The sequence below is a fragment of the Acinonyx jubatus genome, chromosome E1 (assembly GCF_027475565.1).
Source record: "Acinonyx jubatus isolate Ajub_Pintada_27869175 chromosome E1, VMU_Ajub_asm_v1.0, whole genome shotgun sequence".
Taxonomy (NCBI): Eukaryota; Metazoa; Chordata; class Mammalia; order Carnivora; family Felidae; genus Acinonyx; species Acinonyx jubatus.
The window spans coordinates 17056534-17128622 of record NC_069397.1 but is presented as its reverse complement, the minus strand read 5'-3'; the positions used below and the strand labels follow the sequence as shown (position 1 = coordinate 17128622).

General features: G+C 41.3%; 2 protein-coding genes and 1 pseudogene across 2 annotated transcripts; 2 read left to right on the top strand and 1 right to left on the bottom strand.

Annotated features, from left to right (window-relative positions):
* Positions 1 to 24994: 24994 nt before the first annotated feature.
* CRYBA1 (crystallin beta A1) lies at positions 24995 to 30857 on the top strand. The gene is made up of 6 exons (XM_015081422.3): positions 24995 to 25025; positions 26626 to 26690; positions 27661 to 27779; positions 28994 to 29135; positions 30077 to 30219; positions 30639 to 30857. Exons 1-6 carry the CDS (start codon positions 24995 to 24997, stop codon positions 30784 to 30786), a joined length of 648 nt encoding a protein of 215 aa, XP_014936908.1. The 3' UTR covers positions 30787 to 30857.
* A 672-nt stretch (positions 30858 to 31529) lies between these two features.
* NUFIP2 (nuclear FMR1 interacting protein 2) lies at positions 31530 to 62209 on the bottom strand. The gene is given in 5 exon segments (XM_027034563.2): positions 31530 to 40041; positions 42207 to 42239; positions 54986 to 56710; positions 61892 to 62123; positions 62126 to 62209. Coding segments are annotated over 5 exon segments (2112 nt in total). The 5' UTR covers positions 62195 to 62209; the 3' UTR covers positions 31530 to 39988.
* A 5429-nt stretch (positions 62210 to 67638) lies between these two features.
* LOC106983248 (40S ribosomal protein S3a-like) lies at positions 67639 to 70227 on the top strand (annotated as a pseudogene).
* Positions 70228 to 72089: the final 1862 nt, after the last annotated feature.

Sequence of the window (72089 nt, the reverse complement as noted above, 5' to 3'; positions counted from 1 at the left end):
CACATTCAGGTCCTTTATCCATTTTGAGTTTATTTTTGTGAATGGTGTGAGAAAGTGGTCTAGTTTCAACCTTCTGCATGTTGCTGTCCAGTTCTCCCAGCACCATTTGTTAAAGAGACTGTCTTTTTTCCATTGGATGTTCTTTCCTGCTTTGTCAAAGATGAGCTGGCCATACGTTTGTGGGTCTAGTTCTGGGGTTTCTATTCTATTCCATTGGTCTATGTGTCTGTTTTTGTGCCATTCTTATCCCCATTTTACACACAAGGAAACTGACCCTCAGAGAGCCTTGCCCCCAGGATCACACAACTTACAGGTAGAGAGCCTGATTCTCACCCAGTTTTCTGACTCCAAAGCCTGTGCAGCAACCACTGAGACACATTGTCCAGATGCACCCTAAAGACTCGCTAGGAGGAGGACCAGTGTCACTCAGGCTGCCCCTTCACCAGTACTGAGAAATGTTGTACATGAACAAGTGCGACAGGCACCTCCTGCGTGAGGATGTGATGGAACGTTGGTGTGAACTGGTTTCATTATGCAGAAGGAGGAAGTTGGCTTGGAAGGAGGTTACTCCCAAGTACCAAAAGACCAGACTGTAGGTCTTGGCCCCCCTGGCACGGGCTCCCCAGGCCAGCCTCGGAAGCATTGCCCCGTGTTCCAGGCTGGAGCCACCTCCTGCCCGTCTTCCCTCTTGTCTGGAGGATGCTGGGAAATCACTGCCCTATCCAGGTCCCCTCATCCACCCAGGATTGAAGGTAGGTACCAGGAAATAGGTATTAGGGGAAACAGGTGCCAGCAGCCTGGCCCTGGAAGGCAACAGGTCAGGTGGGACCAAAGCTGAACATTCCAAGCCCAGCTGCTTCCTGGATATGGGTGCACACACACACACACACACACACTCAGTGACAGAGACTGCTAACCTTCTCCTACTATGAGATTGCATCTTTCCTATAGTGATAGAAGTTTTCATTTATAGTTGGGCAACTTCCACCGAGAATAAAGACCTCTTTCCCAGCCTTCTTTTCAGGAGGGGTGACTATGTTCTGGTTAATGTATATGAAGCAACTTCGAAGCCGGGCTCAGGTGGGCAATTTTTTTCCCCTTGTGCCATTGACCGAGGTCGCCCGGCGGTTTTCAGTCGGTGCACGGGTTGACTTGGAGGGTCCAACACGGCTCCGTTCACATGTCTGGCATTTTGGTAGGAACAGCTGAAAGGCTCAGCTGGGACTGTCAGCTGGAGAACCCACCAGATGCCAAGCTTGTGGCCTCTCCAGCATGATGGCCTCAGGAGAGTTGGATTTCTTATATGACAGCTCAGGGCTCCAAGAGCAAATGATCCAGGGATCAAGACAGACACTCCACAGCCTTTTGTAACTGAGCCTCAGAAGTCACTCGACATCACTTCTGCCTACTCCATTGGTCAAAGCCGTCACAAGCCCACCCAGATTGAAGGAGAACTTTTCGATGGAAGGAGTGTCGAGGAATCTGCAGCCTTGTTTTAAAAACACAGCGCCAGCCTGGGGGCCACTTAGGTCTGGACTTGAAGTCCGAGAAAAAAAGACACTTCTGTCTTATTTAAGCCACTACTATTTTGGTTATCTGCCACTCACAGCTGAATCCAATCCTAACAGATACACACATGTACACAGACACACTCACAATATGCGGTTCACGTACAGCCCACAAGACACAGGGGTAGGTGGATATTGAAATCACACAGGATTGGGGTACTCACTCAGAGGCACTCATTTAACGCACCAAGTTCATGGCTGTTTTTCTCTGAAGTTCTTACCTCACTCCGTTCTTCCCTGTCATAACATTTACCATGATCTATTGTAATTACCCGTTTACCTGTCCATATCAGCCTGGCTCTGCTCATCTCTTGGCCATGTCTGTCTCATTCATCGTCATTCACTTACAATTGAGCAGAGGACCTCAATGAATATTTGACCAGTTTGCACTTTGCAGCCTGCAGGTGACGCTTAGGACTGCTGGGGACGAGATTGAGCAGAGAGCAGTGAGACTGGAGTCTGTAAGGCACCTGAACAGGATGAGTCCCTGGACTGAAGTGCCAGTAATGGGAACAGGGATGGAATGGAGAGAGAGCAGGAGATGGGATTGGCAGGCTTTGGTGATGATGGGTGAGAGAGAGGCCGGAGTCAAGAATGGCACCCAGATTTCCAATCTGAGTAACGGAATAACAAATAGCGGCACCAAAAATATTAATTGATTGATTGGTTGATTGATTGAATCAGCAAATAGTGGCATCATTTGCTGCAAGAGAAAACAGAAAAAGCCGACAACCCGGACAAGGGTAATGAGCTCAGTTTTGGCTGTCTGCATTCCAGATGCCTGGGGGACATCCAGGTGGAGTAGCTGGAGGTAGCTGTGAGCTCATAGTCTGTGAGTTCGAGCCCCTCGTCGGGCTCTGTGCTGACAGCTCAGAGCCTGGAGCCTGCTTCGGATTCTGTGTCCACCTCTCTCTGCCCCTCCCCCACTCATGCTCTGTCTGTCTGTCTCTCTCAAAAATAAATAAACTTAAAAAACATGTTGGATGCTAACTAACTTGGATGTAAATTTAAAACATACATTAAATAAAAATTTTAAAAATAAATAAATAAATGCTCCCACCTCCAAAACAAAGAAACAAACAAAATAAGTGTTGGAAGAAGCGGGGCCAAGGTGGGGCACTGGGGTGGAAGCTGGCAGACCATATTCCCATCTCTACCACCACCTGATTGTTGTCTTGAGCAAGAGACTCTGCCTTTCTGACTCGTAATTTTCTGCTTTTGTTGTAAAGATGAAAGGAATACCTCGGACCTGTTTCCTTCCAGCTCTCACGTGCCATGATACTTCATTAAATACTTGAAATATTTGAAGTTCCACCCTGGACAGCACATCACTATGCTAGACACCGACCCCATTCGGCTCTACCCCCAGCAGCCATTTTCTTAGAGACCCACCAGGAATAGAAATGATCTTCATCGCTTACACCTGCGTCACACTTTGCATTTCTACCTCCTCCAGTAGAAATGACATGTATTGCACAGGCACCACGTGGTAGGCAGTGGGCCAGGCTCTGAAGCCCTGGGGTGAAGAAGGCATGGCCCTGCCCTCCTCACAGAAAGCAGGGAAGAGAATTAGCAATGCAATCCGTGAGACCCACTGGCGCTGTGGAGGCGGAGTGTGTGTGTGTCTGCGTGTTCAAGAAGATCTTCAGATGCTGTGAAGTTTTCATGAAGGGATCTGACAGACCAGTTAGCTCCACTCCCTCGTTATGTATGTGTAGACAGGCCCAGGGAAGTGAAGTCACTTGCCCAACGACACATAGCAAAGCCTAGCCTGAGATCGTATCCCAAACTTCCTCCAGTTCGCATCCATCATGTTCTTGCCACCTCACCATACTCCCCCCGGGTGATTCAATAATCATGGTCTATTAAGCTTCACAAGTGCCAAGATACCATCAGGCGCCATGCTGAGCTCTTTACGTGGATTGTCTCATTTATTACTTCCAGCAGTTCTGAGAGTTAAGTGTGCTTTTATGATCTCCTATTATGATAACATTGAGGCTTAGATTAACTGACTTGCTCGAGGTCACCCAGATAACATGTGACAAAGTCAATATTTGAACACAGGTAGTCTGAATAGAGAGCTATGTGCATGGGGGGGGGGGGCGGGGAGAGAAAAAGAAAAGAAATCACCTTGCAACCTTGTTTACCATACAATTCCCAGACTCTACCCCCAGAAAGTCTGATTCTATAGGTCTAGGGTGAACAACCCGGAGCCTATATTTTAACCATGCACGCTAGGGAATTATGATTTGGTGGTCATCGGACCACATCCCCAACAACCCAATTCCCTTGCTTCTTTTTTTCTAAATTCAGCGTTTTCTGGCAGAGCCCGTCCCTTCCTTAGGACCCTAGGAAGTGTCCCCCAGGAACTGGCTTTGGGAGAGTAGGAGTAAGGGTGCTCTAGGGACGGGCGTGTGCCCCCTGGTGGTCAGACATTAGAGGTCCGGAGCCGCACTCCAGAGGCCCCTGTCAAAAACCACAGATGTGAATTTTTCTCATATTCTGTTGAGCCAGTATTACTGGGGCACCGCTATGCGCCAGCACTGAGCCAGTGGAGCCCAGGGCAGACTGGAAAGAAACAAGACTTTTGGGAGCAGAATTCTTCAAGGTGACTGACACAAAGGCATTCATTTCAAGCTACAGTTGGGCGAATTTCATCTGGGCCGAATAGTCCTATTTGACGATACACGGCTCTGCGGTTTAGGTCTTTAGAAAGGCTGCAGAAGAGTTTTTTGAAAAAGGCTGAGCCCGCACTCTGGAACGAGAACACAGACACGTATTTGCAGCGCAGCGTGAAGAACCCAGGCTTTGTAGTCAGGCTGCTGCAGCTCTGGCTTCTGGCTCTGGGGCCCCGGGGACAGTTATTTCGTCTTTCTGAGTAGCAGGTGCCTCACCTGAAACCGGAAACAATGCGAATACCTCCCTCATAGGCTTGTAATGAGGGTGAAATGGCCTCTGAGAACAGTGCCTGGCACATGGCAAAAGCTCAAAAAATTGAAGCGTTTTTGATATACTTAGCAGTGATATATCATGAAGCATAAAAGATATACTTCAGGAGTTCTGATATCAGGAGCCAGGAGTTCTGATATCAGTCTTGATTTAGTCTTTGAAAGGAAACGGTGATAATTCTCAATCCCGTGGAGTTGAGGGACAGAAATCTCTTTCCGAATTCTCTACTATGTGTGTGGACTTGTGAAGACGTGAAGTCCGCTCCAGACCTGGTGGGGGCATAAATTAGGATGACAACTTTGGGAAACTGTTTGAAGGTGACTGACAGCACTGAGCATAGTATGACGTAGCACTTCTACCCCGGAGTAAATTCCCCCAAAGAAATGCACTTATACCTTGGGGAGCCTGCGTGGCTTAGTCGGTTAAGCATCTGACTCTTTGATTTCACTTCAGGTCGTGATTTCCTGGTTCGGTTCGCGTTGGACTCTGCTGAGCATGGAGCTTGCTTGGGATCCTCTCTCTCTCCGCCCCTCCCCCACTCATGCTTTCTCTCTTTCAAAATAAATAAATAAGCTTTAAAAAAAAGAGGGGAGCCTGGGTGGCTCAGTTGGTTAAGCGTCTGACTCTTGATCTCGCTCAGGTCATGATCTCGCGGTTTGTGAGATCAGGCCCTGCATCAAGCTCTGCACTGACAGCATGGAGCCTGCTTGGGATTCTCTCTCTCTCTCTCTCTCTCTCTCTCTGCCCCTCTCTCTCTCTTTCTCAAAAATAAATAAACTTCAAATACAAAATTAAAAATAAAATTAAACCAATAAAAAAACAAATGAGTATATACCTTAACCAAACACCTATGTAAGAATGGTCATAACAACACTATTTATAATAACCCTCAAGTGGAAACTGCACAAGTGTCTGTTAATACTAGAATGAATTTGGGGAGCCTGGGTGGCTCAGTCGGTTAAGTGTCAGCTTGGGCTCAGGTCACGATCTCGTGGTTCGCTGTGCTGACGGCTCAGAGCCTGGAGGCTGCTTGGGATTCTGCCTCCTTCTCTCTCTGCCCCTCCCCTGCTCGCATTCTGTCTTTCTCGCTCTCTCTCAAAAATAAGTAAATATTAAAAAAAATTTTTTTAATACTAGAATGACTTTTCAAAATGTGATATTTTCATAGAATAGACTATCATACAATGAGAACTACAAATACACGCGATGACGTAGGAGAATCTCACAAACATAATGATGAGAGAAAAAGCCAGACACTGAGGAATACGTGCCGTATGATTCCGTGTATATAGAGTACAAAATGGTCAAAATGAACCTAATGCTGTTAGAAATTGGAATCGTAGTTACCTTTCAGAGGAGAGTAGTGTTGTGCCCAGAGTGGTTATGACGAGGCTTTGATGGGGTCTGCCAGTAAGTTCTATATCTTGATCTGTGTGGCAATTATCTGTGTGGCAATTATACAATTATACAAGACTGTGTGCACAGTCTATAAAAACTCATCAGGCACTTCACTCCTGATTTGGGTGCTTTTCTGTAAGTATGTGGGATTTCGATGAAAAGTTTACCTAAAAAATTCTTGATGGTCCCTCATGACCAGTCACAGAATACACTCAGCCCTCGCTTATCACAAGTGGAAGCCCAGTGTTCTATAGGGTATCAGAATCGGGACTAGAATGTCCCTCTGGGGATGTGAGATGTGGCCTTAGTCCCATGAGCCTGAACCAGGTTTCCATTCACAGCCAAGAACAAAAGAGCTGTCTTACAGATAAACTGTTTCTTTTCTTTTTTTAAACATGTTTATTTATTTTTGAGAGAGAGACAGACAGACAGAGCATGCGTGGGGGAGGGGCAGAGAGAGAGAGGGAGACACAGAATCCAAAGCAGGCTCCAGGCTCTGAGCTGTCAGCACAGAGCCCAACGCGGGGCTCGAACTCACAGACCATGAGATCATGACCTGAGCCGAAGTCAGATGCTTAACCGACTGAGCCACCCAGGTGCCCCCAGATAAAACTGTTTCTAAGAACACTGCACCATGGGGCCATGGAACACAGCGAGATCACTGTGTGGGTGGAAAATCAGAGGTCTAACACTGCCAATGTCAGAGCTAGCACCTGAGGACATGCTACATGCTTGCTGGGTGGAAACCCCAGTCCAAGAAATTAACAAAAATTGGTCTGGAAGTAGTGAAACTAGCATAGAGAAACACAAAATAACCCCTACTGGAATTCCTCCAAAGCTAGAGAATGAACAAGACCGTGCCCCCTTAAGAAATAAGTAAAAAAGTAAATGTCATGATAGAGAGATGACAGATGCAATGAATGAGAAAATTCGTAACCCAGGATTTACAGGTAAAAGGACAATCTGAAAAAAATTGTTTCAATTCATGAAACATGAAAGCTAAATTAAAATAAATATGTTTAAAATGTTCAAATACGTAAAGGAAGAAGTAGAATCCATTTGGTAAGTGAGATATGGAAGGAAAGGTAGGTTAGAAAAAGAACCAAATAGGAATTCTAGAAATGAAAAACATGTAGACATTTAGGCTTTGAAAAAGAATTTAATAGATTAAGCAGTTAACTAGATCCTGCTAGAGAGTGAATGAATGAATTGGAAGACAAATGTGGGGAAATCATTCAGGATGTGGCACAAGGAGATATGGAAATGGAAAATAAGAGAGAATATGGGGCACTTGGCTGGTTCTGTTGGTAGAGCATGTGACTTTGGATCTCAAGATTGTGAGTTTGAGCCCCACATTTGTGTGTGGAGCCTATGAAAGAAAGAAAGAAAGAAAGAAAGAAAGAAAGAAAGAAAGAAAGAAAGAGGAAGGAAGGAAAGAAGGAAGGAAGGAAAGAGAATAAAAGGCATGGGGTATAGGGGCACCTGGTTGACTCAGTCAGTGGAGCGTACAACTCTTATTCTCATGAGTTTGAACCCCATTTTGGGTGTGGATATTACTTAAAAATAAAATATGTAAAATAAAATAAAATAAAATAAGATAAAATACATAGGGTATTAGAATGAGAAACTCCAAATAGGAGTTCAGAGGGGAAAAATAGAAAATAATGGAAGAGAGAAGCAGTACACAAACCAGTAGCAGTGGAGAAGATTCATGAACTGAAGAAAGACCTGAGTTCACACCAATTGAAGAAGCATAAGTCCGGAACAGATGTTTTGAGTCCATATCTAATACAGCCTGGAATTGTGGAACATCAAAGATGAACAGAAAATCTTAAAAGCTACAAAAGGGAACAGACTACTTACATAAGAACAAGAATCAGATGGTGGATTTCTCATCATTGCTGATGTTTCCAGAACACAATAACATAAAATTATCAAAATACTGAGGGAAACAACTGTCAATCAAGAATTTTATTCCCAGCTATCCTTACATTCAAAAGTAAGGGTGATGGGGTGCCTGGTTGTTCCAGTTGGTGGAGCATGCAACTCTTGATCTCAGGGTCATGAATTCGAGCCCCCCATTGAATGAAGAGATTACTTAAAAATAAAATCTAAAAAAAAAAATTAAGAGTGTAAAATAAAAAGTTAAAAAAAAAAACTGTTTTGGAGGCATCTGGGTGGGTCAGTCAGTTAAGTGTCTGATTTCTGCTCAGGTCATGATCTCACAGTTTGTGAGTTTGAGCCCTGCGTCGGGCTCTGTGCTGACAGCTCAGAGCCTGGAGCCTGCTTAGAATTCTGTGTCTCCTTTTCTCTCTGCTCCCCCCTGCTCACACTCTGTCTCTCTCTCCTTCAAAAATAAATGAATAAACATTCAAAAAAATTTTAATATGCTGTTTTAGACATACAAAGATTTTTAAAAGTTTATTAGTTATAGCAATTTACTGACAGAACAATTAAAGGATCACTTTAGGAACAAGGAAGAGAAATCCAGAAGGAAAGAGTAAAATGCAAGAAGGTGTGATAGTAAATAAACTGGTAAATCTAAATAAGCATCTATTACTAAAACAGTAAAATAAGGAACCAAACAGTAACATAGAAGTTGGGAATGAAAAGTTTAGAATGAAGATCTTTATCTTATTCAGAAGGATAGAGAAGCTGGATACATTTAAGATTAAAATATAGGGGTGCCTGGGTGGCTCAGTCAGTTGAGTGTCTGACTTCCAATCAGGTCATGATCTCACAGTTTGCGAGTTCGAGCCCCGCGTCGGGCTCTGTGCTGACAGCTCAGAGCCTGGAGCCTGCTTTGGATTCTGTGTCTCCCTCTCACTATGCCCCTCCCCCACTCATGCTCTATCTCTCTCTGTCTCAAAAATAAATACACATTAAAAAAAATTTTTTTTAAAGATTAAAATATAATTATAGGGGCACCACCATAGGGGCACCATTGGGTATAGGGATTACTTCAATAAAAATAAAACTTTAAAAAGTGTAATTATAGGGGTGCCTGGGTGGCTCACTCGGCTGAGCATTTGACTTCGGCTCAGGTTGTGATATTGCGGTCTGTGAGTTCGAGCCCCGCATCAAGCTCTGTGCTGACAGCTCAGAGCCTGGAGCCTGCTTCAGATTCTGTGTCTCCCTCTCTCTCTGCCCCTCCCCCCGCTCATGCTCTCTCTCTGTGTCAAAAATAAATAAACATTAAAAAAAATTTTAAGTGTAATTATAAAAATACTAAAAATAGAATGCATACTTTTCAAACCAGTGGAGAGAAAAAAAGATGATTTGAAAAAGTCGGTCAGAAGGTAGGAGTGAGGGTAGTGGGAAGAAGCACAGAAAATCATGATAAATAGAAAACACAAAGACACAAGTCAAAATAAATAAATAGCACAAAGTAAAATTGTAAGTTGTTGTACTTTCTTACTATGGAATATTATACAGTGCATAAAATGAGCGAACAGGATTTACATGTCTCAACATGGACAGATTTCAAAAATACATAAGGTTGAAAGGAGAAGGTGATTTGCAGGGATGCCTGGGTGGCTCAGTCAGTTAAGCGTCCGACTCTTGGTTTTCAGCTCAGGTCATGATCTCAGGTCATGATCTCACTCGTGGGTTCAAGCCCTGCATCGGGCTCTGCACTGCTGGAAGTACAGAGCCCGCTTGGGATTCTCTCTCACCCTCTCTGTCTGCTCCTCCCCTTCTTGTGCTGTCTCTGTCTCTCTCAAAATAAATAAATAATTTTTAAATTTTTTTTTAACGTTTTATTTATTTTTGAGACAGAGAGAGACAGAGCATGAACAGGGGAGGGTCAGCAAGAGGGAGACACAGAATCTGAAACAGGCTCCAGGCTCTGAGCTGTCAGCACAGAGCCCGACGCGGGGCTCGAACTCACAGACCGCGAGATCATGACCTGAACCGAAGTCGGCCGCTCAACCGACTGAGCCACCCAGGCGCCCCAATAAATAAATAAATTAAAAAAAAAAAATGAAGGTGCTTTGCAGAATTTATGTCATGCACATTTACATGTATACAATTTGCCTGTATATTATTTATATATTTTTTTACAAAATACACACACAAAAACTATGCATATGTTTTATAAGTATGTAGGAAAAATAGACAAACATAGATGGGAGGCATACAGACTGGCTTCAGGATAGTAGTTGCCTCTGAGGCGAGGAAGGGAGAATAAAACTGCGGAGAGGAACAAAGAAATCTTCCATTTTATTTGTAAGGTTTATTTCAAAATGAAAAAGATCTGAAGGAAATATGACAAATTGTTAACTCTTGTTAATTCTGGCTCGTAAGTCATGAGGTTTGGATACTGGAGGCTACTGGAAAAATTCTTCCTTGCCTTTCAGAAAGCCACAGGAAGCCACTCTGTCTCTCTCTCTCTCCTGATGGATGTGAACAATGAAGCACACAGCCCCAATTGCTACTGGAAAACATCCAACAATCATGAAAGCAAGCAGGCTTAGAATGAAGCCAGCACTGAAATCAGTAGACCAGAGATGGAAAAAACCCAGGCTATTGAAACATCACTGGGTTAACCAAGCCTGAAGATTACCTTACCGCATTGTTGTCTGCTAAGTAAACTAAATAATTTTCTTATTGTGCAAGACAGTTTGCATTATTAGGGTTTTCCATTACTTGCAGACAAACTTAGAGTAACTGATACAATGGGGATGGAGAAGCAGGAATTTATAGAACTATTAGGGAGGTAGAATTAGCGAGATTCAGCCAAAGGCTGGATATGAGGGTAAGAACGAGAGAGAAGGCAAGATCGATTACCAAATTTTTGACGTGGACAAGTGTGGGTGGTGGTACCATCTGTGAGACAGCGAAGAACAGAGGAAGATCAGGTTGAGGGTAGGGGTGACAGTAGAGGTCATCTGTACAGCTTGGTTACATTGGGTTTGAGGGATTGGTTGGAAGCCATCTAACTGGAGATGTCTAGGAGGCACAAAATACTCAATACTGGAGTTGAGTAATGAATAGTGTCTTTCCAGAATTCATGTCCACCCGGAATCTCAGAATTGTGAGATTTGGAAATGGTCATTACAGGTGGAGTTACATAAATTAAGATGAGATCGTATGGGATTAGAGTGGACCCTTAACCCAATGATTGGCATCCTTATCAGAAGGCCATCTGAAGACACAGAGAGACACATAAAGGAGAACAGACGAAGGCAGAGCCTGAAGTGATACACCTACAAGCCAAGCCACTGACTGCTACGAATTGCTAGCAACTACCAGAAGCTATGAGATAGGCATAGGACAGTTTCTATTTCAGAGACTCTGGAAGGAACCAACCGTATTGACATCTTGATTTTTTTTTTTAAACGTTTTATTTAGTTTTGAGAGACAGAGAGAGACAGAGCACGAGTGGGGGAGGAGCAGAGAGAGAGGGACACACAGAATCCAAAGCAGGCTCCAGGCTCTGAGCCACCTGCAGAGAGCAGGGACTCAGAAGAGAAGTGAAAAGAGGGTTTCTGAAGAAGGATATACTTTTTTTTTTTTAAGATTAATTTGTAAGGTTTTATTTATTTCTTTGTAAGGTTTTATAATGAGCTTTACTATCAGTAGTGTATCGATGTAAAACTAGAGCTTTCCCCCTTAAAATTATTAAGTTCCTTGGGTTCTTACTTTGCCCTAAAGAAAGATATGCTTAACGGGATGGATAGTGTAGAGAAAAAACAAGTCCATTGGGTGTGACAATACGGAAGTCCCTGGTCTCCCTGGCCAAAGCAGTTTTGGAACAGTGGCATGGACAGAAATAAACATTGCTGTTATTGAAAGTGAGAGGGGTGGGGCGCCTGGGTGGCTCAGTCGGTTGAGCGTCTGACTTCGGCTCAGGTCACGATCTTGCGGTCCGTGAGTTCGAGCCCCGCGTCAGGCTCTGGGCTGATGGCCCAGAGGCTGGAGCCTGCTTCCGATTCTGTGTCTCCCTCTCTCTCTGCCCCTCCCCCCGTTCATGCTCTGTCTCTCTCTGTCTCAAAAATAAAAAATTAAAAAATGTATAAAAAAACAAATTAAAAAAAAAAAAGAAAGTGAGAGGGGGGAAGATGTTGAAATAATCACTACTTCTTTAAGGCCTCTGGCCATGGTGGGAGCAAGGGGTGATGTCCAGAAGGGCAAGCGGAGTCTTGGATGGTGTTGGGGTTTTGTTTTGAGATGAAGCCTTAAGCATATTTATAGGCGGAGGAAAAAGAATCAGGAGGAGAAGGGTTAAAAATTACAGGACCAGAAGGGTGCCTGAGTGGCTCAGTCAGTTGAGCATCCGACTTCAGCTCAGGTCATGATCTCACGGTTCCGTTCGCGTCAGGCTCTGTGCTGACATCTCAGAGCCTAGAGCCTGCTTCAGATTCTGTATCTGCCTCTCCTCCTCTCTCTCTCAAAAATAAACACACATTTTTTTTTAATTAAAAAAAAACCTGACCCCTACTTACTCCTCAAAACTGTCAAGGTCATCAGAAGTAAGGAATGTCTGAGGAACTGTCACACACACAAAAAAAGGAGCCTAAGGAGACATGACGACTAAACGTAATAAGGTATCCATGCTGGAATCTTGGAACAGAAAAAGGACATTAGGGAAAAACTGAGGAAATCTATGTAAGTATAGACTTTAGTTAATAATAATGTGCTAATACTTGTTCATTATTGTGACAAATGGACTATACTGATGTAAGATGTTAATAATAGGGAAACTGGGTTTGGGGCATATGAGAATTCTCTCTACTGTCCTCACAAAGTTCTGTAAATCTAAAAGTATTCTGATATTTTTTTGAAGTTTACTTTATTTTTTTTAAAGTTTATTTATTTATTTTGAGAGAGAGAAAGAGAGTGCATGTGAGCAGGGGGAGGGCAGAGGGAGAGAGGGGGGAGAGAGAATCCCAAGCAGGCTCCACACTGTCAGCGTGGAGCCTGACTCAGGGCTCGAACTCACGAACTGTGAGATCATGACCTGAGCCGAAGTCAAGAGTCAGTCAGACACTGAACCAACTGAACCATCCAGGTGCCCCTCCTTTTTTCTTTTTTTAACGTTTATTTATTTTTGAGAGAGAGAGAGAGAGCAGGAGAGGGGCAGAGAGAGGGAGACACAGAATCTGAAGTGGGCTCCAGTCTCGGAGCTGACAGCACAAAGCCCGACGTGGGGCTTGAACTCATGAACCGCGAGATCCTGACCTGAGCTGAAGTCAGAAGCTTAACTGACTGAGCCACCGAGGTGCCCCTACTTTACTATTTTTTTAAAGTAGGAACTTTATTCTGTTCTTTGCTGTATACCTACAATTTTTCTTGTTGTTTTTTTTTTTTGAAAGAGAGAGTGAGTGAGAATGGGGGAGAAATGCAGAGTGAGAGAGAGAAAGAAAATCTTAAGCAGTCTCCACGCTCAGTGAGGGGCTCAATCCCATGACCTTGGGATCATTAGCTAAGCTGAAATCAAGAGCCAGATGCTCAACTGACTGAGCCACCCAGGTGCCCCTAAAAAATTTACTTTAAAAAAAGGGAATGGGGGCACCTGGCTGGCTCACTCTGTAAAGTATACAACTCTTGATCTCAAGGTCATGAGTTTGAGCCTCATGTTGTGTGTGGAGACTACTTAAAAAAAAAAAAGTGAATGGAAAATGGTAAATATCGCAACAAAAAGGACAGTCAAATCTAAGTGAGGGCAGTGAGCAGAAGCTTTGAAAAGGGCCTGGAATTGGAGGCACCAAATACCCACAGGAGGCTGGGTTCTACAAGGAGGCTCAAAGCAGGACTTTGTGATGATCTATAGAAAGAGTAGCTAGGTTTCAGTTCCCCCACCTTCCCACTCACAGCACGGTTAAAACCCTTCAGGAGATAAGACCGTCTGGACTTTGAATCCGAGGGACTGCAGGAGACAATGCACTAGGCACAGAGGGTGGAAGTGAGCCGCTGAGCTGACATCAGTAAGAGGAAGTGAGAGTTCATTCTACACCTGACCCCTTGCACCCGGGTCTAGAAAACGAACAGCCAGAGAGATCATCATTCTCAGCAGAAACTGAAGCACCTCAAGGAAAACACCTGTAGATACTGATCCCAACAAAAGAGCCAGTTGGCCACCTCTTGTCCTATAATGAAACCCACCGGCTGACGATCTTCACTCAAACATCCAGCACTCCTAATCCGTTTTTCCCAATCTGCTTCCAGCCAGCTTTTTCTTTTCTTTTCTTTTTTTTAACTTTTTAAAAAATGTTTATTGATTTTTGAGACAGACAGAGACAGAGCATGAACAGGAGACGGTCAGAGAGAGGAAGACACAGAATCCGAAACAGGCTCCAGGCTCTGAGCTGTCAGCACAGAGCCCGACGTGGGGCTTGAACTCACGGACCGCGAGATCATGACCTGAGCCGAAGTTGGCCGCTCAACCGACTGAGCCACCCAGGCGCCCCAGCCAGCTTTTTCTTTAATAAGAAAGGACATCCACAGATCATAACACATTTGAGAAGAACCTCCAACATAAAGTAAAATCAAAACACACAAACAGAAGGAAAGGAACCCAAAAGGAGCAGAGATAATGTAGGGAGAAGAAGAAAACTTCAAAGAAGGTACAATGTCCTCAGAGAAATAAATGAAAATATTGCATCTATGAAACAAGAATAGAATGCTTTTATTTTACTTTGTTTTAATTTATTTTGAGCGAGAGAGAGAGAAAGAGAGCAAGCACACATAGGGGAGGGGCAGAAAAGAGAGAGACAGAGACAGAGAGAGAGAGAGAGAGAGAGAGAATCCCAAGCAGGCTCTGCACTGTCAGCACAGAGCCTGACTGGGCGCTTGAACTCATGAACCATGAGATCATGACCTGAGCCAAAATCAAGAGTCAGATGCTTAACCAACTGAGCCACCCAGGCACTCCTGCCTGCCTTTTTTTTTTTTTTTTAAGATTTTTTTTAAGGTTTATTTATTTTTGAGAGAGAAAGAGTGAGCAGGAGAGAGGCAGAGAGAGGGGGACAGAGGATCAAGCAGACTCCATGCTGAGAGCAGAGAGCCTGATGTGGGCTCAAACTCGCAAACTGTCAGATCATGATCTGAGCCAAAGTTGGACGCTTAACCAAATGAGCCATCCAGGCCCCTCTAAGACTTTATTTTTAAGTAATCTCTACACCCAACATGGGGCAAGAACTCACAACCCCGAGACCAAGAGTCACACGCTCCACCGAGGCAGCCAGCCACCCCAAGAATGGAATGCTTTTAAAATGAAACAATCAGAGATAACAAAATTGGCTCCTGGACATTAAACATGTAATAGTGAGGGGTGCCCGGGTGGCTCAGTCCGTTAAGCATCAGACTTCAGCTCAGGTCATGATCTCGCAGTTCGTGAGTTCGAACCTCGCATCAGGCTCTGTGCTGACAGCTCGGAGCCTGGAGCCTGCTTCGGATTCTGTGTCTCCCTCTGTCTTTCTGCCCCTACCCCACTCGCACTCTGTCTCTCTCTCCCTCTCAAAAATAAATAAACATTAAAATTTTTTTTCAAACAAAACAAAAAATATATAAATAAAAATGTGATAGTGAAAATGATAGATTTGATAAAAGAGTTTGTGGTAGACAAAACGATAGCCCTCCAAAGATGTTCCCCCTCTAGCCCCCAGTGATCCTACATGGCAAAGAGACTTTGCACATATGATAAAGGAACTTGAGATGGGGAGAGCAGGCTGGATTGTCTGGGTCTGTAGTCACAGCATCCTTGTGAGAGAGGCAGGCCAGAACATCAGAGGCAGAGACAGAGAGAGAAGGAGAGAGAGAGATCTGAAGATCCTATGCTATTGGCTCTGAAGTTAGAGGAAGGAACCCTGAGCCAAGAAGTGCAGGCGGGCTCTAATTGCTGGAAGAGGCAAAGAGACACATTCTCCCCAAGTCTACAGAAGGAACACGGCCCCACACCGAACTGTGAGGTCCTAAGTTCTCTCCTTTGAAGCCACTGTGTTTGTGGTAATTTGCAATAACAGCGATGGGAAACGAATACAGGATTAAAAGCTAAAATCAAGGAAATCTCTTAGAGGTCAGAACAAAAACACGAAGGGACAAAAATAGATCTATCAGAAAACCGGAGTATCAGTTCAGGAGGTCCAACATCCAACCAATAGAAGTTGCAGACAAAGAGACATTTGAAACAGATGTGAGAAAATGATCAAAGAAATAATACAGGACCATTTCTAATAATTGAAGGACATACGTTTCCTGAAGGTGGAATCTACCAAATGGGAAAAAAAGGAGAAAGATTTTCATCAAGGCACAGTCTCAAGAAATTCAGATTACTAGGGATTTTTTAAAAAAGGCTCCAGGGGCGCCTGGGTGGCTCAGTCGGTTGGGCATCCAACTTCGGCTCAGGTCATGATCTCGCGGTCCGTGAGTTCGAGCCCCGCGTCGGGCTCTGTGCTGACAGCTCAGAGCCTGGAGCCTGTTTCAGATTCTGTGTCTCCCTCTCTCTCTGACCCTCCCCCGTTCATGCTGTCTCTCCCTGTCTCAAAAATAAATAAACATTAAAAAAAAATTAAAAAAAAAAAGGCTCCAGAAGCTTCTAGAGAGAAAATAAAAATTCTCATATAAAGGATCAGGAATCAAAATGGCATCACACATGGGGCGCCTGGGTGGCTCAGTCAGTTAAGTGTCCAACTCTTGGTTTTGGCTCAAGTCGTGATCTCATGGTTTCATGAGTTCAAGCGTCGGGCTCCATGTTGACAATGTGGAGCCTGCTTGGGATTCTTGGTCTCCCTCTCTCTGTCCCTCCCCCACTTATGCTGTCTCTCTGTCTCAAAACAAATAAGTAAACTAAAAAAAAAATGGCATCACACATAAAAGACAAAGGGGAAATGCCCTCTCAATTTATAGAGAACTAGTACTCCAACATTCAGCCAAACCTTCAACCAAATGTGACTATATAAAAAATACAGTTTTAGACATTTTGATCTTAAAACGTTCATCATTTCTCAGAATGATATTGGTGAATGTGCTTTACCCACTCAAAAAGGTAAACCATGAGGTTTGCCCATCTGGCTCCGTTGGTAGAGCATGAGCCTCTAGATCTAGGGTCATGAGTTCAAGTTGGGCGTGGAGCTTACCTAAAAAAAAAAGAAACCAAAACAAAACAAAACAAAAAGTAATCTATGAGAGAGAAAGATACAGAATTCAATCCCAGAGCATAGCACAGGAAATTCCCAGGGTGTTTGTCAAGAGAAGTCTCTGGGCAGTACCTGTACAGTAGCATAGAAAGAAATTTCTTGGGGCACCTGGGTGGCTCAGTCGGTTGAGCATCCAACTTCAGCTCCGGTCATGATCTCACCGTTTGTGAGCTCAAGCCCCACATCGGGTTTGTGGCTGTTAGCCTGTCAGCACAGAGCCCGCTTTGGATCCTCTGTCCCTCTCTCTCTGCCCCTCCCCTGCTTATGTTCTCTCTCTCAACATAAATAAATAAATAAATAAATAAATAAATAAATAAAACAGAAGAAGAAGAAGAAGAAGAAGAAGAAGAAGAAGAAGAAGAAGAAGAAGAAGAAAGAAAGCCCTTCATACTGGAGCAGGACAACAGAGGCTTCCAGGGGAAGAGATGGAGCCAGTTGATTATCTGACAGGGTTGAGCAGAATATTGTATTAAGAGGTATTTCATGAAGATGCTGGAAAACTGAATCTATGAAAAAACGGAAAAGCAAAACACGGTTCAAAAAGAAAACGTTATCATGCGTTACTTGGTCCAGTACTAAACAACATCTACAAAGTCACAGAAACAGATTCATGGAATATGGATGCAAGCAGAATTTGTAATATATCTATAGAAGGATGGGAGGGGAAAAGAGCTAAAATCCTCTCTGCTAATGTAGGAAATCTGTATATAACATCTAAAATCAATGAAAGAAAAATGAAAAGAGTTGACAATGAGAGCCTCTGGGGAGTAGGGCTTGTGAGTTTGTAAAAACAAACAAACAAACAAACGTGTATTATATATCTTTTATTAATATATGACTTCTTAAGTTACACATACTTCTATAATAAAATATAGAAGTTACTTTTTAAAATACTATAGGGGTGCCTGGATGGCTCAGTTGGTTAAGCATCCAACTCTTGATTTCGGTTCAGGTTATGATCTTACAGTTTGTGAGTTCAAGCCCCATGTGGGGCTCTGTGCTGACAGTGCAGAGCCTGCTTGGGATTCTCTCTCTCTCTCTGCCCCTCCCCTACTCATGCTCTCTCTGTGTCTCTCTCAAAATAAATAAACTTTAAAAGAAAGGTAAATTTAAAAAACAAAAATAAATAAAATACTATAGGGGTGCCTGGGTGGTTCAGTCAGTTAAGCAGCTGACTTCAGCTGAGGTCATGATCTCGCGGTCTATGGGTTCGAGCCCCACGTTGGGCTCTGTGCTGGCGGCTCAGAGCCTGGAGCCTGCTTCGGATTTTACATCTCCTTCTCTTTCTCTCTCTGCCCCTCCCCTATTCATGCTCTCTGTCTCTCTCTCAAATAATAAACATTAAAAAATTTTTTTTTAATTAAAAAAAAATACTATAGACAAGAAGGGACTAATTGACTACATGAAGTCCTTAAGAAGGGTGAAAGTATGTTACCCGAGACAGGAAGCAGTGAGCACCCGGGGCGGGTAGTGAAGAGGTGAGAGCTATGGAAATAGTGGTGTTATAGGTACTGCAGGTTCCAGGGGCAGGAAGTGAAGAAAGGTCATGGCTGCTGAAACAGGATGTAAGATGTCCCGCTGGGAGGAAAGGGAGTACAGGTGGGCGAACAGCATGAGGAGAGCACAGAACAGAATGCACAGATGTGGACATTTGGGCTGAGATGTTAAAGTAGTAGTCGTATGTGACAGTTATGGGACCGACCACTCCGCAGAAATTTTGAAGGTGTTTGAGAACTGATTTGGTGGCTCTTAGCCCTCCCTTTTTACCGTGAGGATGTATAGAGTCAGGGAGATTAGAGACAGAACTTGGAGACAGTGTTGGGAGTAAGCTGTGCTGTGAACCCCACCACCCTTCAGGGGAAGGAGTCAAAGAGTTTCACCTCAAGAAAAGGAGAGGGCTCCAAGATCCACTTGGAAAGCTTGCTGTGTGTCCCTCCAGTTCAAAATCCAATGGTTAGACGTTGGGCTGGACAACCACTGAGGGATGAGACAAAGCAGGGAAGGCTGAATACGAATCCACCTACACACCAGAATTTTCCCAGGCAGAGTATGCACAAGTGTTTGGCGTGGCCCAAAGGTGGGTCATGCCTCACAAGGATCTGGCATGGGGCCAGAGCAGATTTAGTCTGATAGAAGTCTTGGAGGATCAATGAGTCCTTGTCAGAATGGATCTAGGGCCGTAGTGGAGATGCATAGACCTAGGTTAAGGCTACTACAGGTGGGGGCCCTCCCAAGAACCACTACGTGCCCACCAGACAGGCAGCTTTGAAGAGTTTCCGGATACGGAATGTGAAGCCATCTTACCCCAGGACCATCAAGGAAGAAGTGTCCTGTTCTCCTTCCTCTCCCATTCCCTCTAACCCTGAGAGGATCAGAAACCAGTGCGTAAGTGGAAGAAGAAAAAGAGTGTACTTACCCTGGTTGCAGGCTTTCTGCCTAAAGCAGGTCCTAGCTAGGGTGGCAGAGAGAAGACTTTCCTCTGAAAGGAGATTGAAGTTTTGGTTACCGCGGTGGACGGAATATTCTAGTTGAAAATCAAGACGGTCTTTGGTGATTGAAAGTAACCAGCCATGTTTTTATTACCTAAAAGTGACCAGAAAATTCATGAGACTGCCCAAGTTTACATCCAGGACAGGGGAGGGAAACTTGTGCCACTGAAGGAATGTACAGGAGCAGAGGAGATGGAAATAAAGTTGCTTCTGTGGCTCTTCCCCATGAGCCATGCTTGTTCACACAAGTGAAAGGTAACAGGGTAAGAGCAACATGGTAAAGAGTATAGATTTTGGTACCAAAGAGAATTGAGTTTGAATCTGGCTGAGCCACCTCCTAGCTATGTGACCTTGGGTAAGAAACATGACCTCTCTGAGTCCGTTTTTTCTATTATAAAAATAGTTGAGCATATCTCACAGGGTTATTTGGGAAGATTAAATAAGATAACATTTGGAAAGAGGGGCCTGGGTGACTCAGTTGAGCGTCCCACTCTTGATTTCAGCTCAGGTCATGGCCTCATGGTTCCTGGGATCGAGCCCTGTGTCGGGCTCTGTGCTGTCAGCACAGAGCCCGCTTGGGATTTTCTCTCTCTCCTCTCTCTCTGCCCCTCCCCGCTCATGCTCTTTCTCTCTCACTCTCAAAATAAATAAATAAGCTTTAAAAAAAGAAAAAAGATAACATTTGGGAAAACGCTTAAAGACATACTTTCTTCCATTCTCCTCTTTGTTATGAGATGTGGGTCTGGGGATGCCAGGGAAGGCTCCCTGAAGACAGTGAGATTTTGCACTGACTGTCTTCTCCAGAGAACGAAAGAGACACAGAGAGGCAGAGGGGTGCTCCAGACCAAGGTGGAAGGAGACTAGGTTTGGTAGATAAAATGCAGGACGTCTGGTTAAATTTGAATTTCAGATAAACAACAAATAACTTTTAGTATTAAAAAAATGTTCGGGGCGCCTGGGTGGCTCAGTCACTTAAGACTTTGACTTTGGCTCAGGTCATGATCTCACAGTTCGTGGGTTCAAGCCCCGCATCGGGCTCTGTGCTGACAACTCAGAGCCTGGAGCCTGCTTCGGATTCTGTGTCTCCCTCTCTCTGCCCCTCCCTCGCTCATGCTCCGTGTCTCTCTCAGAAATAAATTAACATTTTTAAAAAATGTTCGGAACCTATTTATACTCCAAAATATTCACTGCTTCTCTGGAATTCATATTTAACTGGGCATCCTATACTTTGATTTGCTAAATCTGGCCACCCTCAATGGGACAGGGTTGGACCACTGGGCTGTGGTGAACAGGGGGGCTAGGCGTCACCCAGCAGGATGAGGCCCATCCTCGTACATATTTTCTACGTGTTGTAGGGTTTCGGTTGAGAGGAAAAGACTTAACCGGCAGCCTCCAGGACTTGAGTGAGACTGAACGGAACTGAAAGGCCCTCAAGCCAGCTCCACGCCCTGGCCCTCAGGACAACAGCATCCCGAGCAGGTGGGTGTCTTTTACTCTTGGCCGCAGAGGAACGGATGCCCAAAGCAAGGGCTTGGAAAGAATTGGAGGCTCAGGATGTCCCCAAGTTCTCTCCCAGCACTTGGGCCTTCCCAGGCCCAGCCAGGCCCTGGCTCTCCTGCTGGGGCTGGGGTAAAACAGGTCCCCCAGAAGCAGCCCCTTGTGGGGGAGGTAGGTGCTGGCCGAACGCTGACTGGGCCCTTTGCTTTGTACCCATCCTGCTTATTCCCAAACAACAGAAGTGCTGCTCAGCCGCCTGGTCAGCCCCATTATGCTCTTGCCACAAAGTGCTGAGTCCAGGGGCTGCCCGGGCCCCATGACCTCACCCCTCCTGCACTGGGCCTCATCCTGTGAGGCTCCCTGGGCCTAGAGGGAAGGCCAGGGGGCCAAGCCATCCATAAGATTCTCCTGAGCATCCACCGTGCTTGGCAAGTAGCCCTAGTCTTGAGGAGGTCAAAGTTCAAACTGACCAGGTGACACGCAGCGGGGGCTGCCTCGTTCCCCCCAAGGGCCATCATCGCCTCCAAATTGACAGCCCGTTCCTCCATTTCCCCACCAGCTCGTGCAAGGGGTATGTGGGCTGAGAACAGAGTTCACAATCCACGTCCACCGTAGATCAGCGGTGCCCTCAGAGGATTTGATGGACTGTAATGCTAACATCAAATAAAGAAAAATAGTGGGAAAAAAGAAAAACTGAATGAATGTGGGCTTTTCCAAATTCAAAGAAAGCCTTTTTTTATCGGATAAATTTTTCTAAGATCTTTGCAGCTTGGTCCCACTTGTCTCTATGAGAATCTGGCACGAGACGGTATCTGCTTTGGAACAATCAATAACGTAGATGCCATTTATTGAGCTGAATCCCTAACGCTGCCCTGAAACTTACATCTACCTCCGTCTGACAGCAGTGAGTCAGATAGGTAGTATCATCCTACTGTAGGCCAGAGATACAGGGCTGCCCAGAGGAAGGAATATGGTCTTTGGAGTCAGACAGACATGCATTCAAAAAGCTGCTGGGTTCCCTGAGCCAGACGTGGCCCCTCAGAACCTCAGTAAACTCGTCGGTAAAATGGGTATTATAATAATCTGCTTCATGGGTTATTGCGAAGATAAGGGAAGTGCTATCTGGTTCACAGTAAATGCTTGGTAAACTGCAGTTATTATTAAGGATGAACAGGAGAGGGGCACCTGGGTGGTTCGGTCAGTTTGACGTCTGACTCTTGATTTCAGCTCAGGTCATGATCTCACAGTTCGTGGGATCAAACCCCATGTCAGGCTCTGTGCTGACAGCATGGACCCTGCTTGGGATTCTCTCTGTCCCTCCCTCTCTGCTCCTCCCCTGCTCACGCTCACTCTCTCTCAAAATAAATACATAGACTTAAAAAAAAAAAAAAAAAAAAAAGGATGAACAGGAGAGACCCAATCCCAGCTTGGGAGAAAGAATTACAAACTAAGTGCTCCCTCATTTCCACTCCTGGAGTGGCTCTTCCCTGACTTTCCTGGAAAGAGACAGTGGTGGGGGCCAAAGTGCCCATGCTGTAACCATCATGGGGCATGTGAAGCCACAGTGCCAAGCAATGCCAGAGGGAGACTTCTCTAGAACGTGGTTAAAAATCATAATAGGGTGATATTTGGAAAGCATAGCAGTTAGTTGGATTCCTGGTAATTCTTCTCCAGCTTTCTCGGATTTTAGGTAGTTGAGGAAAGCAGAGAGAAGACAGGCTAGGGCTGCTCATGACTCCAAGAATATTGGATGGATATTTGTAAACTGTTTGCACAGTAACCCTGGTCCCCCTTCCATACACACATGATAGTTTTGTGCGTGTGGGTTTGAGCTTCTTGACCAAACATAAAAGCCCACTTTTCTGTAAAAATTAAAAACGGGCTCAATCAGTCTTCATTATACTAACACTTAAATAGGGTGTAAAACTCCCACATTGAGGTGCTGAGAGCATATGAAGCACAAAGACAACATATGCAGGTCGTTTGTCACTCGGGTAAGGACTATATCAGAATTACCTCTGTGCCTCCAGAGTTGCAAAACCTCATCAGAGGATGTCATTCATTTATTTATCCGATCACTCAAAATGTATTTATTGAGCTAGGAGTTATGCCCAGAACTGAAGATACAATGACAAACAAGACGGATGAAGCCCCTGCCCTGATAGAGCATGAAGTCTAATAGAAGAAGCAGATACTTAAACAATCAGCTTTTTTATTTTCAAAAATAGCTTTAATTATCTTGATAGAAATTGTGTCCACATTGTTCAAAACCCAAGAAGTACAGAAAAATATACTGTGAAAAGTTTTGTCCTCTACTTGAGCCCTGAGTGCCTCAGTTTCCCTCCTTGGAGCCCAATATTTCTAGTTTCTAAAGTAATTCCTACAGCATTATCAATGCAATACTTAGAGAAGTACAGGGTGCATGAGGGACCACTGCAGGGTCCCTAGGCCAGTCCAGGGGGTAGGGAATGAATGAATGAATGAATGAATGAATGAACAGATGACCAAATAGGTATTTCCCTAAGACCCCAATTCCGCGGAGGAAGAGAAGGAAAAGTGAGGAAGGACCACCAGCCATGGACAGTGGGTTCCATAAGCCCTTGCATGGTCACCAGCTGGCCAGAACCTACCATGATCCCCAAGTCAACTCTGTCCCTTGCCAGCCCCTGATCCAGACATCACCAATTAATCCAGCAGCAGAAACATTCAGGGTGGCACATTGTGTTTAGCATCAGACCTGTATGTTTGGAATGTTCTACCCAAATCTGCACATACTTGTGTATATATCAGAACTTGTTCCCTGGTTTTTGGTTCTAAGATAAAGCGGCTCCAAAGAACCTTGAGTCACAGACTAGAGAGATTGGCAGAGGGATTGGGAGAACTTTACTGGGAAGAGGTCCTTCCTCTCTCCAAGCTGCCATGGAATTTTTCTCCAGTATCTGTCACCAGAAAGAGAGTAGAGTAATAAGCAATAATAACCCCATAACGTGTCAGGTAGATACTATCTCCTTTTGGGGGGTTGAGAGACACTGAGCGACTTTGCCCAGAATCACCTAGCCAACAGAGCTGGGATTTGAACCTGTGTCTGCCTGCCTCAAAGCCCTCCTCACCCACTGCAAGCCTCTGCTCCTCAGAGCAGCTGTGCTATTTGAGCCACACATCCTCCCCTCAGGGCTTCTGGGGAAGCCAATGATTCCCCTACACTAATCTCACCAAATACCCCGAACTTCCAGAGAGAAATCATTTGAATCTTTAGGATATTATAGGCATAGTACCTCGGGCCTGTGAGGTTTCCAAGGTCCTGAAACAATATAGTCACAGCCCAGAAAGATTTACTGGCTCCAAATTTTTAAAACAAAAGCGCAAAATTAAAAGGAATATTTAATAAAATAGCTATGGAGAGATTCCTGTCTACGAGTCAACCATAACTGAATCCAGCCCTTACATATTTATATATAGATATAGTATAAGAAAGATTCCTGAGAACACAGTGAACCTTCTTTTCTTTGTCTTAATGAAGTTCAGAACTGTTATAGGCCTTTCCTATTTTTTAACAACAAAAATGTATATCCTGTATGGGAAGTGAGGTGCGTTTTGATGTGTCAGGTATGACCTGGGTCTTAGGAAGGTCCCAGGGTAGCGTGAGGAGCCTGGAGAGGGGTAGGGGACAAGCACTCACACGGGGGCCTGTCCTCACCTCGCAGCTGTTCTGAGATCAAGACCACGGCAGCCAAGGTCTGCAGCCCCCAGCCTTGCCCTCAGCAGCAGGGCCTCTCTGGATTTCTGTTTCCCCAGTTTAAACAAAAGCCTGAGGGATGCCTGCCCAGCAGGCTGAAGCACCAAAGCTCTGGGGATCAGGGGGAACAAAAGCAGAGGGAAAGCAGAGTGCTGACAGGGCCAGAGGCCATCGGCCACAGGGCTATAAAGGGCAGGGCCGCAGAGGAAGTGGCACCAGATGGAGACCCAGACTGTGCAGCAGGAGCTGGGTGAGTAAGGCCCTGCAGGTGTCCTGGCCCTTCCATTCCTTCCCCTGCAGAGACATGCCCAGGAGGGGCCCTGCTTTTTCTGTCTTGTGGTCAGAGACTCGGAGGATGGCTAGAGGAGAGTAGGGAACACGGGGAGTGGGGAGGCAGCCTGCTCTCGCCACCCCAAGAGGAGTGGCAAGTGCCATTTATGTGGCAATAACCACTGGCCTAGCAGTTATGGCTGGGAGGGGGCATGGGGCTCCAAGAAATGAGCAGCTTCCTGAGGCACAGGGAGAAGCCATGGGGGGCAGGAGCTGGGAAATACTTACTCAGAGGTTCAGAATGGAAAGATAGATCACAGAGTTTACATGCATCAGTCCCTGGGCCTAACACTGGCCCCAAAGAAGGGCTGTGAATGGCTGTTCTGAGCCATGAAACCTGCCTGTCTCGTTCCCTCCTCCCCTCCCTCCTATCTTTCCTTCCTTTTACACTTCCTACCATCTTTTCTGTCGACCTAACCTCTATGAGCCTCAGTATCCTCATCTGTAAAATGGGGATAATGACAGTACCTCCCTCATAGGCCTGGTGCAAAGCTCAAATGTATTCATGCATATCAAGCATTTAGAACAGAGCCTGGCATAGAGTGAGCCACTGTTGGCTATCATTACCCCCTTTTCTTGCTCACTTTCCTTCGGTAAGTCTTTTTCTTTTTTTTAAGTGTTTATTTATTTTTGAGTGAGAGAGAGAGAGGGAAAGAGAGCATGTGCCGGGGAGGGGCAGAGAGAGAGGGAGACAGAAGATCCCAAGCCGGCTCTGCACTGAGAGGAGACAGCCCGATGTGGGACTCGAACTCACAAACCCCGAGATCATGACCTGAACTGAAGTCAGACGCTCAATTGACTGAGCCACCCAGGCGCCCCTCAATAAGTCTTTTCCGATGCCACCCATCCTCCCCCACAACCCCGTACTGCCCGGACTTGGGGCTCAGCACGGTGCCACATCGATCAGTCAGAGGAGACCCAGACCCTGCCATTGAGATGTTCACCCAGGACACATTCGATAGAAAGGTCGGTACTCTTAATGAGTGCCAGAAATCAGGAAAGAAAGCAATTCACCACAGTCTGGAAAAGCAGCAATGTCTCTCTGAGGAGGCCAGGCCAAGGCCAGGGAGGCCTAGAAGACAGAGACGGAGGGAGGGAACGGTGGCCTGGTCATGCATGGCTGGTTGGCTGGAGGCTGTGTGGAGCCAGGTGGGAGGGGACCACACACTGGTAATACGAGGGTCTGGGCTAGATGCTTGCCAAGGAGTTTATACTGGGGTGCTTGAGACCTAGGCAATGCTGCCCCCCATAGGGGGGTTCCTGGAGGCAGGCAAGAGGGCGACAGCCACACTAATCAAGAGGTCATGTCACCTGTGCGGTGTTTCACCTGTATTACTGCTAATCCTTTCAATAACTGCACCCAGAAGCTTTACTGATGGAAAACAACTAGTGAGAGGCAGAGCCAGGATCCTAACCAAAGTCTATCTGTTGGACCTGATGCCCCCTTTCCTTTTCCTGTGCTCTATCACCTCATCCTCTCCCCATGAGGCCAAGTCACTGATACGTGTTTTGTCTTCCAGAAGCCCTTCCAACCACCAAGATGGCTCAAACCAACCCCATGCCGGGGTCCGTGGGGCCATGGAAGGTAAGCTCCCTGCCATCACATGGAATATTGAGTAGTTCCACAGAGCAGAGTATGAGATCCTGCCACAGAGCAGGCCCCAGGGCTGTGTTTTTTCCACGCAACAATGACCGACCAATCAAATGCCAGTTTTAGGGGAAGGGCCTACCCACCGTTGAGATGCTGTCTCAGGATGGATCTTCCAGAATACCCCATTTAGACAGAAGGATGATCCTGGAAGCCCAAATGATACCTAGTTTTCTAGGTCACCTCTCCACCACACTACTAAAGTCATCTTAAAATAGAGCAGCCCAGAGTGGATTATGATGCCATGGAGAAACCGGGGGCCCAGAAACGAAGAGATCCCACCAGATCCCAAACCAGGACTCCTGACTCCCAACCTGAACTTGATTGCAACCATTTCCTGAAGTGGCTGAAACTCAGCTTTTCACTGTTTTCCTCAACGTCCCTTCAACTGGGTCAACTCTGAGGACAGCTCACAGCTTTGAGGGTCGTCCTCTAGCCAAGGTTCAAGAGCCGAGTTCTAGTACAAGGTATAAAAGGGGTTTATCACAACTCTCCCTTTATACCTTCCATTTCTGTCGAGGATGTGGCTGGAGAAGATAAGAAATAATCCACAGGAAGGCCTGGGACCCAGAATCCTTGCCTCTGGGCCACACTTCTGCAGGGAGCATGGTGGAATGACTCCACAAGTCCTTGATCTGTCCACTGGGCTAGCTATTGTCCCTGGCAAACCATTCCCATCATAAGCAAGACCTCACAGTACATCCCTGGGCATGTAAACACCTCCAACCAATGGTATTAACTCAAATTCCTTCCTATCCTGTCTATACCAGAAGAGACCCTACCAGGCATCCTGGGCTATAGCTAGTGATGGAAAACACAGGGTCAGACAGAAGTTAAGCTCTTGACCTGGGCCTCTGTTCTTCCTGAGGTACCATATTCTAGCTCTTTCCCTTTCAATTCCATTCAGATAACCATCTATGACCAGGAGAATTTCCAGGGCAAGAGGATGGAGTTCACCAGCTCCTGCCCAAATGTCTCTGAGCGCAGTTTTGATAATGTCCGGTCTCTCAAGGTGGAATGTGGCGCGTGAGTATGGACCCCATAGTCCTTATTTGTGGTCTCTGCAGATGGGGTGTGGAAAGATGTTCACCCAGACTCTAGTCATTTCTTGGAGACAGGCCTCCCTATGGAAGTAATCTCAAAAGAAATCACTACATGTGTAATTTAGTAACGCAAAGCTAGAAGGAACAGGAGGTTCCTAGTTGCTTGCTAGATTGGAGAGGGGGTAAAAACATGCAGACCATGCGGTGGGGCAGTGACAGTCGTTAGATCTGTGCCTCTAGAGCCCATAGGCTGCTACCTAGGATTTTCTCAGAATAGCCACAAGACCCTTTAGTTTTTCTTGTCTACAGAAAATAGAGAGGAAACTGTCAAGCTCTTTACAGCTAACTCCTTTCCTGCATGTCCCAGGGCAGCCACTACTGGCTAATTTCTCTATGTGCGAAGGAACTCAACCCCAGAACATGAGAGCCATATGAGTTCCCAGTGAGTCTTTAGGAGTTTCTTGTTGATGATTAATATCTTTGGCAAGTTAGACTCTCACTTCCGGACTCTTGGCAGGGAGGTTGAGGCCTTTACCATCAGCCTGAAAACATGAGGAAAGGGCTTTCCTTTGGCCTAAGCAAAACTGGCTCTGCAGTGGATAGGCTTCCACAAGTTGCTCACCACCAAATTGAGTTAACCCTTTAAAGGGAGTAAAATACTTTAAGGTATCATCGGTAACAAAATTGATCTGAGGTGTTTTAATAAATAAGGTATAGGTGTGTGACGGTAGGAGAAAACCCACAAAGTTAAAAGGAAACAAGAGACTAGTAATCCATCAGCTGCCTGTTCATCCCTTTGCTTCCTTAGGAAGAAGCCAATAGGTTTGGCTGGAGCCAAAGCAATAGTCAGTCACTAGATCCTGAACCTGGAGCTCCAAGTAGAGAATAAGGTAACCTGGAGAGAAAGGAAATAAAACTTGAGACTGACTTTGCTAATACACATTTCTCAGGTCAGTGAAGTAGACCCTTTCAGTGGAGAATCCCAAAACAAATAGTCCATCTACAAACTTGCTTAATGCAGCTGCCAAGCTCATTCCCCACCTCTTGTGATAAATATTATCACTTCGTCGTATGGCTCTATTGGAATTGGCTTGATAGTTTACCCCACGGTTGACACCTAAAACAAAAGATGCCTTCTCCCTGAGGCCATGCAGGCTCTGAACACCATGATCAAACGTCACTACTTGTCTCTGGCAGCTGGGTTGGTTATGAGCACACCAGCTTCTGTGGGCAACAGTTTATCCTGGAGAGAGGAGAATACCCTCGCTGGGATGCCTGGAGTGGGAGTAATGCCTACCACATTGAGCGCCTCATGTCCTTCCGCCCCATCTGTTCAGCTGTGAGTCTCTGAAATGTTCACTTCTGTGCATGTTGGGGGGATGTGGTAAGAGAGGGTATACAGATGGATTGACATTTAGTATTACTTCTCATCAGTTATGCTGAAATGCAGCAGGAAGGATAAAAGTATAAAAGAGAAGACACTGGTCCAAGTTTGCCATTTGTTTTTTTCCCCACTAAGAGGTATTTTCATTAAGCTAAAAGCAAGGGTGGCAGGAAGTGGATACTCAAGAGCTCAGATCTTCCAGGAAGTGGATACTCAAGAGCTCAGATATTCTACAGCGCAGTAGGATAACTGACAGCTAGTTATGCCTGTGTACGGGATAGTCTCAGCCTTAATGTTTGTGTACTGTTTATATCCCCTACTGGACTTTAGGTTATTTCCAACACCATACACACACAGGCTTACTTGTTCTATTAATTTCTGTGATCTTTTCTCACATTAGTGAATATTAATCCCTTGGTTGGCTGTTTGCTGCAAGTACTTTTTTCCCTGCTCTTATTATATTTTCTTCATGTCTTTTGTTGTCCCAAAGTACCACATCAGTTATTTGTACATTTTTTTTTTAATGTTTAGTTTTGAGAGAGAGAGTGCGAGCAGGGGAGGGGCAGAGGGAGAGGGAGACAGAGAATCTGAAGCAGGCTCCACATTGTCAAACTCAGGTACCTTGAGATCATGACCCGAGCCGAAGTTGGAAGCTCAACCGACTGAGCCACCCAGATGTCCATTATTTGTACATTTTAAATATTATGGTATTAAACTGGATCGGGCAGGATTAATTCTTACCACCATATTGCCTGCAATATTCTTACAATCAATGATCATGTACTTCCTTCTGTAAACCAGAAGTGTTTTGAATTTGAAAAATATGGTAATTAAAGAATTAAGATGACAGCCATAATGCTTATGCCAAATGGTTTTTAAAAATTTCTGGGTTACAGAATCATAAGGAGTCGAAGATTACCATCTTTGAGAAGGAAAACTTCATTGGACGCCAATGGGAGATCTGTGATGACTACCCCTCCTTGCAAGCCATGGGTTGGCTCAACAACGAAGTTGGTTCCATGAAGATACAATGTGGGGCGTAAGTGCAAAAACAGGGTTGGGGTACATTTCAAAGTAACTCTTGCAACTGTAAGCCTTGTGAATATTAATACATCTATGGTTACATCTTATCAGATTTCATACATTAGATCATAATTGGTATGGATGGCACATTGTAGTTATTACTAATATTCAAATTTCAAGTTGTTGGCCCTCTCAAACATTCCTCTGTGGAAGCACTTATGCTGACTACTCTTTTACGTTTTTTCATGATCAAGGTTCATTTTCAACTAGCTGTAGCCATATTATGCTCATGAACAGTGCCTGGCACATTTAGGATGCCTATTGTTTTCTTAACCTACAAGCATTCTTAATCAGTTGTGTTGAGAAAAGAGGCTCCTGGCCAGGTATTGACCAGGTTCCTAATTTTAATAACCTAATGTGCTTTGGATTTTCTAGCTGGGTCTGCTACCAGTATCCTGGATACCGTGGGTATCAATATATCTTGGAATGTGACCACCATGGAGGAGACTATAAACACTGGAGAGAGTGGGGTTCTCACGCCCAGACTTCCCAGATTCAATCGATTCGCCGTATCCAACAGTAGTGGATTAAAAGCCCCAAAGTAAGAGAAACCTTGCTAAGCAATCTAGAATGAGTTTTATGTTAGCTGCTGAAATCCACAATAAATGTCATTAAAAACAACAACTGTGTAGACTGAACTAACTACCATACTTTTATATAAATCACGCTCATGGGGCTGAGAATTTATAAAGACAAGCTTCGGTAAAACTCCGAATTCCCTTTTGTATCCTTGCAGGTCACTCACCAGACCAGATACAATTATCCTAACTCAAAGAACATAAAAACATATGAAGTCTATCAGTCTACATAGTGACAGACACACTTGTAAATGTTCTCACATCTCTTCTCATTAGCTACTCTAATATGTTGGTGTCAGCACTGATTTTTTTCAACTTGTGACAAATCAATGCTAAACAAACTCAGGAAGTTTTTCAAGTAGGCATTGCCATATATTTCTACATAAAGTTACAAATAAACCCAGAATCTTGGCAACTTATTCTAGTTGCTTAATTGCTGAGCTCAATTTTGGCTTATTTTGATTAGAACATATGGCTCAATGGCATGCAAAAAAACCAGGACAGCTGTTCTCACTGCTGATTTTTCAGTAAATACGCCAATTCTAAGCACTTTGATAACCTGTATGATTTGTTTTAAAGCCATGACATACGGTCATGGTACACTTAAGATGTACATCTGACCCTTTGAAAAAATTGTCATTATCAAGGCAATAATCTTAAAGTACACAAAAGATAACGCAAACACCACTGAAACTTTAAAATTTTTTATTCAACAATGTACACTTATTGTCTCTTAATTTGATCTACAAATTTCTCGTTTGTTTTTTTTTTTTTGATAAAATAAGTAAATCTGGGTATGGATGTAGAGTGTTTGTAATTTATATTTTTAAAACACTGAACATGGAGTAAGACATCAATAAAGGAAGATCATAGTGTAACTGACACTTCCTCAGATTCCATGACATCAGAAACAGCTATGGCAAATACCTAAGCAATTAGCAAAGGGGTAAATTTCTGGCCACTGTTCTTTTATCTAGAAAAGGCCTATCTTTTCTGACTGGGCAAAACAAACACTGAAAAAAATCTTAATTGGGAGAGGGAAGGAAAAACACCTTCCAACATAACTGTAGTCCACTAAGTATCCTTTCCCCCATATCAAGAAGAGGTAACTCAGCTCATAAGTGCTGATGCACACAAGACACAGAAATTATTTTGCTCCTTCAGTACATACTGAACATAAGTGAACTAGTGACAGATGCTGAGGAGTAGCCATATCATCTAAGATGATGCTACACTTCCCCCATTTATGCCTTTTAAGGCCAGCCATCATGGGTTACTTTTCCAATCTTGACTACTAGATTTAGTTTTTAACTGTCACTTTCAGAAGGATGGATTTTGCGGTTTTCAAAGTCAACAACATACAGTAAGAGCATACTTGATGACAGAGAAGTAACCCTCCTCTATAGGTAGGAAAACCCTTACAAATCAGAAATATTTCTTTTATATTGAGGAGCATGGGGAAAATACCACTAGCATTATCTTCTACTTAAGCTTATTAGCCTCTTCTATAAAAGCCCTAAGGAGATTACAAAACAATGTTTTAAAAGATGATTTGACAAACCTGGCCAGTACATCTACACAATCTTTTAAGTACACATACATGTGAAGTAAAGCTATTTAGTACATGCAGACTGCAGCAATTTAACCAAATTCGCCCAATTCCTAAACTTATTCTAATCAGCTTGGGCAATTTTTAAAAGATACACATTATCTTTAAAACAACCTGTGCTTTGAACTTTAAACAGTTGAATGATTCTAATCTCAAGTCATTCACTCAGTAAAACCAAACATGTGCTAAAGCAATAAAGGTAAAAAGGCTATCCTACCTTTAAACCAGGCTTAAGACAGAACTGTCACAGAACTCCATGTGGCAAAGGTCCTTCCCTCTTATTTGTTTGAATTACCTTCCATTTCTGTTTGACCAAATAAACCAAAATTTCCACGAGGAAGAGCATCCAAAAGTTTGTAAAGCTGATAAAACTGCCCTGTTTCAAGAAAAGCCCTTTAGTAGATACAAGTCCAGCTCTCATTCAAACTGGAGTTTATTAAAATAGGTGCCAGTTTTCCTCTCTTCTAGTTCCACTGATGAGCTAGCCCAGAACTATTACTTTGAGCCATGTTTCTAAGGATGGTAAAGCTAAGAACAGCAAAGTAATAAGGACAGGTCACTTCTGGTAATGACACACAAATTAAACTTTCAAAACATGTGCATAGCTTTATTCATCTACTTAGATCTAACCTTTTCATGGAGCTTCAGCAGAATTCGAGTGTGCAAAATGCATTTCTAAAACGTAATGCAAGCAAAGCTTTTCACATTTACACTGGCAGGAAATACAGAGAAACTAACAAGTCACATTAGGGAGAGTTCAGATTTTTTTTTTTTTTTTTTTAATGACAAGAATTGCACAGTTCATTATTTTGAGACAATTGTTGCAGACATAAATATTTAAAATTTTCTAAGCCAAGGTGCTTTAACAATAAAAATTTTTAAGTTGGAAAGAGCCAATAACTTGGATCATAGCTCACATAGAATTCCAAATTAAAGTGGACTCCATTATCTCCCTAGATTTTGCAAACAATGCTTTTCATAACACTTTTTTTTTTTTTATAACACTAAAGGAGACAGCAAGCTGAAACTTTTTTCAAAGCACACAAGAAATGGTGTCATCACATTACTTGAAGAAGGTGCTGAGGGGGTAAAGGGAGTGAAGAATCCTTTTTACTATTTCCCACTACAGAACAGCCACTAACAGATTAAGAAAAAGAAACAACAAAAAGTAAATTAAATCACTTCCCCAGTTTATAAAACAGTTCCAGTTTGTGACAAGATCTAGAACTTTAAACAGAGAGCACCAGTTGGGCGATAGAATGAGCATTTCATACTGCATAAAAATTAGTGAGGTGGTGGTAAGAACCATCAACTATCTCAGGCATTACTACATGGCCTTTCCAAACTTTTTTAATATACATGCAAGGCACATTGATATAAAAATAGATCTCTGGCCAACAAATATATTAAATAAGCAAATTAAAATTTTGGCTTGGCAATATTGGCAACATCAAAATATAACCAGATAGCTTTGGACCACATATCTCATATTCCTCCACCCCATTTGGTGTTTCTTCCTCCATTATTTTGGGTTCAGTCTCCTCCAAGTCTAGGTATGTGCTTGAGAAATGACTTTTCCTCTTGTCAAGTAGCATTCCTACTATATGTAAGTTTATCTTTGCTAAGTAAAAATATACTAGAGAAGCAGAATAGCTGAGTTTTGATGGATTTGATTACACGAAATCTGATTGGCTCGGGATGGCATTATTTCTCCTCTGAATACAAACAAAAAATAAGTCCCCAGCTTATGTAGTAAACAATTATTTTCTTCCTAAAAGATAAATCAGCAACAACCAATGAAACTTCTTTTAAGCTACTCTTCCCAAATCCTCTTTTGAGGCAGAGAGAGGGAATAATAGAAACAAAACTAAGATTTAAAAGATTTTCAGTAGTAGAAGACATTTTAAGGCCAAAAAGCGTAATACTAACAGAATTTTTATTTTCCTAAGTTACTGCCCTTCATAGGCCAATACCATAAATAGTTATTTGTACTGATTCCCTCCTGAAGAAAAATTCTAAATTCATTCACTTTTGTTAGTGGCTGTGCTACAGGAAAGGTATTCAAAGCAACTTAGAAAGGTATGGTATATAGTAATGTAAAAAGTGCATCACATTCTTGATTTTCAGTTTCTCATAGCAGCAGCAGGATTAATCCAAGACAGAAAACAGTTGTATTTCCACTCTAAAAATGCAACAATTCCTAATGAAATGTATTCAAGATTATGAAAGGATCCTCCTCTACAGACGATAATTGAAACAAGACTAATATGACAAACAGGGGCAAACTAAAGGCATTCATTCATATTTACATATTAAAACCATTTTTGTTAACACCAAATCTTTGTCTAGCAAAAGAAATGTTTACGAATAAAAGACATTACTAAAGCAGTATCCGTTTTTTGGAGCCTTTGTTTAGCACCTGAGGAAAAAAGGATATATGGAAAGCTATATAATTTACCTCAAGTTGGTTTCTTGGTCTGTAGAGTGTAACTTTGATATACAACAAAAGTGAAACTGAACTGGAAAATGTTTGTAGCTATTTTAGTAAGGCTGTAGAAAAGGGATACTGCAGTATTATAAAATGGCTTTAGAACTCTGGACATAAGCAAAATTGTATGGGTAAATAGAGAAGTCTGAATCAGCAATCCCATCACACGTGAGGATGGCTGTTCCATAGGTGTCTTGCCCATAACTGCTATTGGACACTCCCAGTAATGCAGAAGCAACATACCGCTCATGTTTCCCTGGGTGTTTCTATTATGCAGACAACTTAAAATTCTATTTATTCATATGGAGTAGCAAAACAGTGTGAAATTTAAAACTCAGTAAAGCAGTGCATTTGAGGGGGGCCAATGATTTATCATTCTTTAAAACCAGTCCAGGGTGGTCCTGGCTCTCAAACATGTGAACACATTTAAGTATATTTAAAAAGAGACATTTTAAGATATTCGAAGTATAAGCCCATCTTTCTCACCATAAAATAATCCTGGTGCTCTGCTGATTAATCACATTAATAAAAATAACATCAGCATTAAGAACTAATGATACCCCATGTATCTGCAAACTTCGAGCAGCTATCACACATACTTCTAGTCTTGTCCTCTGCCCCTCTAATCTTGGGGGAAAAAACAGATGAGCAAATCCTACCCTCTTTCAAAACCCAGCAGGTTAAGTTATGGGTAGGGCTGCTAAAGAACACAGCCCACCCAAAGAATCTAATTCAACTAGTACCACATCAACAGACCTGACCACAAAAATTATTGTTCATAACATGCATCTGTCCTGTTGTGCAGTTAGCATAGGTATACAAGGATCTTGTGTTGATATGGCCCAATGGCATAAACTATACTCCTAATCCTTGGAAATGGGACTTTTATTAATTTAGTTCTCTGAAGAAAGCCTTGACTGAATGATTCTCTCCTTATTTAGAATTTAAAATCAAAGTTCTCTTCCAGTTTTCCTTGCCTGTGGCCACTGGGTAGGACACAAAATTTTACACTAAATGGCTTTCCTGTGTTTAAAAGTTTTCATTAAAAGATAGACCACTAGATGCCTCCAATTGGGATAGTCACAAGATTAACAACCGAGTATGAAACTACTGCTGCTATGTAGTGTTTTGTGAAAAAACACATTTTGTACTGTGGACAATACTCCTAACTGAGGTTTGCCAGATTTTGCCTAGAAACTGTTATTTGAAAAACCAATGCAGCACTTTTTTTCCTTTATAAAGTTTTTGCAGATTTTGAATGACTGTGTAAGCAGATGATTAGGGGAACAGCAAAATTCTACAATGGAGAGAACTTCTCCAGCCATTTATTCCGAGAGAAAACAAACTGGCATTAACAAATTTCCTAATTATTGTCTATCCCCTCCCAGAAAGGAGGAGGAAGGGCTAACTACAGATGCTGTAAATATACTTCATGTGAAAGTTCATTACTAAGAAAGTCAGAGGAAAGGCTATGCAATTAACTTCAGGTCAGCAAAGGGGGGGCGAATAAAGAGAAAGATAAATACACCCTGTCTTTTGTGGGGAAGGGGAATTATTCAAGACATCTACAAGAGAGTGGTATGTGACACAAAAGCCTACAATCAAGACAGATTTAAAAAGAAATCTTCACCCATAATTAGTATCTTCATAGCTATTAAAAAAATAGGTCATGATTTCATTCTTAGTGCCATTTTTCAAATACTACCCTTTTTAAGATTAAAACCACCTGACTTTTAAATTCTGTGTAATGAAAACAAATGGCACAAAATAAATACAAGTTCATTCTCTGAATACTAATATAATGTCTTACACACATTCATTTACTAATTTTTACTATCTCCATCTGTCCCTCACACACACACACACACACACGCACGTGCGCGCACGCACACACACACACACACACACACACACACACACACTCCTTTTTCAGTCTTTATAATGGAGGGATGTTAAAAATCCCCTCTAGACTGTATTTGGTTTATGCTACAGTACTAATACTCTGAGTTGAAGGAAAATTCTGTATACCAAACAACACATTAATGTTATTTAAATGTGCTAAATTAATCACAGCTGAAGTTTGTTTAGAAGCTTACACAAAAATAATCAGAAAACAAATCAACTCTTCAGATTTTTTTTTTTTTTAATAAGTGCTCTGTAAGGAATTGTGTGAGGACCTAAGGAGAAAGACTGCGACAAGTAGAGTTAAGTGTTACCAAACAGCACAAAGGAGATTTGTCCCAAAGTCCTGCTTGTACCTAGGCAATTAAGTCCATTACCCAATGCCCAAAAATACTGACAATATGATGGGGCACTAGGGTTCCCAGAAAGAGACATTCCTAACTATATATCTCTAACCATATAATCAAGGAAATTTCAGTGGAGAAAATCAGGGTGAAATGTTGCATTGTTTCATTTAGAAGTGAGACTCTCAAAAACCTTTGGACAAACAGATAAGGGATACATTCTTTTTGGCTTCTCTAAACATGGAGGCCTGAGGGCTATGGGAAGGGAAGTAGAAAAGCAACAAGAGATTTCTAAAGATATTTTTTAAGTAAGTGTTGCCTCTAAATTAAAAAGCCCAATTTAGACAGGGGCTGTTTTGTTTTCTTTTTTAAATATATATTCATTCAACCTCTATGTCACAAACCCAGAAAGTTTCTTGTGAGTTGTGAGACAGAAGAGCTTTTAAATTCCAGGCAAGCAAAATGGACATTTTAAAAAAAGAAGGGGGGTGCAGGGGAATCTGGCCCTAAGGCGACAAGTGGTTACACAAGGCAATTGAACACACAGCAGAACTTTAAAACCTATAAAACAAACTGGAGTCTTTTTTTGTCCTTTAATCAACCTTATATCTTTTTTTTTATAACTTTTTGAAAATTTTTATTTAAAAAAAAAAAAACACAAAAACACAGACTTCTTTCACTTCAGTATGTGGTATGTTGCATTTTCCAGTTTGTTCAATGCTTTAAAGCTCAAGGATGCCTCTGCTTTCAATTGTACATGGGCCTGAAGCATCCTAGCTTTTGGCAAGCAGGCAGGAGACTCAACAAAAATCAAAATAGGAACAAGGCAGACTAAATGCAGGGCACATCTGTAAACATATTATACATTTGAAAATTACAATATCAGTAAAAGTGATACAGTTTACAGGTGAAATGAAACTATCTGGAACTGGCCTACCACAAGTTTCTGAACCTGGACTGATACAATAAGTTATTATATATATATATATTATGTATAAAAAGTTTTGTTTACATCAAGTGGAATTGGCAATCCATGCTTATACTTTTAAAATCTAAGCAGGGCAGAAATCCAGACTAAAGATATTTTCTCTACTCTAAGTTGAGTCCAACAGCTTCTTTCACAAACTACTTGTTAAAAGTCTCAAATAATCAACAAAACAAGAAAACTCATCCATACTACAGTCGCTCAAAACTGGACATTTCTTAAGCAAAGGGTTTGAGCAAAAGTAGTTACCTTCTCCCCCAAATACCCCAGGGGATCCAGTCTACTTTTATTAGAAGACTACACCTCTCTCTGTATAAATGCCCTGCTTTTTTTAACCTGTATTTGACATACATGGATATACTAATTTCTGTGTGTGTGTGATGTGATGCTATGTCAGGCCAGAGAACTTGTTTTTATGCCACTAACATCACCCAATCTTAAATTGGACCCTTAGTTTCTGCACACACACAAAAAAAATTTATTTTAGCATGCTATATACAAGCTGCAGTGCAACAGGATGGCAATGTGATGATAAGACAGGGCTAATGCTCTTCTCTGCCCAAAAGAAAATTTCCAGAATTTCACATTATTTTCCTTAAAAAACCCATTTTGCTCTAGTAATAAAATATATTTATTAAGATATAATTAGAAGCTAATAAGCTCAGAAGTATAGTTTGCATGGAAACACACCTTCTGCAGGCAGGGTTTATCACCTCCTCACTGGCTAAAAACATGAAAAGTCTTCTAGTTTTCATGGAGTTTTTTCTTCCCCTTTTAGATATTTCTGAGAAATTAAAAGAGAATTTACAGAAAGGTACAGAAGTTTCTCTTTTGATGTTCAATGAAAAACAAGGAAAACAGCACATTTAGTGTTAGTGACAGAGAGCAAGTCTGGAGCACCTACAGTTGAAAAGCAGAGTATATTTTTGCTCCCACTTATACAATTACATTAAAATATGGGCAAAGGAATATTTTTCCATATTAAATATCTAAAGCCAATTGTTTGTTCTGTAACTTTTCTTTAAATGACACTCATGGATTCTTCACTTGTTAAAGTCCAATATGTAACCAAAGCCAAGTGAACTATGTACCACCAACTATTCCAGAATTATAGAACTTCAATGCCCTCCCCTATCCCCACCCCACGAAAAATAAAAGGAAAGAAAGAAAATTTTCCCCAACACCCCACAGAGGCTGCTTAACTCCTGGCAAGACATGCAAATCATATTCGCTAAAAAAAATACACCCCTGCAAACTTCAAGGCATTTATCCAGCATTCTCGCAGGGCTCAAAGTATAACCAAAAGATCAAAGGAGGAGTGGGGGAAATGTTGAATCATTCTGGGTTCCCCGTGATTAGTGTATCACTTTAGTCACAGAACAAGATACAGAGATCTTTTAAGTGGATTTGCCTTTCCAGTGGGTCATTTGTTGCCCAAGTTGATGACAGCAGGAACTTTAGAACCACGCTTGGTAATAAGTCTGTATTCATTAATCACTTGCATTCACACTTAAAAACAAAAACTAACAAAAGAAAAAAGAAAAAAAAAACAAAAAACTATTCAGTACCGGAGATTAAATAACCATGTGTAGTCTCTTGAAATAAATTTTGATTCCTTATGAAGTCTAATTACTTTCAGTTGCCTTTTTTTAAATAACTATATATATATATGTATATATATATATTTGTATATATTATCCTGTGATTCTACTTATGGTTCCTCTGCTGCGTTGAAGATCTAGGAGCATAAAAGCCTTGTGTCCCCCATGAACGGTGGCTCTAATGCTGCAGAAAGGTTACAAATAGGCAGTCTGGTCCTTCATTGATCTGGACTATCCATGGCTTCATTGTAAGTGATTATCCTTTTGGGATCTGGAAGGAAGGTTAAAAAATAAATACATAAATAAATATAAGGTTTGGAATCCCAAAATGCCCATGTTCCACAACAAATTCCAAATAACCATCATCATTTTAGCTGCCTCTTTTTTTTTTTATGAAAACAATTTAAAGACCACTTCTTTGTAGTAACACATGTATGATCACAACCCAATAGTCTGGCATATCCAGCAATAGGGTCCTCTAACCAGTGAGGGCTTCAACTCCTACAGATTAGAGAGGGGTTGAGTTCAGTTAACAAGGGTTATTTCAATGTGTTTCTCCCAATTATAAAAGCAGTACATTTGAAAAAAGCAAAAAACAAAAAACAAAAACAAAAAAAGCTTCAATAATCAATAATCTAATACTAAAATAAACACTTGGATTTACTTATTTTTGTTCTTAGCAAAATGAGGCCAAAATTTATTTTAACCATGGTGGACTGTCTAGTAAGGAACTGTTCCAGTTGGTATCTAGCACCAAAAACTTCAGGTTAAGTTTGGCAAAACTATCCGTTCAGTTCTAAACATGACTTATTTCTTCCTTCCTCCAAATTTCACATAGAACCACCAGTCTTTATTCTTACCAGTAGTAAAAACCTGTGATCACCTGGGTTCAAAGTATAAAATAGTCAGAATATGTCTAGGCAAAAATTCCACTGTTCTTCTGAATTCCAATTATTTAGCTGTATGCTACACCCTCTTCTGGAGAGGCAATGATTCTATTGCACACCATTTCTGCCTATCATATGAATTTTTAAAAGTATACATACTTTTAATAAAAAATAGGAAACCAATAAAACATGTCACCTAACGGAAAAGTATATAAAGACCTAAAAATAATATTAAAGATCTCAAGCTCACCTCAGCTTAAGAGTCAATCTAATTTAGTGCAGAGATAATATAATATCCTCTTTAGGACTGCAACAGCCATGCTCTAGCATCCTGCCATGAATATAATGCTCATTCTTAATAGTTAATAGCCATCTTACAGTCAATATAGGTAGGTCTACTTTTGCCGACTGTATTTTCTAGTTCTACCTTTTTTTCACTTGTATTTGAACAAGAAAGCACACAGAAAGCAACTCAAAATAATTTAAGAGCTTGCTAGTTATATTCAGGCCACAGCTGTGTTAGACAAAAGACCTGGCCTAAGTACAAGAGAGAGGTGGAAGGAGGAACAATGCTGGGGGGAAATCAGGGAAACCTACATTTAATCTTGCCACTTTCTAGCTTACATAATAACATCTCTCACTTATATTAACTAGCAAAGTAGATGGGAAATAGGATGCAATTCAGCTACAGGGTTCTGAAAGCCCAAATGTATTAGCTATTAGTTCTCCAGACTAAAACTTACTTTATTTCAGGTATTCCAAAGCTACCACATTTTAATATTTGGAAAAGCACACAATAATTATAACCAATTAAAAATTTTTGAAAATTCCAAATATTCCAGATGTGGATTATTCAGTCCCTTTGCCTTCTTGCTATTCACATCTTATACTTGTAGTTTATAAAGGAAGCTAATTTGCTATTCTTAAGATTTTTTTTTTTTAACGTTTATTTATTTTTGAGACAGAGAGAGACAGCATGAACGGGGGGAGGGGCAGAGAGAGGGAGACACAGAATCTGAAACAGGTTCCAGGCTCCGAGCTCTCAGCACAGAGCCCGACGCGGGGCTCGAACTCACAGACCGCGAGATCGTGACCTGAGCTGAAGTCGGATGCCCAACCGACTAAGCCACCCAGGCGTCCCAAGATTTTTAACCATCTATTATTTCAGAGAATATACAGACCAAATAAGGTTTCTAAGACACCTAGTATTTTTCTGAACCATGAATTTCAGTTCTTGGGCTACCACTTGTCTACCACACAAAACAGATAAAGACTGGCTATAAGTGGAAACGCTTATTCATGTTGGTTTCCTAGATTAAAAATATTTATGTTCTTACTTTCACAGGAGGGAAAAATGTAGTTTCTTCACCTAACAAGTAAAGAGTATTTTCATATATTCTTGTTTCACTTATAGTGTTTCCCCAGATATAAATAATTCAAAATACAAAGACTGTTCACTTGGTAGGTGAACTATTCCATGTTATTACCACCCAAACATAACCCAATTAGTCATTAGTACTAACATTTTAGGTAACCTAACTATTCTTACCTTGCTTCTGCAAATTCCAAACAGATTCCATTTCTGCAAAGAAAAAAAAAAACCAGGCAGATTATTTTATACAGTAAGTTTTACAGAGCAAAGTTTAAAGCTATGCTTTCCTCTTTAAACCTAAAAAATCTAGACTGGTTATTGCCGAGATAGAGGTAGGGTTGAAATAGCACAGTTCTGCTAAATCTCAGACATGACATTCTTATTCTCTTGGAATTGTCAAGAAGTATTCTTCAGATTACCTTAAGGGTTGATTATAGTCAATAATTATCTGAAATCAAACTACCGAGAGAGCAATTCTGTCTACACAAATAGCAAAGATATGCAGAAGAATTCTATAGATAAAATATTTCCTATAATAGCTCATTATTACTAAAAAATTTTTTTTAATGTTTACTTATTTTGGGGAAAGGAGAGACAGAGTATGAATGGGGGAGGGGTAGAGAGAGGGAGACACAGAATCTTAAGCAGGCTCCAAGCTGTCAGCACAGAGCCCAACACGGGGCTTGAACCCATGAACCATGAGATCATGACCTGAGCTTAAGTCGGATGCTTAACCGAGTGAGCCACCCAGGTGCCCTTGAAGTATTTTTTGGCAACCCATCATAACCCAATGAGCTACCCAAGTCTTCTGAATGAAGCATCCAAATTTAATTAAGTATGATGCTTAAAACACCTTATTAAAATTTTACCTAACTCTTTGCTATAGGCAAGTGGTTCTGTTCTTCAAACTACACCTACTCTTATTTTCTTTTTTAATTTTTTTTTTAAGTTTATTAGAGAAAGTGAGTGAGCATGAGCAGGGGACAGAGAGAGAGCAAGAGAAAGAATCACAAGCATGCTCCACGTTGTCAGCACAGAGCCCAACACGGAGCTCGAACTCACAAACCCTGAGATCATGACCCAAGCTGAAACCGACAGTCAAAAGCTCAACTGACTGCGCCACCCAGGCGCTCCTACCCCTACACTTATTTTTAACCCATAAGGTCAAAATGCTAATCCATACTCCTTTATTAGTAACACACAATCCTCATTTGCTCCAATTCCATTCAAATATGATTATCTACAAAGTGCTTATTACTTTGATATCCCACAGCAAAGAAAATATGTACATAACCAAACTGTAGTGACAGAGAAAAAGCAAGAAAAATTGTATCTGGAAGCATACCAGAAAGCTTCACAGATGGCTTATTTGAAGGCTTGATGTGTAAGACAGAAGATGACTATTATACCACAAGCACCTAAGAATTGGGACTTTGAAAGGAAATACCCTATTAAGAGATTTACAATGTAAACAAAGACAACTTAGTAGTAAGAATGAACTATTAACTATGACTGAGAATAAGTGCTCTTCCCATGGCCATACAACTACTATTTTAAAAGACAAAAAAGTGATTTTATTCTCTATTACTGGATTCTGTGTAATTGTTTTCTATACAATTTATCAGTGACCAATTACAGTTAAAGAAAAATAAAACTGAAGCTCATTAAGATAGGATATATCTGGACATAGGTTACAGTTAAGGTACAACATAATCCCTCCCCAGGGCTAAAAGTATATAAATCTAAAATTATTTTTTTATTTTATGTTTACGGTTGGAGGCAAAGAATGGTAGAATTACATTCTCCCTACTTCCCTGTACTCCTCATCATATTCACTCCTAAAAACACTTTTAAAGTTTTGAAAATTTATCAGAATTGGATGTTTGGACCAATAGGTTAATTATTCAAAAAAATCAAAGTAATTATCCAGATAAAATTGCATTCAAAGTATCACAACAAGTGCCTGATAAAACAAAAACCGGGAAGTACTTCACTAGTTGTCACTTGGTCCAAGAGCTTAGATGGATGTTATGGGCTTTAAATCGCTGGGCAGAGGCCCATCCAAAGATTGGCAGGAAAAAGTCTCCTAGGTCTAAGGAGAGAGAATTGTAATCAATCTAATCAGGAAAAAAGAACATAAATCAGAAAAGGCTATTCTAGTCATGGCACTCATATCTATCACTTTAATATAATTTCTAATTCTATTAGTGTCAGACAATTAGGAATAGTTGAAATGGTCATTAGAGCTGTTATCCTACAAATTTCTGTACCTCAGAAGAGCTTTAAGTCCAAAGATAAGTAAGCCTTTCCTTTGTTGACCTATCTTCAAAAAAACTAATTCAACAAACATATTTTTTAGTGAAAGTACAGAAATCTCACATTTTGCAACAAATTCCCAAGTTCTGTATGCATCAGTTACCTGATGCTCATTGTTAAGTTTGCTTAATGTAAAAATATATTATTTAGTTGTATGTTTAGAAAAACAAAAACTTTTCATTTAACCCCCCTAAGCTGTAAAATATGCTTTTCTCTTCCCCACCACAAACCTCAACCTGCCCCTTCCCCTCCCATCTTTTTTTTTGGGGGGGAAGGGGACAACACTCAAGATTGTCACAGTAACAACTATACTACTTTAAAGGCAAGCATATAAATGTTAGAGTAAAAATGAAAATAACTATTTGCAGTCACCCAATTTCTTTTTTTTTTTCCAACGTTTTTTTTAAATTTATTTTTGGGACAGAGAGAGACAGAGCATGAACGGGGGAGGGGCAGAGAAAGAAGGAGACACAGAATCGGAAACAGGCTCCAGGCTCCGAGCCATCAGCCCAGAGCCTGACGCGGGGCTCGAACTCACGGACCGCGAGATCGTGACCTGGCTGAAGTCGGACGCTTAACCGACTGCGCCACCCAGGCGCCCTGTAGTCACCCAATTTCTTTATTGGATTGAAGAGGTTTCCTTAGCTTAAACCAGAACATTCAGCTTTAGGTTTTAAATATATAGATTTTAAATGATTTCTGGTAAGAAAGTTTTATTACCTTCAAACAGGGCTCTGGAATAGTGAATTTGATTATGCCTTTTGAGAAAAGGAGAGAGCCATATGACCTAGCTAAAAATTAGCCATGGGCCAACTTAGCTTCTGGCCAAGAAATAAATCAGCATTATCTTAAGTGTTGAACTGAAAAATGAATGCAATTCCCCTTCTAGTTATTTAATATTAAATACTTCTATAACAAGTAGCAACTTGACTTCCTTGATTAGAATTACAAGTTTCCATGAATCAAAAAGAAAGAGAAATAAATCAAATACTATTTGCATGTTTACTTGCTACCCTTAAACAACCTTACTAAGGCTAACAAGAAGCTAGTAAGAGAGAATATATAGGAAAGAAGTAAATTACATTTTGCCCTCTTTTAAATTACAAGTCTTAATGCAGATTCTAAATATAAAATGAGTTACTCTGTGTAACTGTTTTAATTACCCTAACAGAAAGAAGTTGAAGAATAAGATACATCCAACTATACAAAATCATCACACAGTAATTAATCTTTCTACTTTTAATAATGCTCCCCACCCCTGGTCTTTAACTTCCCAGTTTTTGTTAGAGTTGGATCCCAGTACCCAATTATGCAAATAGTTACTGAAGAAAATTTAACATTCAACTTTCTAAAGCAGATTACTTTCTACAGAGCTCCCTACCATAAATGTCCAATAACCTAAAAATCCTAAATTCTAAGTGGATTAAAAAGTACTATTTAGGGGCTAGGAATATAGACGCAAAAACAAAGGCTCTGCCTCTGTAAACTTCGTAGAATATACAACTTTTCTAGGTAGAAGCATCAGCATGGACAAAGCTTGGAGATATTGAAGTATGAGGTGTGCTAAAAGCAGGGGGTCAGCAAAACTGACTTCTGTCTTTGCAAATAAAGTTTTATGGAAGAAAGCCACCTCCATTTTATATATTACCCATGACTGTTTTTGTGTACAAGGCAGAATCAAGTAACCAGAATTCCAAGGAGAGACCCTATGGCTCACAAAGCCTAAAATATTTACTACCTGATCACTCACATAAAAAGTTTACTGATCTATGCTTTAGTGGCCACAATTAATTTAGTAAGGCTGAAGTCACTAAGACAAAAAGATTTAGAAAAAACACTATTCAGGAGCAGAGCTGAAAGTCACTAAGAATGAAAGATTTACACACAGATAAATGCTATTCTGCTATTCGGGGGACAGCACAAAGGCACAAATGAAGGAAAGTTTACTGTTTAATCATATAGGTGAAGGAAGTCACTGAAGAGATCTGAGATTATTGTACTAAATATTAGTAATGACTGAAGTTTCAACTAGAGAGTATGGATGAAATGACAATACAGTAGTCCTCTCCCTTATCTGCAGGAGATACATTAAGACCCTCCCCTCCAGTGGATGCCTAAAACTGCAAATAGTATCACACGCTATATATACTAAGCTTTTTCCTATACATACATACCACATGCCTATGATAAAGTTTAATTTATAAATTAGGCACAGTGAGAGATTAACAGTAAAATAGAACCATTATAACAATACACTGTAAAAAAAGGTTATATTGAGTGTGGGCTCTCTCTCAAACATTGTACTGTACTTACATTCTTCTTGTGATGATGTGAGATGAAAAAATGCCTACATGATGAGATGAAGTGAGATGAATGACAATAGGCACTGTGATGTAGCATTAGACTACTACTGACCTTCTGACGATTCAGAAGGATCATCTGCTTCCAGACCACAGTTGACCGTGGGCAACTGAAACCGCGGAAAGCAAAACCACGGATAAGGTGGGACTACTGTACAGAAAAAGAGCCCAGTAAATGTTACTGCAAAAGTGAAGAAATTAGGACAGCTGTATTAGAGATGGAAAGGAAAAAAATGGATATGTTAGAGACAGGATCTATATAACCTAACAATCAGGGTTTGGAATTCCATTTCATATACAAAGAATTGGGAGCGGTGATGCTGAATATACATGGTCTGAACTCAGAGTAAAAGCAATTGAAGTTTCGAGCTTAACACACAGCAGCAGAATTGGATGAGATTACCCAGGAGTTTGAGTAGCATGAAAAGGAGACCAAAAGAACATAAACCTTTGAGGAAAAGAGAATGATATAAGGAAGGTTATGCTGAAGATGTACAAAGTAGGAAAGTGGGTTGTTAAGGAGATGCAAATTAGAGAATTTAGGGAGGGAGTGTTCAACTACTGCAATCCTTACTCAAAGTTAAGACACTTAACTTTCTAGTCACCCTCTTTTTTTCTAGCCAGATGTCACTGCCTGGTTCAAGCAATGGTATCTTACAGAACATTTCTGCAGTGTAATCTTTTAACAGGCCTCTCTTACCCTTAATTGGGCCTTACCTTCTATCTTCTACACCATGGCTAACATTCTTTTCCTCTAAAACTACAAACCTGAGGGGCACCTGGGTGGCTCAACTGGTTGAGCGACTGACTTTGGCTCAGGTCATGATCTCACAGTTCATGAGTTCAAGCCCTGCATCATGCTCTGTGCTGACAGCTCAGAGCCTACAGCCTGCTTCAGATTCTGTCTCTCCCCCTCTCTGTGCCCCACCCATGGTCATGCTCTGTCTCTCAATAATAAATAAACATTAAAAAAAATTTTTTAAATAAATAAAAATACAAACCTGAAAGTGACCAAAACACTTCAGTGGATTCTCACTGCCTACAGGGAGAATGAATCTGTTTGTCTTGTATTACATTTCTAGCACTGGACACAGGTGTACATCAATAAATTGGTTCCACTTCTTCTGAGTCTTGACTAGCCTACCCTGACCCCACCACCCACCTTAAGGGTTTCTCTATGTTCCAAATGTATTTTATATATTTTTTCTACAGAGCCATCACATTAGTAATATATTTCTTTCCATGTATGTTTTCCTATTAGACCTTAACGACATGAATCCTTATTTCATCTAATTATCACGATTGCTTTGCACAGAGCTTGGTGCCATATGTGAATATTGACTTTGAATGAAATACCACTTGTAAATCAGTCATCAGGAAGTAATAATAGAACAAAGTAGTATTAGGTAGGCCCATTTGAAACTGATATTCAACCTTCTGTGACCTACAAAAACAGTCATTTCATATGGTCCAGTCAAAATTTCAGCTTTTAATTCTTCAAAGAAAAAGACAAGCTAAGACGGTTAAAGCCAACTTGAGGCTTATTATTATTATTTTTACTTTTAAAAAGCACAGGTTCCCCCTCACACACACCAAAAAAACAAACAAACAAACAAAATATATAAGGTCAAAAAGAAGACTCCCATAATTAAGTATCCCCAGATCAATTTACTATGGATCTTGCCTTCCAATCCTTATTCAAGCCATTTAGATCAAATTCTGTAAAATTCAGCAGGGATAGTGACATTATTAAATTCTACTTTTCCCCCTTCTATTCCAGATTTACCCAATTTTTGATGATTACTGGCTATCTCACCACCATGTTTTTTGCTCTTCTGATTTCCTTTCCCAACCAGTCCACTGTACCTCCCTATTCTTTTGCAAAGAAGGCTGCCAGAAACTTCTCACCCTTTCCTTTTCCATTTTGACTATACCCATAGAGAATGAACAGCTTATTTTCTTTTTTAAAATAAATTTTAGAGGTGCCTGGGTGGCTAAGTCAGATGGGCCTCCACACTGACAGCAGAGAGCCTGCTTGGGATTTTCTCTCCCTCTCCCCAACTCACATGGGATCTCTCAAAATAAATAAATGTTTAAAAAACTTAAGTAAGGGGCACCAAGGTGACTCAGTTGTTTGATCGTCGAGTTCAGCTCTCAGATCATCATCTCAGTTTTTTAAGTTTGAGCCCCACATCAGGCTCTGTGCCAATAGCACTGAGCCTGGAGCCTGCTTCAGATTCTGTGTCTCCCTCTCTCTGCCCCTCCCCTGCTTGCACTCTGTCTTTCAAAAATAAACAATTTTTTTTTTTACTTTTTTTTTCAACATTTTTTATTTATTTTTGGGACAGAGAGAGACAGAGCATGAACGGGGGAGGGGCAGAGAGAGAGGGAGACACAGAATCGGAAACAGGCTCCAGGCTCTGAGCCATCAGCCCAGAGCCTGACGCGGGGCTCGAACTCACGGACCGCGAGATCGTGACCTGGCTGAAGTCGGACGCTTAACCGACTGCGCCACCCAGGCGCCCCTAAACAATTTTTTTTAAATAAAATAAACTTTAAGTAACTTCTATTCCCAACATGGGGCTCCAACTCATGACCCTAAGGACTGACTGAGGTGCATGCTCTACCAACTGAACCAGCCAGGCACTCTGGTAACAGCTTATTTTCAAGTAAATTTGACTCAAGTTCTTAGTTAGAAGTCATCACCTTTTCAGGAGATGCTTAATGAACTCTTCACCCCATCAATTTCAATCTTACATTCCCAATTTGGAGCTAAAGACTAAACAGAACTGTCTTGACCACCTCTAAATACATACGTTAGAAACTTGGAGCTTGAGGGGTTTTGTTCATTTCTACTGCTATACTTATTCTAATCCAGTTTACTTTTAAGGTAAAATATCAAATTCAAGTTGCTCGGAATGAAACTGCTACTACTAAGATACTAATAGACAATTTCTGCTGTTATAGCATGGATGGTTACTTCCCTCACCTTCAGGAGGTAAGCTACTAAAATCTGAGGATTAAATTTTACCTTCCATAAATTCCTGGTAAGCTACCTTTTTGAATAATACCAAAGTAAATTCATAATTATTACACTCATAAAACACACTTAATGAGAAATCAAGCATCTTATATAGATACTAAAATGGTTAAGTCACTGGCAAAAGAAAGGATCTCACAACCATACTAAATTACTTGTTACAAACATTCCTATATGTCCCATATTAGAGAGGACGGAAAAAAGGATCCTTCCCCAATCTAGGAAATTGAACTAAGGCTGAAACCAAAGTCAAATCTGCAGGCAATTGTTAATAAGATTGTAAGATAGCTGTGATGCCATAAGCAATCATGGAGCAAAATGCAGTAAAGGTGAAAATATTTCTTCAGCATTGTGTTTAAAGGAGAAAATTTAGTATTCAGATTCTATGAACAAAAGTCTAAACTGTATACATAATCCCCCTCTCCCTTTTATGGACTAACCGTAACTTGTCTCCTGTCTCATCACACCCTGTACATATAAGAGGTATTTACCAGTTTCTTCATTCATAAACCCAAAAACCTTCTTTTTAAAAAGTAAATGTTTATTTTCAGGTAAATAATACATTCACATTGACTGCAAATACAAAAGGGAAAACCTTTTGTCATTTCTCTGCCTGAACTTTATTCCAAGAGTTCATCAGAAAAATGGCTTTCAATATACCCAACAAATTGGCCACAATAACCTACTAGAAAGCAGATCTGTAAGTCAATTACTTAATACTAACTCAACTTTTATTTTTATTTCTTAAAGTTTACTTTTTATTTTGAGAGAGTAAGGGAGTAAGCAGGGGAGGGGCAGAGAGAGGGAGAGACCGAATCCCAAGCAGGCTCTGTGCTATCAGCAAGGACTCCAGTGCAAGGCTCAAACTCATGAACCGTGAGATCATGACCTGAGAGTCGGATGCTTAACCCACTGAACCACCCAGGTGCCCCTCAACTCAATTTCTCAAACGCTGTAGTACAATCTGATAGAATAAAACAAAGACTGATATAGTTATAAATTAGGAAACCCAGGCTTAAAAATGACAACTGATCTTTTCAGGTACACAGGAACTGGGAATAGCAGTGTTAAAATCCCTGTGTTTAAGTTACTTCCATCTCACCAGCCTATCACTGATATTGAGCAGCTCCCCCACTGCCTCCAGACTGATCTGATGATCTGGCAGCAACTTACCTTCCTTCTCTTTTCTATCCACATCCTCTTTTCTCACCACATCCAAAGCGGATCCCTTCCAACATTTACATCTACTCAGGTTCTCCAACTTATCTATTATCTTCCTCTTCTTTGCATTTCCCCACCCATCAAAACCCAGTTTAAATGATGCTGCGTCAATGAAAACATACCCTGCCTGCACTTACTCTTCCCACCTTTATTCCATTAGAAATTCTCCCTCCATTGAAAGCTTCTAGTTATTTATATCCATGACACTCAAATCTTGCCTTATAAACTTGTGTATTGTTTTCTCCTCTACTTAAGCTCTTCAAAGAAAAAGACTCACCCTGTCAAAATCTTCGTCAACTAAGCAAAGTACTTTGCCTATAATAAGTACATCTTAAGGGAAAGGAAAACACACACACACACACACACACACACACACACACAATTATTACTGCACAACTGTGGCAGAGGAAAGAAAAAAAGGATTAAGCTGATGAAAGCTCTCTAGACTCAGGAGTTCCCAATCCTAGCAGGCAATTAGAACCACCTAGAGTTAAAATACATTTTTATTCCAGGGTGTAGCCTAGATCTAGTGAATCAAATAATTTATGCCAATAACCTATTGAAGTAACAGAGAAATAAATTTTTAAAATTTCATGTAGTAGCTTAGTGTTACCTCAGGGATATTTTATACTAGATAACTTTGATGTTAACTCACCTCAACTATCAAGAATTATCTTACCATATTCATCTCCCTCGCATCTCTATATGCTGGGTATAATTTACCTATCAAATTATCTTTTTTTTTAAGTTTGTTTATTTATTTTGAGAGAAAGAGCAAGCACGAGCAGGGGAAGGGCAAAGAGAGTGGGAGAGAATCCCAAGCAGGCTCTGCACTGACAGACCAGAGCCCAACACAGATCTTGAACTCAGGAAAAGCGAGATCATGACCTGAGCCGAAACCAAGAGTCAGACACTTAACCCAGTGAGCCACCCAGACGACCCTCAAATTATTTTTTAATGAATATTCCAAAATAGCAAGATGTTAACATAAATACACACACACACACACACACACACACCAATAAATGCTTTTTGAATGCTTGATAACCTTCAGTGCAGTATTAGGCATGATAAATCAACCCGTTTAAACGAACACTTTGACCAAACATACAACTCACATCAACCTACCTTATTTCAACAGACTTGGCTTCAAATGACTTTTTCAAATCAATGACTTCAAATGATTATTTCAAAATCAAAGATTCACCTCAAAAAGTTAGGGTCTAATGTTAGAAGCCTTTGAAAGTAAATGTTTTAAAGAAGGCAACAGTTCTGTCTTGGGTATGTGCATTAAAAGCCATCACTCTAACATAACTAAAGTGTCAACTAGCAAAATGTTAGGATACCGGGAATTTGTTTTTGAAACTCCTACCAAAAGAAGTGTGAAGGTAGATAGGTGAAACAAGAATGACAATGCTATTTAAATGTTCAGGCTGGATGAGGAGTCCACTGGGGTTCGTTACAGGTTCCACTTTAGAGTATAAATCAAATTTTATAATCAATTTAAAACTTAGAATATAATTTTTTTCATAATCAACTTAAAAAGGTATCACTTTAAAGTTTGCCTCTTAAGTGCCACTTGAAATCAAAAGAAAATAGGACCTACATCTCACAGTCAATATTAATCCTGCTATGTAATGGTACACTATTTCCCCCAGGTAATAGAAAGATTAACCCTCTTGTTTCTTAAAATTTTACACCATAACGTGTCAAAAGGTAAAAGAAAAATCCCAAGAACTAGAATTCTCATCAATCCCTTTTTTATGCCTCATTGTATCTTTTTTTCATCTCAATTATACTGAACAGATTTTTTAAAAATCTGCAGTACTTCTAAGGCTGCAAATAATGTTTAACCTAAAAAATTCAGTATTCCTACAGAACTGATACCAAGCACGTTCTTACCTATTTCCAAATAAAATTGAAGGACTTATTTTTGAAGTTGGGAAGTATGCAGAGAACTTCCATTTCTAAGCTTAACTTTAACCAAGAGATTACTTTTGAACATTTAAAGAAAAGACTACACTGAAGGTACAAGAAAATACAGGTGGCCCTTTTAAAGGATATTCCAATAAGCCCAACTGATTATTACCTCCTTTAGAGTTTAAGACAACTTAAAAATAATAAACCAGCCTTCACTTATGAAAAAGATCTTCAGATCTTCAAAAGGTTGTGATTTAAAACAAATTCAAAGAAAAGAGAAATTAATGACCTAATGAACCATCCACATTTGGCAGTAATTCAAAGAACCTGCCACTTTGGGACCTAACTGAACTGAACATTATTTGTTGGGGGTTGGGGGGAGGCTGGGCAATCAATATCAATTTAATTTCAATATCCAAATATAAAAGTCAAACTGATGCACTCAACTAAAGCAAGTATTTCAGTAATGCCAGCAAAACTAAATATAAACTGCATCCACGTTGAGGCATTTAGCTTATCTAAATACCACTGATTTCACATCTAGTTAGCCCATCTATAGGGAAAACGCACACAGAATACCTAGTAATAAATAGAAATTAATTTCCCATTTAAAAAGGCCTGCAATTCTTCACAATAAAAATCTATATAAAACCACCAGCCAACCATTTAAGAGAACCTGTCCCAGAATTTTTCGCATGTTGTGGAAGAACAAAACCAGATATCCTCTCAGGTTCACACAATGACCACCAGTACAAAATACACAGGTAAAATTTCCCAATGGTCTCTGGAGGGCAGATGGCACGGAAAATAACACCAAAAACACCAACTCCCCCAGCAGGATTTAACTTATAATTGACCACAAGTCTTAAGAAACTAAGCAATTGTTTTGCCTTAACTTTCCTAAAAACATCCATTTCCTGGTTAACTCATTTACTTCCAAACAGCAGTGCTGGAGAAAAAAGTTAAGACAGGTAATTTCATCTGCCAGGATTTCTGCCCCTAAACTGCCACAAGGCAATACTACTACTTACTCCCATTTTTTAAAGGAAGAAAAATAGAAAAAGTACATCTGTTCATTTTACTAAATGTCTTCCAGTTTGCAGATAAGGAAAGGTATGAAGAGAGGTAATTTGCTTAAAAGTCACATAAATAGCTTTGTTATTCATCTCTGAGGCAGTGATTCTTCCAGGGAAAATATGGGAATTACCTCATCTCCACTTAGCTGATATGCTGCCCCTTCCCTGCAGTTCCAAGTCACTGCCTAAATGAGCCACTGTTAAAAATCGGAATGTGCAGCATGTATTAGGTGTGTGTCTGCACGCGTGGGGTATAGATTTCTATAAGAGGGAGAGATGGAAGTGTTCCCAATAGCACTGAGGTTTGTTTTAAACATCATTCATTAAACCTCATTATTTGCTGTAGGGATTTAAATAAGTTATACCATACAGCAAATCTTTAAGATACAAATAAACCATATTCTAAAAAACGTATTCGCATGGAACTTGAAAGATACCGGATTCCTTTCTTAACATAGGCTTTGGGGCTATGAAAAGTACAGACTCCAAGAGCCTGGTTTCTACAATGCTCATTGGGCTTGCCACTGCAGTTGTCTAAATTATTTTCTAGTTCCCATTCAGCACCCAGAAAAAATAGTTTGACACTCCATCTTTTTGGACTCCTCCTCATTTTACACAAATTAGAAGAATCAAATGAGCTAATAAAGAAGTGTATGATATAAAAAGCAAAAAAGAGGGGACATCTGTTCAAAGAAGTTTTAAAAATAACAAGAGAAAATATAATGTCCTCCCTTTAGGCACCACCCCATTCCTCTTCACTATTTGAAACAGGTAGGAAGTCAACTATACTTGTAAATATGAAAAGAAATGTTTTAAGTCGAAAAAGTGAACATTCCTTCTAAATAGTACTATTTCCAAAGACCCTGAATAGTTTATCAACTGCTTATCCATGGTTATTCTTAATTTAGTTCTAAGTCTTGAAGAATCTCATAGTAATTTCCAAAATGCACCCTTAACACAATAGCTTATAAATGTATACTAAATTGAGCAGTAAGAATCTTCATATAGGAACAAATGAGTTACCTTTAGTGTGATATACAATAGCAGCCCTCAGGTCAAAAGAACCCCAGCTATCATTTCTTTCTAGGCCTCTCTGGTATCTCTGTTCTTTGGCGGAGCCTAACAAAGTGTTCGTAGGAGACGCCAGAGGATTTTGATTTTCTATCTCGTAGTCCTTTGAGAGAAACACTAAAGCACCTTGACTACTGGTGTCTGCTTTTTGCAGATCACCTATATGACTGGGTTCCAAGGATAAGGCTCCACTCTCATTAGTAGTCCCAGATTTTAAAATGCTACCCAGAACTTGAGGACTAGTCCGTTTTTCCAGCTCATAAGCCTTGGGAAACACAGGATGCTCAGTTCCTGAGGGGATTATTTCAGCACCCTGTGAAACCAAAGTGGCAGGATATTCCCCTTGAAATGTCACCTCCATCACTTTATGATCTGATGATTTCCCAATAACAGTCTCAGGGCCAGCACTGGGCTCATTTATAAAAGATAAACCCCACTGATTCTGGAAGATATCCCCCAGGTTTTGCTGATCTGTCTGAGAGGGTAGATCCACTTGTGCTGTGCTCAACAGCACAGTTTGCATATTTGAAGGATAGATGAAAAGGCTAGATTTAATTTGTTCAACAGCTGCTGAAGTCAGACTCATGTCCTGGAGAACTGAATCAGTCCCAGAAGAGATGGGTGTTAGAGTATTAGCAGCAGTAGTTAACAGTGGCTGACCCCCTGGAGAATACACACTTGCATCAGTCCCTGCTAAAACAGGCCCATTAGAAAAGTTGGCCGAAGTAACAGATTTCAGCGCTGACATTGGGACCTGGGATAACCGACTTGAAGACTGGGTCTGAGTTTCCCCAGCAGATGACGAAGAGGATGAAGATGAAGATGGTGACACAGAAGAGTTCTGTACAGTTTTGTTGAGGTTTTCCTTAACTTTGCTTGCATAACTTATTTTAGGAACTATTTTAGCACTGCTATTGTCCACTGGAAAAACTGGGGGTGGTTTAAATAGGGTCCAAGAGTCCTCTTTGGAGGTAACAGCAGAAGCGTGTTTTCCTTTGGGCCGATCATCAAACTTTTTGCCGCTCACACTGGGTTTAATATCAGAGCTTTTCCGCAGCATATCACCCACAGCAGGTTTTCCTCGATTTGTTCCTCCAGGCCCAGTTTCATACTTCCAAATGGGCTTCGAACTATCTACTCGATTTCCCTTTTGTTCACTGTAGTCAGGCTTGAAAGTTTCAAGTCCCTGTTTTAAGGTTGGGACACTGGTCTCTTGTTGCATTATTTTGTCCTGCACTAAATTAAGGTTTTCACATCCCTTGGCACTATTGCGCCTAGCTTTCCTTTTTTTAGGAGTGGTATATCCGCTCTCAGATCCACTACCATCATTATCTGCTCCTTTGCCCATATAACCATTAGTAATATAGCCAGAATTATTTGTTACAACACCATTTGGAATTGCTACAGTATCGGTCTTCTCTACAGACTGGTTCTCTCCAGATTTATTTTCGTAAGACTTCCCATTCTTTTTGTCCATACTGTTCTTCTGAATGAAATTCCTGGTTTTAATTCCTGCTTTCCCAAAGGTGTTGGCCTTTACAGTCTGCTTCAGATTAGTGTCTACAATTTGTTGGTTGCCATTGAGGACCCTGGAAATAGGGTTGGTAGCTTCATCAGAACCCAGGCTCTTTAAAGATATTTCTCTTTCTCCAGCATTACCATTTAGTTCACCATAGCCTAGAAAAGGGGAAAAAGAAAGGTTTTGATTTACAATTACAAAACATAAATTACAGTACTACCTGACATTTAAAGACTATTTACTATGTGCTAGACACTATGCTATGAGCATTAGCTTTACTATGTTTATTATTTCACAACTATGAGAACACTTGTCACCCCATATTACCGATTAGAAGTCTGCCAAGCAAGAAACTGAACCAGCTGGGATTCAAACTGAAGTCTGAGGTCAGAAAGAACAAGACCTCTTAAGCAGTATGCCATAATACCTCTCACCTAACAAAATCAACTTCCCCACTGTTCTCACAAGGCTGCTATAAAAATTCCTTTACAATTAACATCAGAGCTACCCTCTGGGCACAAATCAAGTTATACTGATACAGTAACTGTATGTATTTCAGGGAAATTAAAGAATCCCTTTCTATGAAACCACAAATGACTGGCAGTCACCACAAGCAGTTTCTACTGCATTCTGCTGAACAAAAATCTAACAATTGTGAACTTTTTCTAAAGTAGTCTTGAATCTATTTTGACAATTCCCAGACATTAGATCATACTGTTAATGTATGAAACCAGACCACCTATGTACCAATATTTCTAACTCCTCTAAGATATATTTTCTTCATTTTACATCTGGGTAAAAAAACTCTCAGAGAAATTAACTTGCCTAAGTCAGATAACTGGAAACCTGAACTCCAGTCAGCCTGGAACATGGTTTTCTATCACTAAGTAATACTTCCCACACAAGTGATGCTGTAATAATTACTAACAAAACTACAATGAAAGGTATCTAATTTAAAAACTGCCACGTGTTCAAGCGTAATTTAAGACCTTCAACTGCCATAAACAGTTCATCAGTCTACATTATTCAATTGGTAACAACCATTCCCATTTCCCTACCAGTAAAATAGAGATATTACTTATCTACCTTTTTATGAAATGTTCCCAAAAGCATTTTGAGGTCATTAGAAACATAAATAGAAGGATACATATTCATTTAAGGCAGCTTTCAGAAGGGTGTCCAATAAGACCAAATTAATTTACATTTGTCACTTTCGTTCATCCTTGTGGTCCTTTAGCCTATGAAGGCTAAAAGGCATGTGAACTTGTATAGTCTTATTTTGAAATTTTGTTTTAATTCCCAATTTGGTATAGATATAACCCATAAAAGCTCTTTGTGCATTTTAAAAGCATAAGAGATCTAGGGGCGCCTGGGTGGCTCAGTCAGTTTAGTGTCTGACTCTTGGTTTCAGCTCAGGTCATGAGCTCACAATTTGTGAATTCAAGCCCCAAGTTGGGCTCTGCACTGAGCGCGAGGCCTGCTTGGGATTCTCTCTCTTCCTCTCTCTGTTCCTCCCCGGCTTGTGCTTGCACCCTGTGTGCTCTTTCTCTCACTTTCAAAATAAATAAATGTAAATTTGAAAATAAAGGGAAAAAAAGCATAAGGAATCTAAGATTTTTTTTTTAAGTTTCAGAATCACTGCTTCAAAAGAATGTGATATGGAACAGAACATAGTCTGGGAAGATTCACAACAGGATTTACTATTAATTTTAAGGCACTCATTTTGTATCAGAGAAAGGACACTAAAAATGAACAAATAAAGGCATTTTATTCCATTGTATTAACTTTCAGAAAATAATTCAAGAAAATATACTTAAGGCATAATCATTCCTAAGTCTGAACCATACAAAACTTGTACCATAAAATAATTTTGTTTTAAAATTTGTTTTAGAGACAGGAGCATGCACAAGAGAGCAAGCGCTCGCATGATGGAGTTGGGCAAGGGAAAGAGAGAATCTTAAGCAGGCTCCACCCTCAGTGTGGAGCCCCCATGAGGGGCTGATCCCACAACCCTGAGATCCTGACCCAAGCTGAAATTAAGAGTCAGACACTCAACTGACTGAGTCACCCAGGCACCCCCACCCCCGCCAAATATAATAGAATAGAATATAATGGCTGCTGAAAAGAGCTTTGACAGTCAATCAAGTCAAACTTTTGGTGGAAAAATTCTAACCACACAACTACTGAAGAAAGAAACTACTAAAGAAGAAATCTCTGCTTAGGTAGGATGTTTTCTGAAAGGTTCTTTTTTCTTTAGAGAAGCAGCAAGTTCCTAAACAGGAGCTCTCAACGTTAACATATACAAGTTTACCTGTATACAACTCTAGACCAAAAAGAAAAACATACCATTTAACATGCTAACAAGCTAAACAAAGTTTTGTACTCTTGAGCCCATTAGTCATAACTTTCTCAAAGGTAAGTAAACAGTCTTAAACACAAAAAAATTCAATGTCCAAATTGACTTGGACCAAAGCCAAGATTTTTAAGTGAACCAGGATATTCTTTCCTAAAATTACTAGTATTTAGTGGCTCCGATATCAGAAATCACCAATTTTGTAACAGCTCAGAGCCACTATACTCCCAAGTTTTAATAACAAAAAAACATTTTTTCATTTAACTACTTAAAATTTTTTCCATGGCAACTTTGTTGGTATGCAAAGTGTACCAGAGACATTTTCTTTTTAAAACTTAGGTATTTAAGAGAAATGCGACCACCACAGAATTACTGAGAGAAATCACAGGGCTCTTTGCACTTTTATTATTTAGGTTTGCCATGCTAATACTACTTCAAATGGAATGTGCAAAACTTGAGTCCTGATAAATCTCGCTTTTGGATTAGAAACCGAAATTAGTGAACACATTTGGCCCTCTCTTGCGCCCTCTTCTGGATAAAGAAAACAGGTTCCTCTTTATAGGTTTGTGGGTAATGGGTCATAAAAGCCCACTTCAACATACAACAGATATATTTCAAAAACCCTCCTAAGTTTTCTTAGTAAATTAGCATCATACATGTTGAAGCAACAGTATTGTGACCAGGCCACACACATAAAAAACTGTTCATCCCAAATTGTTTACATTCTCTCAAAACTGCTAAGCCCAGTTTCCCCTCTTTATTCTCTTCCAGGACAAGACCTACTGATTTGAAGGGACGCCACCTTGAATGGTTCAGGGGCTGCTTCTATACGTAGAGACAACAAAATAAAATTTTCGAATCTGAACAGTAATACTGTTTGATCTTCCAAGCAACGATAATAAAGTAAGATTTTCTTATCTCTAAGTTGAAAAAGACCTAGAGTTAAAAGATTTAGTGTTGTACACTTTCTAATAGTTTTTAAACTGTTCCAAATCCGTTAAGATTAAATACTGAATATATTTACATGTTCATTGCTACAGCACGCCATCATCAGTCCCTACCCCCCAAAGTGGAAAGTCTGATATTCCAATTTCAGTCTTTAAATTAAAGCAATTTTCCTCCAGCTCTCAGTAACTGCTTGCATTAAATTTGATAGCCTGGGTTTAACATCCATTTTCTTATTACTCCCTTCATTTTTATAAAGAACCTTCAATTTGGTAAAAATCTGCCTGGCAACAAACTTTTTAAGTTCATTTCTTCTCAGATGTTTTCTAAAATGACTTTCACCCTCAATTTAACATTTGTTAGAACCAAGCATTTGGGGTTCGGTATCAGTTTAAAAATAGAAAAACACCTTTCCTTTTAACATGGAAAAAAAAGCCTCGTCCGAGACAAGATGGTAGTGAACCAACCTCATGGATGGGCCACCGCGGTTCTTCCTTAAGGACAAGAAATAGGGGTCAAAAAACACCTCGCCCTCTTCCCCTATCCAATCATTTTCCTAATCGCTCTCCCTGAAAGCACTACTTAGGCCCAGAGGGTAAATGCTGGGGGGCTGGAGGCCGCCGGAACAAGCCTTTTTTTTTTTTTTTTTTTCCTTTTTTTTGTAAGAATGAGCTGCTAGAAGGAAAGGGCCCAAGTGAAAGCCTGAGAGGCGGAGTCGTGAGCGAACCTGGCAGGAGACGAGGTTCCTGTGGCAGAGAAACTCGTGACCGGGGAGCCTGGTTCCCGCTGGGTACCCCACCCGGCCTTCAGGCACCGCCTCTACCCAAAATGTACCCCCCCCACCCCACCCCCAGCCCTCCTGCCCCACGGAGCGCCGCGGCCACCGCCCGCGGCCTTCTCCGCCCGCGGCTCCACTTCGAGGCCGGCTCCCCGCCCGGACCACCCGCGCCTCCCGCCGCACCGGGAGCGGGAAACGCGGCCGCCGGCACGCGGGGCCCGGTGCAGGCCGCTCCCCTCGTGGCCGCTTCCCTCCCCCACCCCAACCGCCCCCGCCCCTCACCCCAGGGACCCGCCCGGGGCCGCGCGGCCGCCACCGGGTTACACAACCCGGCCGGCGGCGGGGGGAGGGGCGGCCGCGGGCCGGGGGCGACTGCGCCCCCGCAATGCGGGGGGCAAGGCGACCGCCGGTGGGGATCCCGAGCCCCCCAGCTCCGCCGCGCCGAGCGCCCCTCGACACCCTTCCCCCTCCGCTCTTCAGTGGGCCGGAGTCGGTGACAGGAATCGGCTTCCAACATGGCGGACAGGAAGCGGCCCCGCGAGGAGGAGAGAACATTCCAGCCGCGCCGGCTCTGGGGGGAGCGGGCCCGGGGCGCCGGCCTCGGGAGGAGGCGCGAGGGCACACTGCCGGATCCGGTGCCCAAAAGGGGCGTCTAGAGGTGGAAATAACCCAAGAAACGGGGGTCCCGGCCACCCCCCCCAGACGGGGAACCCCAAGGCCACAGGTGGGCTTGGGGTGGCGGGTGAGGGAGGACACTTCCTCAACTCTGCCCACCTACCCTCGCCTCGCCGCCTGCAAAAGGGTCTCGCGACACCACCCGAGTCGGAATTAGGTAGGCCTTCTTGAGAAACACCCGAAGGCTTTTTGGTGGGGGGGGGGGGGGAGGCTATGTTCACCCCAACTCAGGGCCACCAAATTTAGGTTCCTCCAGGGCCTCACGAAGGTAAACGAGAAAGGAATAATGAGGCCAGATTTCCAAGGCCGACCCTCCGGGTCTCCCTCCGGCCCGGGCGGGGGCCGGGAAGGTCATACTGGCCTGGTTGGGCCTCTCCCATGCTGAGGGGAAGGAGAGGGCGCTGCAAACCCCGCGGCTTGGCTCAGGCTTTGGGAGAATGGAAGGGGGCTTCCCCAGACCCGCAGGGCACAGACAGACACACACACACACACTCCTACCGCGTCCGCGCTTTCCAGATCCAGCCCCACCCCCATCTTCTCTACCCCCCACCCCCATTCCCCTTCCCCCACTCGTCCTCCCTCCCAGACCTGTTTTCTTCTTCGGCGTTTCCTGGTGCTGCTGGAGGGCGTGTTTCTGCTCATGTTTCAGCGCCTTTGGCTGGGCCTTGGGGCTGCCCTCGGCTCCATGCTGCAGGTACTGGTGAGGCTGCTGGTGATGGTGGTGGTGATGGTGGTTGTGGCTGTGGTTGTAGAAATAATAATGGTGGTGGTGGTGCGGCTGCTGTTGCTGCTGCTGTTGCTGCTGCTGCTGCTGCTGCTGCTGGGGTGATGGTGCGGATGGTGGTGGCTGTGATGGTGCTGAGGCTGTGGCTGGCCGGGCTTCTCCTCCATTGAAAGCGGCTGGGACTCCCTGGCTGAGGCTGCGGGCTGCTGCACCGTCAGGATCTGAGACTGCTTCTCAGGGCACACTCAGTATATCTGAGCGCGTCTAGCCAGCGCACTGGTTAACCGAGCGATTCTGCGAGATTGGCAGCGGCGCTCCAGCAATCAGGAGACAGGCTGCGCCACAGGCCCCGCCCCTAGCCCAAATCCTCTTTCCTTCCCCTTCGCCACTGCCTCCTGGCCAACGCCACTTACCCTGTGCAACCTCACAGGGCCGGGCTTTCAACGTCAGCACTATGGCTCTCTCTTCTGTCGCTTTCTCTCCTTCACCGCGCATTCTGCGAACAGCACTTTCTACACTCCTCGCCCGCAAGCAAACTCACGTCGAGTGTAGCAGATTCCACTGGCGATTCCACTGGCAATTCCACTGGCTCTGGGAGTCATCTGTTGGTTTTGCAGCTCCTGGAATCTGTTGGCTTTTTTTTTTTTTTTTTTTACCCTTTTCCGGGTAACCAGAGGGGAAGCTCAGTTCCCTTAACCCTGAGACCACTAAAGGGGCAATACAAAAAGAGGAAATAAATGCATTTAAAAAAAAAAAAGAAGAAAGAATACAAGAGCTTCACAATCCAGTAGATCATTTTGTATTCTGGATTCATTTTGCTTTGTATTCATATGCTAATCTCTTCCTTTCCACGAAGGGATTATAGGGTTCCACAATGGGGTATCTGTGTAATTTTCTAAAAGGGCACAAAGGGTTTAAATCATTGTTTCTTTGTAGTTGGAGGCAAGGGAGAGCGGGAGGAATGAAAATCTAAAATCTACAGTGAAGTAGTTTTGTTGTTGTTGTTGTTGTTGTTGTTGTTTTTAACTCTGCAGGTGAGGTCAACTGTAGAACCAAGATAAGTTTTAGAATATGTGGTTTCAAGAGCGAAAGACAGGGGAAAGGGCACTTTAAACGTTATTGAGTTAAAAATAATTGCATGTATGGAAAATATTGGAATTAAAAAAAAATACTCTATTGCTTTTGTAATGTTGATTTAATTTATCCTGCATTATTACATCACAGCCTGATTTTTTTTAAAGCAAATGTTAGTCCGGAACATTGTGACAGTGATTACTCAGGAAGGAAGAAAAGGGTTTTGTTGGGAAGGGGCACACTGGTACCCTTTGATAATATTTTATTTCTTGACCTCGATGGCGATGATCCATATACTTGCTTCATAATTATTTCTTAAACTGAATATATATATATATATATATATATATATACACATACACACATACGTATATGTATAATACACTATTCTCAGTGTATGTTCTTTGAGCGGATTTTTTTTATTTAGCATAAAATGTGTATGATTTACCATTTTAACCATTTTTAAGTTAACTAGAAGTAGGTATATTCACATTGTTGTGCAACCATCACAACTGTCCGTCACCAGAACTTTTTCAACATCCCAAACTGAAACTCTGCACCCATAAAACAACAATTCCTCCACTCTCCTCTCCCCCATCCCCTTTTAATCAATATTTCATTTTCTGTGTCCGTGATACCTTATACCACAGACAAGTGGAACCACACAATATTTATCCTCTTGTGTCTGGATTATTTCACTTAATATGTCTTTGACGTTCATCTCTGTTGTGGTATGAATCAAATTTTCCTTCCTTTTCAATGCTGAATGATACCCCATTGTATGTATATGCCACATTGTGTTTATCCATTCATTTGGCAATGGGCACATGGATAGTTTCCTCAATGTATATTTTACAGTTTTTGAAACTGGCTTAGGGGGCAAGTGGCTGGCTCAGTCAATGGAGCATGCAACTCTTGACCTTGGGGTTGTGAGTTCGAAACCCACATTGGCTGTGGAAATTACTTAAAAATATAAATAAATACTGGAGTGCCTGAGTGGCTCAGTCGGTTAAGCATCTGACTTTGGCTCAGATCCTGATTTCACAGCTCTTGAGTTTGAGCTTTGCGTCCCGCTCTGTGCTAACAGCCTGGAGCCTGCTTTGGATTCTGTGTCTCCATGTCTCTCTGCCCCTCCCCACTCATGCTCTGCCTCTCTCTTTCTCTCAAAAGTAAGTGAATATTAAAATATAAATAAATAAATAAGTGGCTCGACTTCCCATAGCAGGACAATATTAAAGGAGTAAAGAGGGGTGCCTGGGTGGCTCAGTCGGTTAAGCATCTGACTTCAGCTCAGGTCATGATCTCACGGTTTGTGGGTTTGTGGGTTTGTGAGTTCGAGCCCCACGTCTGGCTCTGTGCTGACAGCTCAGAGCCTGGAGCCTGCCTCAGATTCTGTGCCCCTCTCTCCCTCTGCCCCTCCCCCACTTGCACTCTGTCTTTTTCTCAAAAATAAATAAACATTAAAAAAATTATTTTTAAATAAAGGCATAAAGAAGCTTTAAAGGAAAAATTTGTGCTCTGAAATTAATGAATGTCAGCATAAAAGCATAATTAGAAGGTAAAAGCCTTTTTACAACAGCATATGTCACTGAATTCAACCATGACCAGCTCTTGACTTGTTTACAGTAAGGATTGGCTTTGCCTTGCAAAATTTTGAAGAAAGACCCCTTTGGGGTGTGGTGGGGAGTACATTTACCCAAATTTGAGAGCTAAAACCCCAATAATAACATCATAACAAATAAGTCTTTGCCATTGAGCAATATTCCACCACTTTCTCATCTATTAAAGAAGAAATAAAAGTGTATATAAAAAGAATTATGTTGATAGGGCTTTATATTCTTTGCTAACTTAGACTTTTAGTTGGAAGGCCAGAATTCTTGAGTTCTAACTTCTCTTTCTACATTTTCCACATTACAGTTGCAGGCAAACCAAAAGCATTTATTCTGACTTATCACACCTTAGCCGGACTTACTTTCTTCATATACATTGTATGAATTTTCAGAAATTAAGTCTTGCTTTCAGGTGCTTTAGTTACTGTGAATGTTGCCTTAGTGGCATGTAGTAGTATGGAGAAAGGCTTGTGATATAATGTAAGAAAAAATGCAGAATATTAAATTCTATGTACACTAGCATCATAACCTTGTAAAAACATGAATATTTTAAAATAAGTATGGAAGGGGCACCTGGGTGACTCAGTCGGTTAAGTGTCTGACTTCAGCCCAGGTCATGATCTCATGGTTAGGTTCATGAGTTGAAGCCCTGCATCGGACTCACTGCTGTCAGTGCAGAGCCTGCTGGGGATCCTCTGTCCCCCTGTCACTGCACCCCCCCCAACTGCTCACACTGTCTCTCTCAAAAATAAATAAACATTAAAAATATAAAGTATGGAAATATAACAGGAGAATGTGTACCTTCTCTTCCACCTGATTTTTCTAAAAGTTTTATGTGAAATATTTGAGATTTGCCATGTATTTGAAAACGATAATGCTATAATATCAAAGAGAATAATTGTAGGGCTAACCTCAGTCAGTTGAGCATCTGACTCTTGATTTTGGATCCTATGCCCCTCTCCCCAGCTAACACTCTCTCTCTCTCTCTCTCTCTCTCTCTCTCTCTCTCTCTCTCTCTAAAATAAAACTTAAAAAAAAGAGTATACTTAATTCATTTTTTCAATAAAATGCATCTGCATTAAGGAAGAAAATATACCAAGTCTGGTAAAATTATGGATGCTTCTTTTTCCTTTTCTCTATTTTCCAAATGTTCTGTTATGTAGTTATTACTTTTCATAATAGCATTATTTTTATTTATTTTTGTTTTTTCAATGTTTATTTTTGAGAGAGAGAGAGAGACAGAGCATGAGTGGGGGAAGGGCAGAAAGAGAGAGATACACAGAATCTGAAGCAGGCTCCAGACTCTGAGCTGCCAGCACAGAGCCCGATATGGGGCTCGAACTCACAAACCCATGAGATCATGACCTGAGCTGAAGTTGGATGCTTAACCAACTGAGTCACCTAGGCACCCCGCATAATAACATTATTTTTAAAAATTAAAGTAATAAAAAAATTGAATCTGCACCATCCTTTGAAATTCATTTTACAGTATATTGTACCTACAGTCAATGTGGGAAGTTGTAAGGAGATAGGAGGTTCCTATGTGTGGTAGGTTAATGTTTTAACTATTGCTATAATCACAGTTGCTAATATTTATTGAGCATTTACTATGTGCCAGAAACTGTACCAAGTATTTATCTTGGTGTTCATTGTAAGTCTTAAGGTAGATATTAAGCCCATTCTACAGATGAGGAATTTGAGGCCTGAAGACATTAAGAGACTTGCTTATAATTAAAAGCCACCAAATTTATAGCAGGGACTGAAATAGCTTCCAGGTTGGCTGGATAGAAAGAATATCTAACCCTATCAAAGTGTGATGTACATTTCTAAAATTTTAGTACATCTTTGAAAAACATTCAAGTTATATCATAACCACCACGAAGATGGTATCTGGTTAACAGAGATAGATCCATACCGCAAAGCTAATGAAGATTCACAGCCCTTCAATGCACAGGCCCATCCAAGGCCCTGGAGGGTCCCTAGAAATGGCCTTTTGAAAGAGCTAGATATTTTTTCATTATTTTGTAAAATTTGTTAAAGCAATATATTTTTGTATTTTATTCCTTAATGAGGAAGGGCTCCCCAAACCCAGGAGTACCCAGGTTAACAGTCATTTGGGAATCTGACTCAGAAGTGTTGTAACCTCAGAGGTATTTTGAAAGATTATAGTCATATTTTATAACAATATGGAGAAATGTTGGCAGTATAACTCAAGTGCAAAAAGCAAAGTAACAAATTATATGTACACATTATTATTGCATATAAAATATGAATTCAAGGACTATCAGAGAACTTGAAAAATGAAAGCAAAAAGCCTTTTATTCATTTGTTCATTCGCAAACATTTATTAGGCACTTTTTTTTAAAGTTTGTTTATTTTGAGAGGTGGGGGGAGCGGGAGAGAGAGAATCCCAAGCAGTCTCCACGCTGTCAGCACAGAACCTGATGTGGTGCTCAGTCTCATGAACTGTCAGATCACGACCTGAGCCAAAATTGACAGTCAGATGCTTAACCAACTGAGCCACCCAGGTGCCCCCATTTAGGCACTTTTGAGGTACCAGGAATTATGCTTTTTGTTATTTGGGTGTTGTTTGCTTTGTTTCGTTTCATTTTGCTTTGTTTAAATGTTTATTTATTTTGAGACAGCACGAAAGAGCAAGCTAGAGGCTGGGGGGGGGAAGGGGGGAGAGGTGGGCAGAGAGTGAAGGAGAGAGAGAAAGAATCCCAAGCAGGCTCCACGCTGTCAGCATGGAGCCTAATGTGGAGCTCCATCTCACATATGGTGAGATCAAGACCTGAGCCAAAATCAAGAGTCGGACACTTAACCCATTGAACCACCCAGGCACCCCTCATTCTGTTTTTTTTTAAGTTTATTTATTATTTATTTATTTATTTATTTATTTATTTATTTATTTATTTATTATTTAACTAATATCTGCACCCAAAGTGGGGCTCGAACTCATGATCCCCAAGATGAAGGGCCATATGCTCCTCTGACTGAGCCAGCCAGGTGCCCCTTGTTTTGTGTTTTCAATCCATTTCTCTTATTAACACAGTTTTGCATCTTGGTTAAATATATCTGCAAGCCTGTCTTAATTGTCAAATGGAAACCACTTTTTATATACCTTTAATCTTACATTTTGTGTGCTATGACAACTTTAAGAGATACAGAAATATTTAAGTCTGTGGACCTCAGTTTTTTCCTGTCTAAATTATGGAGAATGGGTAAAGAGGCCTCCAAATTTCTTCCCACTCTAACATGTCATGATCATAACTCTGCACTTTCTTCCCAGATTATCCCTTTATTTCATTATAATAAAACTATACAACAGCAGGAAATTTAGCTGATAAAAGTTAAGTTTTCAACTGTAACAATTGATTATAACTTTATAGAAATTATAATCAGAAACAATATTATGTCATTTTATATAAATGGAAATTGGCTCTCTGATGATAGTTCCAGTTTCAAAATGGGGCAAATCACTGGTAACATCCATTGTTTTATTTCAGCAGGGAAAGAATTTTATTCATGTATATTTCCTTTAGATCTTAATATTTTTGCCTAGAGACACTAACTTCAAAAAACTTTCAAAGGAATTGAACAGAGGTATGGGTAAATTAGGTTAGTCTTTTAATAACTGGAATATGACAACTTTTCCAAATATGAAAGTTTTCAAAAATGACAGTTTGCTTTTATGAAGAGTATTATGAGAAAAGTTTGAGGGAGAAGCTATAGCAGAGTGGTATAAGTTTCGTAGTCAGAAATGAGATAGGATCCCTATTCTGAAACTGCTTAGATTAGTGACCTTGTTTGGGCAAATTATTTAACCTCTTTAAACCTTAGTTTACTCAGCTGAAAAATGGAAGTAATATTAATGCCTAACTCACAAAATGTAGTGAACTTTAAGTAAGATAATATAAACAAAGTTGTTGAGTATAGTGTTTATAATATTAGTAAGTGGTACTAAATATTAAATGTTACTGATACTAAATTATTAAATATTCGATATATAAAGGTAAACTCTCAGATATATTTCGTTAAAGAAACTGAGTTTCAGAGAATTCAATTAGCAAGTTAACCAAGAATAGAGTGTTTTCCCCAATTTTTGAAAGGATAGGCAAATAGCTCTGTTGGCTCTCTGAGCAACACCATGGCAGTAGGCAAGAATAAGCACTTTAAGAAAGGCAGCAAAAAGGTTGCCAAGAAGAAAGTGGCTAATCCATTTTCTAGAAATATTGGTATGATGTGAAAGCACCAGCTGTGTTCAATATAAGAAATAAAAAACACTGGTCTTGAGAACTCAAGGAATGAAAATTGCATTTCATGGCCTCAAGGGTCGAGTTTTTGAAGGAAGCCTTGCTGATCTGCAGAATGATGAAGTTGCATTTAGAAAATCCAAGCTAATTACTAGGATGTTCAGGGCAGAAACTGCCTTACTTCCATGGCATGGATTTTACCAGTGCCAAATGTGCTCCGTGGTCAAAAAATGGCAGACCATAACTGAAGCTCAGGTTGATGTCAAGACTATCGATGGTTATTTTCTCTGTCTATTCAGTTGGTGGTTTTACTTAAAAACTCAATAATCAGATTTGGAAGACCTCTCCCGCTAAGCACCAATAGGTTTGCCAAATCCAGAAGAAGGTGATGGAAGTCATGACCTGAGAGGTGCAGACAAATGACTTGAAAGAAGTGGTTAATAAACTGATTCTAGGGGCACTGGGTGGCTTAGTCAGTTAAGTGTCCAGCTCTTGACTTCGGCTCAGGTCATGATCTTGCAGTTGGTGAGTTCGAGCCCCACACCGGGCTCTGTGCTGACAGCCGGGAGCCTGCTTGGGATTCTCTCTCTCTCCCCCTCTCTCTCTCTGCCCCTCATCCTCTTGTATGGTCCGTTTCTCTCTCTCAAAATAAATAAATAAACTTGAAAAAAATATTGATTCCAGACAGCATTGGGAAAGACATAGAAAAAACTTCCCAATTGTTTTTTCCACTCCATGATACATTTGTTAGAAAAGTGAAAATGTTGAAAACCCTAAAGTTGTACTGGGAAAACTCATGGGGCTTCATGATGAAGGTGGTAGTTCTGAAAAAGCTGCTTCAGATGAGACAGATGCTGAAGTTGAACAAGCTAATAGCAATAAGCCACCAGTCCAAGAAGCTGTTTAAAATTCAGACTTTTGGGGCACCTGGCTCAGTCCATAGAGCATTTGACTCTTGATCTCAGGGTCGTGAGTTCAAGCCCCACATTGGATGTGGAGCCTACTTTAAAAAAAATTGTTAAAAAAAAACATTAAAATTCAGGCTTTTAATGTGACAAAAGTCATTAGTAACGTTAAAAAAATAGGCAAATGCTGTCAACTAAAAGCAGTAGTATATTCAGTCTCAATAGCAGTCCTCTGAGCAACAGGCTCAGAGCTGACTTTCATTTTCTTCTCTTTTGCTTCGCTATTTTCTCTAAATGTTATATGTTGAGCATTTATCCCTTTTGTGAAAAGAAGAAAGTGTCTTTAAAAAATTAATGAATTCAACATCCAACTATCCTGTGAACATTAATCCCCCCCAAAAGACCAAGAGAATTGATATGCCATTTTGGATTCCTTTTTGAGTCCCCAGTAGATGAAATGAATTTAAGTTTGAAATAATCAATACATCTGCAGTTGTCAGTATGTATACTCAGTTTGTTGGAGTCCATAATTAGATGCATCCAGAAGTTGTATAAAAGGTCACTCCCTAGGGGAGCCTGGGTGGCTCAGTCGGTTAAGTGTCTGACTTCAGCTTGGGTCATGAACTCACGGTTTGTGAGTTTGAGCCCTGCATCAGGCTCTGTGCTGACAGTTTGGAACCTGCTTTGGATTCTGTGTCTGCCTCTCTCTCTGCACCTCCCCTGCTCATGCGCTGTCTCTCTAAAATAAATAAATGTTAAAAAATAAAAATAAATATGGGCACCTGGGTGGCTCAGTCAGTTAAGCGTCCTACTTTGGCTCAGGTCATGATCTCACAGCCCGTGAGTTTGAGCCCCGTGTCGGGCTCTGTGCTGACAGCTCAGAGCCTGGAACCTGCTTCAGATTCTGTCTCCCTTTCTCTCTGCCCCTCTCCCATTCTCCCCCCACCCCTCTCTCTTTCTTTCTCAAAAATAAATATTAAAAATCGGGGTGCCTGGGTGGCTCAGTCGGTTGAGCATCCGACTTCAGCTCAGGTCATGATTTCACCCTCTGTGAGTTCGAGCCCCGCGTTGGGCTCTGTGCTGACAGCTCAGAGCCTGGAGCCTGTTTCAGATTCTGTGTCCCCCTCTCTCTCTGACCCTCCCCCATTCATGCTCTCTCTCTGTCTCAAAAATAAATAAACATTAAAATAAATAAATAAAAATAAAATTTTAAAAAGGTCACTCCCTGAGAAAAAACAACTGGTAAGACTCTGCACAAATTGGATGAAATTAACCACTAATAGGGAATCTAGTCAGCATGATTAGAATATCTAAGAAGCTATAAGAAAATAAATAGAATAGACATGAAAACTACAACATATCAATTTTATTCCCCCCACCCCATTCTCTTTTGGTGTTTTAAAATTAGTATTTCAGAAGTTATATGATTGGTATTGTGTTAGTTACATATTGCTGTGTAACAATTTACCCAAAACCTAGTCGTCTTAAAACAAGCATTTATTATCTCATCATTTCTGAGGGTCAGGAATTCAGGTGCTGCTTAGCTGAGCGCCGGCTCACGGCCTCTCCTGAAATTGCTGGGAGGTTCTGCTTCCAAGCTCACTTACGTGGTTCTTGGTATTCAGTTCCTCAGGATGTGTTGGACTGAGGACCTCAGTTCCTCACTGGCTGTTGCCTCTCCGTAGGCAGCTCAGGACATAGCAATTGTCTTCCCTCAGAATCAACAATAGGGGGCGCCTGGGTGGTTCAGTCCGTTAAGCGTCTGACTTCAGCTCAGGTCATGATCCCACGGTCAGTGAGTTCCAGCCCCGCGTAGGACTCCGTGCTGACAGCCCAGAGCCTGGAGCCTGGTTAGGATTCTGTGTTACCTCGCTCTCTGTTCCTCCCCGGCTCATGCTCTGTCTCTCTGTCTCAAAAATAAAATAAAACATTAAAAAAAATAAAAAATAAATAAAAAGAATCAACAATAGAACAAGAGGGAGCCCTCCAGATGAAGCCACAGTCTTTTTGTAACCTATTCTCAGAAGGGACATCCTATCACTTCTGCTTCATTTTATTCATTCGACGTGAGTTCAACCTACACAGAAGGGGGGAGGAACACAGGAGGGTATGAATACCACACTCTCATTGAAGGTCATCTCAGAGCCTGCCTACTGCAGAGATAAAAACATCCATCAAACTTATTCTGCTTGCTTTGATGTCATCACCTAGCTATAT

Excerpts from the sequence above, each read along its gene's own strand:
- CRYBA1 (XM_015081422.3), top strand. The coding sequence starts at position 24,995 with ATGGAGACCCAGACTGTGCAGCAGGAGCTGG. Across the intron at positions 26,691-27,660 it reads GGTCCGTGGGGCCATGGAAG|ATAACCATCTATGACCAGGA; the intron begins GTAAGCTCCCTG and ends AATTCCATTCAG. Across the intron at positions 30,220-30,638 it reads ATGAAGATACAATGTGGGGC|CTGGGTCTGCTACCAGTATC; the intron begins GTAAGTGCAAAA and ends TGGATTTTCTAG.